At 35.0% G+C, this 60,198-nt stretch overlaps 3 protein-coding genes across 3 annotated transcripts in view; all 3 read left to right on the top strand.

Moving 5' to 3' along the window:
• Positions 1-22,794: 22,794 nt before the first annotated feature.
• Positions 22,795-24,216, top strand: LOC128989257 (cytochrome P450 6k1-like). Its single transcript, XM_054411133.1, has one exon. The coding sequence runs from the start codon at positions 22,795-22,797 to the stop codon at positions 24,214-24,216; it is 1,422 nt and encodes a 473-aa protein (XP_054267108.1).
• Positions 24,217-29,309: 5,093 nt separating this feature from the next.
• Positions 29,310-47,045, top strand: LOC128989256 (nuclear receptor subfamily 2 group E member 1-like). The gene is made up of 8 exons (XM_054411132.1): positions 29,310-29,460; positions 39,664-39,745; positions 40,396-40,414; positions 41,610-41,745; positions 42,625-42,854; positions 43,498-43,635; positions 44,182-44,392; positions 46,759-47,045. Exons 1-8 carry the CDS (start codon positions 29,310-29,312, stop codon positions 47,043-47,045), a joined length of 1,254 nt encoding a protein of 417 aa, XP_054267107.1.
• Positions 47,046-59,469: 12,424 nt separating this feature from the next.
• Positions 59,470-60,198, top strand: part of LOC128989255 (uncharacterized protein K02A2.6-like) — a 1,305-nt gene continuing 576 nt past the window's right edge. Inside the window, exon 1 of the mRNA XM_054411130.1 lies at positions 59,470-60,198. This exon is cut by the window's right edge and continues 576 nt beyond it. Within this exon, the coding sequence (XP_054267105.1) occupies positions 59,470-60,198 (729 nt within the window).

Below are 60,198 nucleotides of genomic sequence, written 5' to 3'. Positions count from 1 at the left end.
GGCTACAGAAATTGTTTTGATTTAAAACTACATAGTAAAATAATACGTACACATACTAACATGAACCTAAATAAAACTATATAGTTTACAAAAAACCGTAAAATAGCAGTAGATGTCTTCTAAAGAGGAGTTTTGGTGGCATTTCGCAAAAATGTTTCTTAGTAAACACATTAAGTCTGGATAAGAACGTCCATGCTAGGTTTCTGTAGATCTTACAGATTTTATACCAAACTGTTAACATAGTAAAGGGTTTATACTGGATATTAAATAAATAAAACTTTAGTTCCTGGGGACCGAGCAATGGCTTGGTACCTATAGTTTATTTCCATTATACCCCTATTTCGAGTAATCTACAATGTAATTTCTGCTCAATAGTAACAACTGATGTTTTTCCCCTTTGTACTGTACTTTGTAATTTGCTAGTAGACTGTGTATGACTTGTTATAAACACATGTTGCAAGTATTTTGTTTACTTTTTCCTTGTTATTTTGTTCAACCAACATGGTTACTTGGCAACCTACAGGCCAATGTTAAAAAATGTTAAAAATTACTTTCAATTGAATTTTTTTACGCAATTAGATTTTTTGTCAGTTTTTGCAGTAAACACGTTTTAAGGCCAGATAAAAATTATTTACAAAATTCGGAGGAAATTGTCGAAGCCGTTTTCGAGATCTTTGTGCAAGCATACATACATACATACATACATAGAAGCATACATACATACATACATAGAAGCATACAAGCATACATACAAGCAAACATTGCTCATATAAGAGTATAAGATATTGCATTAAATAGTGTTTTTATGTAGAATCTTTTTTTCGTGAAAATAATCATAAAGGACTCGTAAATACAAATTCCTCCCCACTTTTTTAAATAGTCTCCCATAAAAACGAGAACAGAATCTGGTCATCCTCCGCCTTATTTCCATTATCTCATTCGATAAGGCGAACACACAAGGATGAGATTTAGTAGGCATGCAAGTCTAAATATAGCAGCACAATAATTTGCAGTCGCACATCACAGAAGATTTGTCGCGACCAGGTGGTAGGTGGTAGGTAGTATGTGTGTGTGTGTGCCCGCCATATGTTCCCGCTAATCTGAGTTTCTCAGTTTCCGACCACTCGACCGCCAAGGACAGTTGGTCGTTTATTTTCAGCAATTGGTCGTTGACCGCGGGCGCCTACACCCCGACTGCCCCTGGTGACACTTGGAGTAACTGATGTTGATTTAGAGTAACTGGTATCACTTTGGAGTAATTTGTGTCAGCTTAGAGTAACCGGTGTCACTTGGGAGTAACTGATGTCAACTTAAAGTAACTGGTACCACTTTAGAAACTGGTGTCACTTTGTAGTAACTAGTGGCACTTTGGAGTATATTATGTCACTTTAGAGTAAGTGGTGCCAAATTAGAGACTAACTGTTGTCACTTTGGAGTAACCAAAATCACTTAGGATAAGTGGAACCAATTTAGAGTAACTAGCAGTACTTTAGAGCAACCAGTGTCACTTTGGAGAATATTATCTAACTTTAGAGTAACTGGAACCAAATGAGAGAAACTGTTGTCACTTTGGAGTAACTGATATTACTTTGAGGTAGGTGGTACCAATTTAGAGTAACTAATACTACTTCAGAGTAACCGGTGTCACTTTGGAATAACTGATATCACTTTGAGGTACGTGGTACCAATTTGGAGTAACTGCTACTACTTCAGAGTAACCGGTGTCACTTTGGAGTAACTGATGTCAATTAGAGTAAGTTGTACTACTTTAGAGTAACTGGTACTACTTTAGAGGAACCGGTGTCCCTTTGGAGTAACTTATGTCAATTTAGAGTAAGTGGTGCCAAATTAGAGTTACTGTTGTCACTTAAGAGTAACTGATGTCACTTTGAGGTAGGTGGTACCACTTCAGAGTAACTGGACCCAATTTAGAGTAACTAGTGTAATTTTGGAGTAACTGGTGTCACTTTGAGGTAGGTGGTACCACTTTAGAGTAACTGGTACTACTTTAGAGTAACCGGTATCGCTTTAAGTTAGTGGTACCAATGTATAGTAACTGGTATTATTTTAGAGTAAGCGGTGTTACTTTGGAGTAACCGATGTCTCTTTAAATTTAGTGTTACTGTTAGTGTTAATTTAGAGTAACTGATACTACTTTAGAGTAACCGATGACACTTTAAGTTAGTGGTACCAATGTAGAGTAATTGGTACTATTTTAGAGTAACCGGTGTTACTTTGGAGTAACCGATGTCACTTTAAAGTTAGTGGTACCAATGTACAGTAACTGTTACTACTTTAGAAACCGGTGTCATTTTGTAGTAGCTAGTGGCACTTTGGAGTATATGGAGTATATTATGTCACTTTAGAATAAGTGGTACCAACTTGGAGTAACTGTTGTCACTTTGGAGTAACCGATGTCACTTCGAAGTATATTATGTCACTAAAGAGTAAGTGTATAATAGTAAGTGCCTAGTTATAAGCCAATTTTTTATAATAATTAATAGTTTTAGTAACTTCCATTACTTTCGCTGATGCTGTTACTTTAATACACTAGCACTCTAGCAACTGGTGCTAGTTAGTGCCACTAATATAATTATAGACCATCCTCACGTTTGATGTGGTGGAAGTATTTTTCCAGGTGAGGTATTTTGCGTATTTTGTTTGCACCGCAGCTCTTGGATTTTATAATGTTGTTTTAACATCTTCTAAGAATGAAGATTCTTGGTTTCTCCGTTCCGCAGGCTACAAGACCAGTTCCTACTAAATAATATTAGGGTTCAGTAAATATGTAGTAAGTGGATGATATTTTATTAGTTATATTTCATAATTCGTCATTTAATTTAATAATTGAATCTTTTAAAGTCATCAGTTGAGTCATAATATCAACTGTACAGCTTAGAACCCCCAAGGGCTCTGCCAATGTATAACGCACAATGTTCGTTAATTGAATACCTAATCGACTAATGTAACTACTACAAAGTCCTAGAGTGAATTTAGTGTATGGTTCTATTATTCAAGACTTATGTACCAACTGAATGGTAGCTGGATAGCTGTGAAGCTCGCCTAGCAATCAGTTCGATCCTGAGCCATCACAAGCTCGTTGGGCTTGATCATTGGCAATTAAAACATTTATTCTAGCCAAATAAAAAGGCTGATCTTAGTCAACAAAACTTTACAGATCACCTCAGTCCATTCATCATATTCGGCTTAAAATACTTATAACTGTCTTAGTACAGTGATAAAGGTTGCAGTAATCAGCATATTAAAATAATGATAGCACTTGCTAAAATAAGTTGAATAAAGTCATACGTTTTATTTGAACGTTACTCGCAAATACAATAGTTTTTACACAGTCTGTAGGTAACGCCGATGTTTTCTACTATCAGCGGCGATCTTTAGTTCTGTGCACGTGCTTAGAATCTATCCTTTATTGTCTGAGTTTTAATTCCTGCCATTCTCGTTCTATTTGTCATTACAAAATAAACCGGTTTTGTCTATCACTTACGATTGTTCTTGTTGCGGTGCGGCAGCTTTGGACAATCGTTGCTTTAGATTGTTTATTGTTTCGTCACAGTCAAAGTATTGTTGTAGGGGCTGTTTGTCGTCTGTGTCGTTTTCCATTTCTTATTTTTTTACTTGTTTAATATGTTTATTTTCGTCATACTGCTGCAAAAAACCCGTGTTTTGCACGTGTTGCAGGTTTAAAGTAGCATAGGAGTAAATATAAGTGTTTTTAGCCCCTAGAGAATAAAAATCAGCTGTTGTCAACTCAGTTGTAAATTTATATTGTAAAAAATTGCATGTATCGAAGGTATGTATCGATGGTTTATTCGATTGTGGTTAATTGTTGCCTTAATGTAAATAGTTCAACATATCGATAGTACCCAATCGTCGAAACCGTTGATCACTTTACTAAACAGCTGATTGTTTTTATTAGCAAATTAAATTGAAAACAAGCTATGTAGTTTTGAGAGGTTATCTATGAAAACTATTTTAGTTTTGTAACATACTTTGTTCAAATAATGGTGCAATATGACGAAAAATCCAGTTCATCACACGGACAAAAAGTGGCTTTTCTACCCTCGCTCATTTTTCGACCCCGGCTTCGCCTTGATCGTAAAACTTGAGCTCCGGTCGAAAAGAGTCACTTTAGGCCCTTGTGAAGAAATATACTATTTCGTGATTTTGTTTAGGCGTTAGGCCTACTATATTTTCATGGGTGTCTAAGAATATTACTTTTTTCATGTGTTTTTTAAATCATACTTTAATGATTTAACTTATATTGTATGTTTATTCCTTTTCTTAGATTCCATTTCATTGTATAGATTAAAGAGGCTGATGAGTAACAAGTGGTTTTCACCCCACTATGATATTTTTAGCTATTTTACATAGCATGTTTTAATTGGTGGCTGAAAGTTACGTTTTGCTAGCCATGCCAGCTGTCGTCGTAATTTGGGGACCGAGCAGGTTTTTGCATCCCTAGGGCCGCAAAATCAGCTGCCCGCTTACTTTTTTAAAACATAAATGCATATTAAATACACAATCTTCACATAACCTTAAAGTTGTGTTTACTATCAGTGTGCATTATTACTGTGGTGAATAGTGGTAATAGGGTATAGTGTGCTGGAAAATAGCGTTCGTGCCACGGACCGAAATGGTTTTACAAAACCTTATTTTCAGACCAATTTTTGTTTATTTTGCCATGCTGAATAACGTGACAAAGTTTGTTCATGGTTGCAAGACACCCTGTATAGCAAGAGACGAAGTTCAAGCTAAAAGTGTGTATGCGTACCAACGTAATAGTCCTCGTGGTATCTGCGTAAGGTCACAAGATCTAAGTTGCCCTCAGGGTACCCCCTCCCCCCTATGCAGTACCCCCCCCCCTACTAGACAGTGCCCCCCCCCCCCACCCCCGCAATTGAGAAGGGCAAGGTTTTCAACTGTTTGCCAACACCACCCATACAACGTTCAACTTCCTAAATACCTCATTAGTAACGTTATCCCTGAATATTTACAACATTTGTCGACCCACAACTATTTAAAACCCAAATACAAAGTTTATTGTTAATTTATACAGTGTTGGTATCAGACTTGTTGTCCACGGCGTTGTAAAAATACCAATGGCGCGGTTACAAGTTTTTTGCCATAGTTTGACCAAGCCGCGAGTTTATGTGTTTACATGTTCATTGTCCATTTGTTAAGTAATGAAGAACTTTTTACTTTCATTAAAAGGACAACGGGAATGTAAATGTGTTCCGTGAAAGATACGATCTTGAGGCAGACGTTATGTCTATATTTTCTTCGTTTTGTTAATAAAACGCCGTACTTTGTTCATATTACTTAGTTACTGCGTAGATTTCCCTTTTCAATTGCTGTATTGCCATGTTTTTGCTTCCATGTTGTTGATTTTTTTTTCCATTGGATATTAATAAAATGTTTTTTTCACCAAAATGATTATTTTATTTACGTTAAATTTATACTAGAATGCTCTCATAAGCTGGTTAGTATACGGCAGTGGTGGCAGTATTAATGGGTTATTTATTTGATATCTTCAATGTTTCTAACTAAGTTACTTAGTTAGTAAGTTAACTAAGTTACTTGATTTTTTAGCACACACTTCTCAATTCTCAATTAGTTTAAACTCGAGAACATTTTTATTGCGGTTAAACTTAGATATTTTATCACTGCTAAGTAAAGTGATGAGATAAAATTTTACTCCATAATTGAAGGTCATTAACCAAGTAAAAACGTAGGAAAACGGCACATCACAATGAAGCATAGAGTGTGTGGATATGCTAAAATTTTTTTTATGATCGGATTCCTCAGGAGCTCTGCCCACCAGGCCAATTTCCCAAGCTACGACTTATAAGCTTTAAAAGTTTATCCTAAACTCTAAAACGAGCAAAGTCTGTTGTCTGTCTATCATTCAATTATCCGCCTTTAAAAGTAATGACAAATGCTATATGAGTGAGGAATTCTACTTTGGCTCATCTTTCTTCATACATACAGTAATTTAACAAAAGGTCAAAGAGGGAAATATTTTCCCTTTCTCTATTTTTGTTTCATGTTTATCTAGGTTTACCTGTGCTAGTGGTCAGTTAACGACCCTACACATCTCGTTATATGTAAACCTCTCGCCTACTAGCCTCATCTGCCCACTGCTCACAAATTGCCCCGCTTCTCCCACTTATTTACCTATTCCATAATGGTGGCTTCCTTGTCTGGTGGATAACAGCTCTGCTTTACTTTATTTTTACCGGTTATCGCTCTATTACAACAGCATTACAGGCTGTAAAATATGGCCAGACTTGTATGGCTGTAAAATAGATCTTCTTTTTATCATCGTTGTTTTATACTGCAGTATCCAATTGAATGACCAGCGATGGCAAAATTGGTAAATTGTTATTCAATATCTTTAATAGAGATTTATAATGCATACCCTTTCTTTAAAGTATAAAATTATTCACAGACCTGGTTTTTGCATAACATCCTCTATCTATATATTTAATATTACAAATATCTTGAGCTAGGAAAAATGTAGCTTGGCTGTTGAGGATTCATTTTAAAGCTTGGGCGAAGGACGGTGGGAAAAGTGTCAAATATTACCATATTACCCACAGGCCTTAAAAGGTCAAGCCATTTTCTAATGGAATTACTGCTACAGTGGCGGTTCGCCTATGGTGTCTCAAATTGATTTCAGACAAACCGTTGGACCTACAATGATGAAATAAAATTATGTCCCACTAAATAAGCACCAAGGAATAACGTAAATATATTTTAAATCTTTTTTGAATACAGAGTGTTCAAAACCAGAAGGTTACTAGTTCAAATCTCAAATACAAACAGAAATATCAAATAAAAACATATATCATAGTATACATCATTATACACCCATATTAGGAAGAAACATTTTGGAAAAAAATAGAACTAAATTATCTTTAGCCGTTTCAAAATGGTGGCATTTATTTAAGTTTGATTTTACGGAATATCCTGTATTTTTCTTGAAATTGCAGATATCTTTACTCTGATTCAAATATCACATTCCTAGCTAATATTTATTCTGGTATCCGATATTATAATATTATCTAAAAACAAAAAAATCAAAGAAATTTGTTTTTAAAATATATTTAAGATATAGCCAAAACCCAAAAAATTCAAATAGCATCATATGTCAAAAAGCACATCATTTTATAGCTCTTGCTATTCCAAGCAACTTTCAAATCTAAACCATACCCATATCTCTTTTAGTTTATGAGTTATCAACAAATAACATGTTGTCCCCTTGTAAAACACATGTTAATTAATTGTTAACACAGTCCACAGAAATAGGAGAGGACTCTACTTCTCAACAATCGGACAGGTGATTTAAAAAATCAGATGATTATGTAAGATATCACTTGATTTTTTTAATCAGCTGTTCGATTGTAGCGAAATCAATTTGAGACATCTTACGTAAACCAACCTGTATAAGCTTTTTTATTGATCTGTGTTCTGTTTTTAGTTTATAATGGTAATGCAGTGTTGAAATGTATCGTTATAGGGGAAGACCGTTACTAAATGTGTAAAAGTGTGTATTTAATTTTAATTTGTATACATAACTAAAAGGCAGCACTTGCTGCTTTGGTCCCCTAGTTTCTTTCTCAAGTTAATAGGTAATCGAATTAGAATAAATAAATATGTTGTTACAAATGTTATATGGGTTAAGTAAGTATCGTTGTCTTTTATTGTATCAATACTTTATCATTCCCTAGTTCTTAATTTTGATATATTTTCTTGAATTGGTCCCGTTTTCGTATTATTGTATTATATATATTTGATACTACGTATTATCGTTGGGTATGATTGTAATACATACATTATTTATTTCTTATTTACATGTGATTTTCTTATTAACTTCTAATAAAATTTTCTTCAAGGCTTGTATATCAATGGTGTTGATTTAGAATGTATTATGCCATACTAGATTGTTTAATCAAATTCCTGAATTGATTGATTAGTTGTCTCTAGTAAAACAACAACTAACAAATAAATTTATATCATTGATGTAACCTCCTAAACCTTCTAGATGGAAGCTTTTGTACTTGATGTTTTCTGAGTGTCAACGCTTTGTCAAGGTTACTGACCAAGTCAGAACACTACATCGCAATTAGACTATCAAGAACATGCGATTTCAATTAACCATCTGAGGAACACCGAGTTTTTTTACTAAAAGCCAGAACAAGGTTAAAGGTTCACATAAAACTCAATACAATTGGTTTTATACACACAACTGATGTGGATTTCTACCAGACTTTATTTTCATATCTAATATTCTTTACTTATAAATTATCACCTGTCTTTTTATGAAAGAAGACCTCTAAAATAGAGTTATTTGCCTGCCATTTATTGTTACAGCTTAATGTCGGCTCAAATCACTGAGTCAAGAGGTTTTTTATATCATATAGAGCTATTGGCGACTGGTGAGATTTGAACCAGGGGATCCAGTGTAGAAGTGTCGCTCACAAACCACTAGACAAGAGCCATTTTGTAGATTGCTGTTGACAAACTTTGAATCATACATTTGTGCTTCTCTTTTATGCAATATTATTAAATCCATATACAGGGTGATTGATAAAAGTGTGCCAGCCGTTTTATTCGAAAACTATAAGAGATATAAAAAAAAGTTAAATGGTAAGTGCCTTGGATTTTTTATTTAAAAAATTATAGTCAAGTCAAAAAAATTATTTTAGCCGCCATTTTTCCAATGTGGCCGCCAACTTAGATTTTTCTTATGGAACACCCTGTATTTTATGATGTATTCTGGTAGAAAAAGTAATTTTAAGACGATTTTATTCTTGTGATTTTTTCATAAACCTAACTGTTTCAAAGATAATAATGGTTTAAGTTGTGAAATTTTGAATGGTTTTCGAACAAAACAGCTGGCATGCTTGCTTAGGCCTTTATCGAAACTCTTTCTCATGCAGAAATTTCAAAACTTTAACCATAGTAGTAGATTGATCTTTAGATATGTAGTCAATGATATAACTAAAGTATTTATGGAAACGAGAGGTCGTCCAGTGGTCGAAACTCGACCAAAATAATGTAATGTACTCACTTCTCTATTTTCACCCCACACTGTAAATAAAACATGTGATTGGAGTTTCTTCCATTTGTTTTGATTTCCTGTTTATATTTCGTTGTTATTTCGTCACCAGCATGGCAACGCATAAGATCCATGTTAATTTTTTCAAATCTTTAAACTCATTTTTTGTGCTTATCTTTGAGCCTATTTAAATTTCTAAAGGGATTCTGCACACCTACAGGAAAATAGCTTTCTAACGGTATGCGTAGATTTTCCCTACGATGCACACGAGCTGAGAAAAAAGGTTTTAAAGAAACATGCTTGCCTATTAATATATAGATCCATACTTTGTGTCAGTTAAAACCATTGATTATGATCATCTGATATAGTTCTAGACGAATCTATTCATTATACTATATACATTTATCACAGCTGATTTCTATTTAATTTTTTTTATTATTTACTGGTTTTATACTAATGACGTTTTGGGAAGTAGCTATTACCGTAGGTGGCGCGGTAAAACCTAGGCCCGGGGCCTAGACTTTTCATTTTTATTTCCCTAGAAGCCAAAAACACTATTCGTTCCTATTTTTATTCATATAAAAAATATGTGTATATGCAATCATATAAAAAAATCTATAACTTTAGTAATTTTTGTCCAATTTTTATGAAATGTGGCTTGAAGGTGTAAGGCGGGTTAAACTTGAATGAATTCGCGAATCAGCAAGATCGGACCGTGGGAAAAGGGTCTTCCAACAACAACGTGCTCATGTAGGGTTTTATGGCGAAAAAATTAAGTTTTCTCATTTTAACCCTTAAAACACAATTTTCTTTTTCAATTTCTCTGTAGACCATCTTACAGAGCTTAAAAAGACAAATAATTTAGTATATTAAAGAGTTTCTGCACGGTCATTGATTACGTATAAAATTAAAAATGACTGTAAATTTTAAATTCCCATGTTATTTTTATGGAGAATATTGTAAAATGTTGTAATTTTACATGTTTACGTACCTATATATTTTGATAAAACTTGGCAAATTTAATTATTTTATTCAAACTATTAATATTTTACTAAAAAACACACTTTATTAGCCTCCCTGTAGCAGCAAAATTACATACTCGTTGATAATAATGTTATTTAAATAGATAGATTTTAAAAAGATGGAGAATTTAAATGCAAATCAAATGACACCTTGTTTATTAAAGTTGGATGACAAACAACTGAGTTATCAGTGTTTTTCTACATTCGGTGATGCAATTTAATAGGACTACCATTGACCTATTAAATTGAACATGATACAAAAATGTTCATCATCATATTGTTGCAGTTTGCAGTTGCAGGTAATATCATTGCAAGAGCCAAGAAGCCTGTCAGCAAAGAGCAGCAATTCAGCTACATGCAAGTAATGCGGGTTGCCGACCAGCCAACTACAACGGCGCTGTCCGTCTGAGTACAGACTAAAGTGTGTGACTCTATAGAGTAGAATACTGTCTGTGGCAATACTTATTTAATACTTTTCATTGAAATGGCGACCATACAAAGTAGAAACAAGTAGGTATTTTAAGCCAAGTATGAATGGAGATGAGTGTAGGATGAGTGGCGCGATCTTGTAGTCTTGTTAGTGACTAAGGCCGACATATTCCTTAGACACAACTGTTAATTAATAGCCCATACAGCTAATGGCAACTAAAGTACCTACAGCTAAGTACCTAAGGTAGATTCCGTATAGTCTATTGACTTGTACATAGACACACCTTACAGGATTCCTTTATAGCATAGATTAAAGAGCGCACACATTGTCTACACTATTCTGCGTTTCTTTATATTGATTCGTTCGGATAATTTTTTTAACGATTAAATAATGGTTATTGGTTTTGTTTTTGCTAAAATAATTATAATTGAATTTTTCGTATTCAAATATTTCTTAGCAGCAATGTAAAAAATTATTATAATATATTATTATTTCGTTAAAATTATATAAAACAGTACAAAATAGTAAACATAAAGCAACGTAATAGTATTTGATGGAATTAATATAATGCTAAATATGAGTGTAGATTTATCTTGTCGTCATGAATTTATGTATCATCACAATTATTGAGTCATTTGAATATTTCACCTTTAGTTCACTATATAGCATAACATACCTGGGAAAGGTAAGTAAAAACATCTTTGCAATGGACATTAATTCGGCTGGCTCGATGTATTTGAATATTCTTTAACTAAATAGCTGATATGAAGTATTAAAATAACTTGTACATATTAATATAAAGTGTTTAGAAAAGTAACTGTGAAAGATTATACAGTATTTTTATTTGAATATTGAATATACTGTACTGCCTTACCCCGTCTCCCATTTTAGTCATCACATAACAAAAGAAGTCTAAGTTGTATACCTGACTTTAGCATTAAGTTAGACATCATATTTGTAGCAATTGGGTTCACTAAAAAATTGAATGAGAAGCTCAACGTGTGTACCACAATTAATTATGGGTTCTCTTATAGTTTCCAAACCGTGATAATGTGGAGGTAGAATATGTATTATTTTACAATGAGATACTTTATAGGTTTGCCAAGACTGGGTTATGTCCGTGAACCATGTCGTAAGCTCATTTTCTTGGAACTCTTTTCTTTTACTTTCTCCCTCTATACATACTAGTAGTAGTAGTAGTAGTAGTAGTAGTAGTAGTAGTAGTAGTAGTAGTAGTAGTAGTAGTAGTAGTAGTAGTAGTAGTAGTAGTAGTAGTAGGTAGGTAGGTAGTAGGTAGTTTTTTTTTTTTTTTTTTTTAGGGAGAGGAGGGAAAATGCTTTTACGCACACAGGTAGCCAGCCTGTAGTGTGAGACTCCTTAAATTATCAGACTACTCACTAAAAAACCCCCTCTACTCTGTTGGACACAGACCTGGAATTGTTTGTCACATTACTTCAAGTCAGGCCAACATGTGACCTAAGCCCTCAGGGCTCGCACCGTTTCTGGCATTTTGATTCTTTATGACCTACACCGCATCCCGGTCAAGGTCGATCTTCTTGGCGCGGAGGATACCCTGGATATAATGTGACACAGTAGTACAGGTAGTAGGTAGTAGTAGTAGTATATGAAGAAAGTATTGTTTTCGTCAAAGTTTCCGAGTTTGAATTTCAAGGGGTACAAATCCCATTTTCATAAAAATTACGGTTCAAAAGTTATTGTATCTTATGTTATTTTCCCATTTAAAAATCCCAGAAAGTAACAAAACATCGGATTTAGGAAAAACCGGTTTCGATTAAAATTAATGTGTTACTAGTGTACCTGTTGCTCGAATTCGAGCAATTGCGAAGTATTATAGGCATTAATTTAAAACGAATAACAGTCATAATTCCCGATGACTTTAAAATAGTCGCCTCAAAGGTTATGCAAATACTCACGATGTACATAACAGTTCGATATAATCAACATTTCTTGTAAATACCATTTTTAAAAAGATGGTCTTATTTTTAAGTATTTTCTACAAATGTCTCCCACTCATAGCCGAATTCCTATGTTTTCATAGTTTGCAAATCGGTTCTTTCTTCGATTGCTCAAGAAATTTAGCACAGTGTTAGTTCAGTTTTCCTTTCAGTATATCAAATTGTCCAGGCTTTCTCGCTATTTTCCATTGAAATATTTACTCCAACCCAAATTCAAATAGTAAATATTTCAACTAATTCAGTATAGCACACGTTTCCTAACATTGCAACAAAAATATTAACAGCAATCCATAATATAAACAAATATGTTCTTCATAAGGATAACATGGGAATTTTAAAAGCCACTGGGGCAGACCTCAAAGGACGTTTACAAAAATGTAAGGTAAGTTTGTAAATCTACACACCTAGACTAACATTTTGGTATATTGTGGGGCTAAATCGTAAAACAAAAAAGCCTTATTGTTCACAAAGTTTCATGTAGTGTTTTTATAATATTGTACTATTGTAATATTGTGTAATAATGGTAATATTGTAATATTGTATTCAGTATTGCAGTAGATAGTAGTCATAATTCTAAACAAAAATATTGTAACCCCCCCTTACTGTAACAACTACGGTTCCAAAGTTATTGCAACTTGTGTGATTTTTTCCTACAAAATTATTTTACTGTATAAAGGCTGTTGACAAGCTTATGGGAGAAAGTATGTGTCAGATTGCTGATAACGTTTATTTTCAACTGTCTACAACGTAACATATGAATACAACGCCCGGTTCAGTAGTTCTCGGTGGTGTAACTAACTATAGCCACAGTTAATATTAATTAATTAACAATATACTCTCATTTTAAGTTTTACTTAAGTGGGACATTTTCATGCAATATTTCACTGCATAGATCAGCTACGGTGATGTTCAACATTACTTGTATTCTTTTACAATCGCAACAGCTGTTCCATTGTTCGTCCCCGCAACAGGAAGTTTTAAATGGTTAGAGTTTTATCACTTTAGGTGGACAATGTGCTATTCCGGACCCATTATTACCTCGTTGGCCATGCTATGGTGTGGATAATATGGTGATTTGTTACTCAACGATAGAGTGCGGTCATTATCGTGTGATTATTATCTCAATTCAAAGAATTTCTTATCATAATAACGACTACAAACCATCAGTTTAATGTATTCTTAAAGTATATCTATGGTCTTATTGAATAGGATATTTATGGGTGTTTAACAACAGCATTGCACAAATCACACATTTGATAGTTTCCACATGCTTGGGCGTAAAAATACAATCAGCAACCAAAATCTTTAGAGTGAAAATCTTTTTCATAGTGTACACGTCACAACTAGATAACAGCACCACGGATCGAAAATGTATTTTAATTTCAAAAGATTTTTTAAACTTTTTCCTTAATTTTGATTAGAGAAAACCAAGCCAGTGTTAAAGTAAATACACTTAAAACTGTCTCGCCTTACAAATAATATGTTAAACAAACCTGTTGAAACAGGTTTAAAATTTTTTAAGAGTTGTTGTACTTGATGTAAAAATATCGTTCACGATAATATTACAAATCTGTAAAACACTATACAATACTATAAATATATGTAAATGTAAATACTGAGACTTCCCAGTAGCATCTATTGTCAAATTTGGCGAGTCGAGTTACATAGAAACCAGGTATATCTACTTTAAATCTAACAAGTAAAATAGTAATATAAAATAGTAAAAGTAGTAATAGTAATATGTATCCATACCCAAATTTGGTATATATATTATTAAAAGAATTAGTTGGGGGTTAGTGTGTAGCAAATCGACCCCTAAATATTTTCTTTTGGCATATTGGGTATCAATTTAATGCTCTAGATGTGCCTTTAGCGGGTTTGGATGAATTCCCGTAAAAGCCCTTCGTCCTAGAGGCTTTTAAAATTTCATATTTTGTGCTGAATTCTAAGAAAAATGGGATTATCTGTAGTTGGTGATGTTTCATTGAATTCAAATAAAATGTTGTAATGTTATTCGTATAAAATGTAAAGAAGAAAAGGACTTACGTTAGATGTTTGTGTTTTTATAGTCTGTTTTATCTATGTTTTAGGAAATTCAATTAACATTTTGTTACGTTAGTCGTTTAAAATGTAAAGAAGAAATTGACTTGCGTTGGATTTTGTGTTTTCATAGTATGTTTCATTTGTAAATTTTTTAAGATGTCGCGCACGCAATGCAAATAATATGGATATGATGATACATAATCGTTTTCATCCATATCAACTATGTTACTGTATCGAATATATCACGGATGAAATGAAATGAAATGAAAAAATGAAATGAAAAACGTTTATTTATCCCAAGAGTATAAACTAAAACAGAGAGTAGCTATACAACTAACAGTACAATATTTCTAAAATAAAATAAAATTTGCATTACTTATGGGATAGGCCTACATGGGCAGGTGCCTGTGCGTAGGCCTGGCTGTTATCAGTCTAAGCAAATTGAGGGCACACACTAAAATTGGGAAGGTTTTTAAGCCTTGTTAATTTAGCTTGATCGTTTAGCGGATAAGAGAATGTCGGCGACGACAACCAAAGCCAGTGCAATCTAAGACAGGAGACATTGTGAGGGCGAGGGGGTCGAAGGGTCAAGGATTGTTTAGTCAGGGTCAAGTAAGGTTAGGTCTGATCAAAGTTTCGGCCTCTTCATTGGTAATCGTGTGCAGTAAAACAAGCATCTGTTTTTTGAATTTCTGTATTGAGGGTAAACTAAAAATGTGTTGAATATTATATTTTTGAATTAGATTTCGATATAGAATCTGAGCAACATAAAAACAAATGGTAGTTAGAACTGACTTATGTAGCTGAGGGGCAGATATTCCAACATTGTGTGAATATCTTGTGTAGTGTTGATGTGTGACTGCTGTAAGGATCGTGTTTGAGTTTTTGAATGGGTGACTAAGAAGAAACTGAATGAAAATATGTCTGACTGGTAATACTCCCGTCTCACGGAATAGAGCATCAGTGGAGTACCTTTTATTTTTTCTAAAAGCTACTTTCAAAATTGATCTTTGGACCACATTCAAGGGTTCCAAGGTGGTGTGATAGCATGCTCCCCAGCAGATAATACCAAATGAAATCAAGGATTGTACATAAGCGAAATAAGGATGTTGAAGTTGAAGTCACAAAGTGACGAAGTTTGCTAGTACGGTTTAAAAGCTAAACAGTACTCTTTATGTAAATTAAACTTTGCTTACCTATTTAGTATGCCTACCTTTATACTAAAATTCTTTAATGGCCAAAATATTTTATATATTTGTACTACAACGTAATCACTTCCTAAGATTCCAGTAATTAAAGTGAACTCCAACATCTGCTAATACCATAGTATGCTACCTTATAAATTGGTATCTATCTATATATTAATAGGCAAGCATGTTTCTTTAAAACCTTTTTTCTCAGGTCGTGTGCATCGCAGAGAAAATCTACGCATACTGTTGGAAAGATATTTTCCTGTAGATGTGCAGAATGCCTCTAAAAATTAAAATAGGCTAACAAATAAGCACAAAAAATTAATTTGAAAACTTCAAAAAATTAACATGGAGCATATGGGTTGCCATGATGGTGACGAAATAACAACAAAATGTAAACAGAAAATCCAAACAAATGGAAGAAATTCAAATCACATGTGTTATTTACAGTGTGGGGAGAAAATAGAGAAGTCTGTACATTAATTATTTTTGGTCGAGTTTCGACCACAGGACGACCACTAGTTATATCTATAACATACAGGGTGTTTGTGAACTCTCTCGAAAAAATGCACAGGATTATTCCTTGGGTTAATACATGAATATTTTACATCATAAACATGGGTCGCCGGAGCCTCGTTTTCCGTCTGTCTGTCTGTATGTGTTTTTTTTATAAATAACCTTATAACTCGAGTTTGAATCGAGGTACAAACTTTAAATTTGAAATACTTGTGTATTTTAACGTGGTACACAAACATGCAAAATTTCATTTCGTTGACTATAGCCGTTTCAAAATGGCGGCCATCTAAAATCTTTGACCTCAAATTACATGAAAACCACTAGAGTTACAAATAAACACAAGAATAACAAAATGTAGCAAATTTTATGCCAAATCAAATGAGACATAGATTTTAAAGATCGGACAACAAACAACTTAGTTATTATTTTTTTTAATAATTAATAATTTCTTTACTGGCTTTTAATTGTTATTGTTTATTCCTTAAAATCATCACGAGAGACACATTACATTACATTAGAGTACATTACGTAACCTTAAACAGATCTCAATAGTTAAGGTAAAAATAGGACACTTAATACATTTACCATCTAGTAAAAAAACTAAATGTTGTTGTTAGGGCAAACCAGCTGTCTTACATTGTTGTAACAATTTAGAAAGGATCAGATGATTTTAAAGAATAAACAATAACAATTAAAAGCCAGTAAAGAAATTATTAATTATTTAAAAAATTAATAACTCAAAAAATCATCAGATCATCATCTCAAAATCATCTGTCCAACCAGCAGTCTTACATTGTTGTAACAATTTAGAAGAGATCAGATGAGTTTAAAGAATAAACAATAACAATTAAAAGCCAGTAAAGAAATTATTAATTACTAGCTGTACCCGCGGGCTTCACCCCGTTTAACTTCATAAGTATTCGCATGGCTCATTCACGTCCTGGTTGAAGTTCGTTCGCTGCGCTCACTTGCCTTCAGGTTAGCTCGTTCGCTACGCTAACTCGCCTCCAGGTTGAAGTTCGTTCGCTACGCTCACTCACCTTTTGGTTGGAAATTAGCTGTTGTCATAAATTAAAAAAAATAAATAATAGTGCTGCACCCTGTTGGTAATCCTTGTAACTTTTATGCTATTGAACATCATAAAACAGAATAAAACTTGTTTAATTGAAACAGCTGTTAAGATTCATTAATTCCTTTTATATATGAAAAATCATAAGATTAACATGGGGAACTACAGAGCCACTGGGGCGGAGCCCGAAAGGGTTTTTGAGATAAGAATATGCTTTAATGTTAATCGGGAATGTGAGCTATAATCATGCCAAATTTCAGCCCAATCCGTCCAGTAGTTTATGCGTGATTGAGCAACAAACACACACACAAACACACACACAAACATACACACAAACTCACAAACTTTCAGATTTATAATATTAGTAAGATTTAAAAAATTAATAACTCAGCTGTTTGTTGTCCGATCTTTAAGATCTATGTCTCATTTGATTTGGCATAACATTTCCTACATTTTGTTATTCTTGTGTTTATTTGTAACTCTAGTGGTTTTCATGTAATTTGAGGTCAAAGATTTTAGATGGCCGCCATTTTGAAACGGCTATAGTCAACGAAATGAAATTTTGCATGTTTGTGTACCACGTTAAAATACACAAGTGTGTCAAATTTAAAGTTTTTACCTCGATTCAAACTCGAGTTATAAGGTTATTTATAAAAAAACACATACAGACAGACAGACGGAAAACGAGGCTCCGGCGACCCATGTTTATGATGTAAAATATTCATGTATTAATCCAAGGAATAATCCTGTGAATTTTGTCGAGAGAGTTCACAAACACCCTGTATAAAGAAGGGAAAACCAAAAAATATAAATACTGTAACATAATTATTTCCATCAATATTTTTAGTCTACAGTAATTATCCAAGAATCCCTCACAATTTGTGTCCAATCTAGAAATTCTCCCAAAACTATGCGGCAATCATTATTTCGAAATTCACAATAGTTTGTACAAAATCAAGATATCTTCTTCCACCGAGGCAATTTGCTCAACAGTTGGAGGGCTTTATTGAACCTGGGGATCAGTAAGCTGATGCTACGGTTCATGAAAGGCATTCAAAAAGTGAAGGCGGCTGCAAAAAGTGAAGTCGTAAGGCGAACTCATGTTGTTGTAGGGGGAGGGGGGGGAGATGCACGTGTGTTCCCAGGGATTGAAAGACCCGGATGTGCAAGGTAAAGGCCCCAGTCTCTGGTTACCGAGATCTGTGATTAGCCTAAGGCCAAGAAGACACTGCCCCCGACCGCACCGCCACCGACTTGTCTTTATACTCTGCCGTTAGGGTAACGTGAGGTTGAAAAGTCCTTGTGGTGAGTTTAGACTGAAATTCTTGTTCAATACCACTGAAAATTGGGGAAAGTTTTCATAAAGGTTGGGACTTGGATTTCCACCAGAGATTGACATAAGGCCAAGAAGACACTGCCCCCAACCACTACCACCACCGACTTTTCTTCACATTCAGAGGGTCTGATAAGCTTCAAAAGCTTTTTTTTTTGTGTTGTATAAAATCTGACACTTACATTACAAACGCACTGAATATTTTGAAAAGCCTCGGTTTCCAGATTCTAGTTTTTAAATCAAAACTCACAACTGGCAAGTAGCTGCCGTCATAAGTTGTATTGGTCGTTAGTTGCAGGCCTTCAAGTTTTTTGTCTTTGGTTGTCCATGTTCATTATAGTGACGTTATATATATAAAATATATTTCCTTTATTTCTCATCTAGTAGTAACTGTATGAAAAATATAATAACACGCGTGCAAACTGCCACAAGCACTGCCAAAGTGCCACCTCGCCCAATAGTTACACAAATAACTATTGTTTACTATGTTTATAAAACCCCTTTTTTCTCAGCTCCTGTGCATCGCAGGGAACATCTACGCATACTGTTAGAAGGATGTGCCAGTAGATGTGTAGAATCCCTTTATTAATTAAAACAGGCTATAAAATAAGGAAAAAAAATTACAAATAAAAAAAATAACATGGGCCTTATGGTTTGCCATGTTGGTGACGAAATAACAACAAAATATATACAGAAAATCAAAACAAATTGATTAAATTACAATCACATGTTTTATTTACAGCGTGGGGTGAAAATAAATAAGTTTGCACAATACATACTTTTGATCGAGTTTTTGACGACGGGGCGAGCTCTAGTCTATGTATTCAAGTCTATGCCATCGATGTATAATAGAGTTATTATACATCGATGGTCTATGCAAGCATGTTTCTTTACAATCTTTTTTTCAGCTCGTGTACATCGCAGAGAAAATCCACGCATATTTTCAGACAGATATTTTCCTGTAGATGTGCAGAATCCCTTTGTAAATTAAAATAGGTTCAAATAAAGCACAAAAAATGAATTTAAAAATAAAAAATGTACATAGACCTTATGGGTTGTCATGCTGGTGACAAAATAGTAACTAAATATAAACAGAAAATCAAAACAAGTGGAAGAAATTTCAATCACATGTTTAATTACAGCGTTGGGTGAAAATTGAGAAGTCTGTCAATTCGTAGTCAATTTTTCGACCACTGGACGTCTATATTATTAAAAGAATTTGTTGGATTTTTGTGTGCAGCAGATCGACCCCTAAATATTTATTTTTATAGGCGTATCGGGTATCAATTTAAATTCTTATCTTCTAGATGAGCCTTTTGCGGGTTTGGATTATATCCCATGAAAGCCCTTATTTGTTCTATAGGATTTTAAAATGTCATAGTTTGTGCTGAATTCCGTTGTCAATCATCTGAACCTTTTTAAGTTTACATTACTTTGTTGACACATTTGTTAACGTACATGTTAAAGTACATTTGTTAACACCAAAACATATGGCCATGATACAATTTTGGTGTTATTTGTAGTTGGTGATGTTTCAGTGAATTCTAATAAAATGTTGTAATGATATTTGTATAAAATGTAAAGAAGAAAATGATTTACATTAGATATTGTGTTGTATGAGGGTTTTATGTTTTCATAATATGTTTTGTTGATGTTTTAGGGAATTCAAGTTAATATTGTAATACTATTTGTGTTAAATATATATAAGAAAATGACTTACGTTACATTTTGTGTTTTAATAGTATGTTCCATTTGTATCCATAGTATTTGTAATTTTTCTAAGATGCTTCTAAGAGATCGCGCATGCAATGAAAATGATAGGGGTCGCAATCCAATTAATATGATTATGAGATATAATCGCTTTCACCCTTATCAACTATATACCAAATATATCACGGATTTTTAAGTCACGAAGGGACGCAGGTTACTAGTAACGCAGGTGCTAGTAATATCAAAATGGCTTTTATATATATAATTAAATAAACATACAGGGATAAGGCTTGCTGAGATTGTCTAAGCCTTATGGAACGTTCACAATCCCTTATTATAAGGGATGGATATCTAACACTTTCTAGGATATTCCGTCACCCCTAGTACGTTACGTGTCGCAAGAGCCTGAGAACGAGAGCCCACGACCACGCCTTCACTTCCTCTGCCATTCATGCCCTCTTGTGTCTTGTCTGGTATAAAGAGCAGGTTTTTGTCCGTTGTCCCAAGACGTTGGTTTGTCGGTTTATCCCGACTCTTGAGAAGGCGGAGCTGCTTCAGACCTGTCAAGACGCCGGTGTAATGTTAATTTAGGGTCTTGGGCTGTCTTATTCGTAGCGTCTTCGTCGTTTTAAATTAAAAGCTTTTGTCAGCGCACTTATTTACGAAAGGAATCTATGGATCTATAGATGGTTAAAAGATGGTATGTAGCTTTGCAGTTAGCATATCAAATTCAGTGCTTGAGGTACATTAATTGCGTCAAGCTCTTAAAGGGTCCCAAAAAATGTTCCTTGGTTGCACCAAGTCCAAGCTGAATTAAAGCTTGGTTAATGTTAACTTGGTTATATTTGAAGAAAGTAAATTACTTTGGTTGGTAGGTGTGCCGGCAGAAGGTATGTCAATGTTTACGTCATCCTAATCTAACCTATCCTTACCTGACCGAACATACTCAATTATACAGTCAAAGAGGGCAGCGACTTGGTGTAGTTAAGGAACGTATTGGGTGGTTCCCTGGAGTAGTTGGCGCAATTCAGGAATACCCAATTACTCAGGTCAGTTTGTGCAATTAATGCCCGCCCGCTGGAGGGAAGGAGGTAGATTCGTGACATGTCCACAAACATTTGAGTGGTGTGTATCCCTTCCCCCTGAAGCTTAAATTACTTTTACGCAAAATACTACTAAGCGGAGGATGTAGACAATAAAATGATCTTTGGTGTGCTAAATCGACTGACTTGTACACGGGTACTAGTTTGAACATACTTACATTCATAAATGTGTATAATAATGTTTGGTTACTGAAAATGGTAGATGGGTAGTTTTAAAGTTCAATTATCAATTATTTAAGATGGGGACGCCACTATCAGCGTATTTTAACCCAAAAATGAGTGAATGATGAGTGTAGGATGAGTATCACGATCTTGTAGTCTTGTTAGTGACTAAGGCCGACCTGTTCCTTAGACACAGCTGTTAATTAATAGTCCATACAGCTAATGGCAACTAAGGGACCTACAGTTGGATCCTTTCCTTGTAATTAACGAATTGGTCTAATTATCGGGATAGTACTACAGATCGTCGTAGTACTTACTATTGCAGACGTTAATCCACACCAGGAAGTATCTCATCCATAATGCATGCCTAAAAATATCCACAATTCGTGACCTCCTATATAGTAGTTGGGACAGGACGACGCAATTGTCCCAGTATTGTAATTAAATTAGAATTGCAGACGACCCGTCATGCGTAGTGTTGAGTTTCGAACCTCGATGGCTCTTCCCAAAGATTACCTATTAAGTATTTATAGTAGGTAGCCTTTTGGTATGCATTATTAAGAGCCCTTCTTATGTACATTATAACACTCTTCAATTAAATAAATTGGATTATTAGGATGCGATTAACTAAGGCAACGCTGGTTATTGGATAAAAACCGTCCATATTTGGTAAGCCTATCACGTGGCACCACGAAAGACAACGGTGTCTGTGTAACGGAAATATATTTTGGAAAATGAATTTGGACAAAAAATGTGTTTCTACAACTCAAATGCAAACATGAACAACTACTGCGTGAGAAGTTTTGTATGAGAATGTCGCGTTTATCTACACGTTAAAACAGATAACGGAGTGCGTTTATCAATTAATGATATCTATGACTATGTCTTCTCAAGAGGACGTTTTAGATTGTAATATGGAACAGAGAATCGCTTTTACCAGTCATGTGAAAAGTATACAGTGTTTAATGTGGTTTGAAACTGTTAAATTGTGTCAGTTTTAAAATGACTTGGGAATTAAATGTAATTTATTTGTTAGCTCTTTTCATTCTATCGTATTTATTATACTGGTATCTTACTAAAGAGTATAACTACTGGAAGGATAGAAATGTTCCATTTATAAAGCCAAGTGTTCCTTTTGGAAGTGCTAAAGAACAAATGATGAAAAGAAGTTCCTGGATTTCATTCATCAACCAGTTTTACGCCAATTTCAAACATCAAGGATTCGGCGGAGTGTATTTTGGAAGACGACCATCATTTTGGGTATGCGATCCGAAGCTAGTCGAGCACATTTTGGTTGAAGATTTTGCACATTTCCACGATCGATGGAGGCAATCGCCAAAGTCAGAAACAGCAGAGGGAAACACCTTGATGTTTAGCCAGGGAGAGAAGTGGCGCTCTCTTAGACTGAAACTCTCTCCAGCATTCACCTCTGGCAAAGTCAAGGGAATGTTCCAACAGATACTATCCAGCACTGACAATTTTATACAGAGAGTTTTAAGCTCTGACCATCAAGACGGTGTTGATGTTGAGTCTTTAACTACAGACTTTGCCACCGAGGCGATGGTCAGTTGCCTGTGCGGAGTGCAGATGTCAAATTCTAAAGAAGCGGTAGAGTTCAACAAAGCACTGAATATAATTTACAAACCAACGCTACGTAGAAACATTGTCTTTACTCTGTATAGCATTTTCCCTACAAAGTTATTTAAATTCATTGGGATAAGAGGAGCACCACATGAGGCAATAGACATTCTAAAGGGGGTTGTAAAGAGTATCTTGAACTATCGAAAGAGAAGTGGCGAAAGAAGAAATGACATCCTTCAAACAATGTTTGACTTGAAAGAGCAGGAGGAGAGTGAATATGGAAAAGAAGAGATCGAAATTATGTTTTCTAGCAAAATCAAAAGGTTGTTGAAACAATTAATGGTTGAAGACCCAGAGCCTACTAAACAATTCACCGAAGAAGCTATAGCTGCACAAATTCTGGGATTCATGTCAGCAGGAATTAAGCCGATTTCAGTAACTGTTACTTTCGCGCTTTTTGAAATCGCTAATAACCCGTCAATCCAAAACAAGCTGCACAAAGAAATTGACTCAGTCATGCTCAAGCATAAGGATTGGAACCTTGAAGCTCTCAGGGAAATGACCTTCCTCGACGGAGTGGTCCAAGAAACCCTTCGCGTGTATAGCGTGAACGTGCTTTTGATGAGGGCAGTCAATGAAAAATACAATTTACCAGGGACTGATGTGGTTCTCGAGAAGGACATGCAGGTTTTTATCACTTCCGACGCACTTCATAAGGACCCGGACTTGTATCCTAGTCCCCTGGAGTTCCGGCCGGAGCGTTGGCAAGGTAACAACTACAGAACTTCTTCGACCTACCTCCCGTTTGGACACGGTCCCAGGATATGCATCAGCATCCGCCTGGCCGTGCTGACGGTGAAGTTGTGTCTGGCGAGGGTGGTGGCTCAGCATGACCTCAGCATCTCACCGAAGATGACCCTTCCTCTGCAGTTTGACAAAAATCTACACTTCAAGGCTAGAGATGGCGTCTGGTTGAGGTTTAGTAAAAGAAAATCATAAGTGATGGTTCGATATTTTATCATGTGTAAGTACGATAAATTGAAAAATAACAACAGTAATTACTCACGAATACTTAATTTTAACCTAATGAACCAAATGCACCAAATGTGTTTATTAAGATCTAGTTATGTCTATACTTACTTGATTATCATATTTTTGTGTTGACGTTTGTTATTTATTTTCTTACTGATGGGTATATTTTCTTGTATTGCCCTTGTAAATTCCTTTATACTGTACAAGCAGAGTACCAGTCGCGTAGAGTACGAGGTTGGCGTATAAGTATAAAATGCGTATTGCAGTTATACTCGTGCTTTGGGTTTGCAATGAGAGAGGACACGGTAAATGTTGTTCTTTTAATTTACGGGATGCTATAGTATAGCACATCTACCATAGCCATAATGTTCTACCACTGCACCAAAACAATGAAAGAGTGTAAATTATCATTTTTCACAGATTTTTGTAGCTAGTTGGTTCAAACATTTCAAATTAGGTGTTGTCATAAATGCAAAAGAAATGTAATAGTGCTGCATCCTGTTAGTAACCCTTATAACTTTTTAATGCTAATTAAATATCAATCATAGAACAGGCTAAATACGAAATCCAAATTTCGTACATTAACAGCTGTGTCTAAGGAAAATGTCAGCCTTAGTCACTAAAAAGACTACAAGATCTCGTCACTCATCCCACACTCATCCTTCACTCATATTCGGGCATAAATACGCACATAGTGGCGTCCCCATCTTAAATAATTGATAAATGATAATTGATTGCCAATTGATAATTGACGCAATCATGAAACCATCGATCGAAATTATGTATGGGAATTTTGACCGGGCTCATAATGGTATTTTACAGCCCCGAATTTTGACACCAAATACAGCTGAGGTTTAATCATTTCCTCAAGCATGCACGTTTCAGCTACCTACAAAACATCTCAAATGAGAAATCCAAATGCACAGTCACTCATCATCTCATCATCCCTCCCAGTCATCTCCAATCTCGATCTCATCGTGTCCAGGAAGCGCCCTAAGATGGCGGGGTGGTGGGGGAGGGTGGCGCAGGTATGGTTGCGCCTGCGCAGGTACCCTTTATTGTGATTGCGCCGCTGCACACAAAAACACAAGTGCCTACCTCCGGTGCTGGTTTCACAGGTGTACTCAACACTCACAGTACCGTGTAGTCTTCTGTTATGTAATGATGAGTGACGTAGGGCTCAATGCACGCCCGACGGTTAGGGGCTATTGTTCCTCAACATTTAAATTTCAAATTAATTTTGGATCCCTTGTAGCTGTGTTTGATTCGTTTTTATGTTACTTGTTTTTCCCCTGTACACATAATATCATGGATTGTTAGACGATTTCAATGTATCAATGATGGTTTTGTTATATTTTATTTAACTAATAAGTGCAAAATAAAATGGTTGACTAGTTTAAATATTCCGGTTTATTACCAACCTGCTTCAAAAGAAGTTTTTGTTTGAATAATATTGAATAAGGATAGCATTCAGACAACTATGCAAATGAACTATGCAAGTCCGAGCTTGTGGTATTACTAACAAAGGTTTTTTTTAGTGTAGAATGAGCTGTTACCTATTTAATGCCACTGCAATATATGACTATTTACTATTTGATACATAAGTCTATACGAACTGTAGATACAATCTATAGTCAAAGATATGACCAATCATTATTATGGTGAAATTAATACAAACACAGTTGTTAATTTTTTTTTGTAGGACACAATAAGCTACCAACTAAACATTTAAAAATTAAAACCTTTGAAATTATTTTTAAATATAGCCTAATATTTTATTTCATTAATAAAGAACAAAATTAATTTACATAAAAACCATCCTAAGCATTATAATTATGATTTGAGATATCACATATATTTTAGTATTTTAATTTAACCCAATTACGAGTAAGTTATGAATGTAAAATGGAGGGTAATATTATTCGGGTAACAAAAATACTTTGATCTTCTGGGTCAACGCCTGAATAACCCAAGTTAACCTTTTTAGAGCAGTTTATTGAAATCAATTTTAGTTTATAAGCCATCCTGATAAGCATTCTCTCCCTGAACTTCGCAAAATAAGTCTAATAAATTTCAGATTAATTTAATTCAGCATCTTTTTCCTCTTGCGTGACAAAATTGTATAATTGAGATTGGGCCTAATATTGTATCATTATGTGAAAAAATCCGGTAATAATATATTGAGATTTAATCAACTACGAATCTAATGATTATTACTAAGTGACTTTTAATTGAAACATTGTAATGTTACTTTAACATCATGAAATAAAAATAATTTTACTTGTGTTTAATCCCCATGTTTCAACCCGTAGTATCCCTTACACCCCGACCTACCCCAGCAGGCGCTGTAAGGGTGAGTTTAGGGTGCAAGTCATGACTCATTGGTCAGACCGGATGTCGTTAGACCCGCAATATCAGTCATCAGTCATTGATAAACAACTTCTTGGAGAAGATTTGCATTTCGGGAAACTTTTGATTCGACAGGAAGCTCTTTGTGTGACAAAACTACCATGTTCATGATGGTGACATGCACCAACTTGTTACTTTGCTCATTTCCGTTTTAACAAGAAATATATTTACTGAAGTAGTTTATTGACTGTGACAAAAAAATTTTATGTAATACTGTATACCACAATCTGACTACGACGTTAATTTACAGAACATATTTAAAAACTGTATAGTTATTCATGCAACATAATAAACAATCTTTTTTAAAGCCCAATACTATTTTAGTTAACAAGATATTTATTTAATTTAGTCGTTACCCGTATAACCGTTTCCACATAAAAAACAGAGTTGATATTTTGATTTTACAATAGCTAGAAATAGTCTATTTGCACTGTCTAAAGTCAATAATGAAACCTCATTTTAATAATAGCATTAAGTATATTTTATTTCAAAATTTCTATCTATATATTAATAGGCAAGCATGTTTCTAACATTTCTTCTTAGCTCGTGTGCATCGCAGGGAAAATCTACGCATACTGTTAGAAAGATATTTTCCTGTACATGTGCAGAATACCTTTATAAATTAAAATAGGCTCAAAAATAAGCACAAAAATTAATTTAAAATGTTAAAAAAATTAACATGGGCCATATGGGTTACCACGCTGGAGACGAAATATAAACAGAAATCAAAAGAAATTGAAGAAATTCCAACCACATGTTTTATTTACAGCGTGGGGTGAAAATAAACTTAAAGTGTTTAAAATAAGTGTACGAAAGAGCCATGTGGAGTTTTTTTTTTAAGAATTTTTATTTTTAATTTCAAAATAGAGGAATCAGTACATTATTTTTGGTCGAGTTTGCGACCACTGGACGACCTCTAGTTTAGTTAAAACAGCTGATTGAAAACGCTTGTTATAATTCCCATCTATATGGGACCAATATTGTTTGTTATGCCATTAAGAACATTTTATCTACATAAGCGCATATTTCCAGCATGAACCATACTTCAAGAACAGTAACTATTTGAAGTCAATAGTAAAACAGCGTTGTCTATAAAACCTATTTGTATCTATGCATAAACATCGGTTTGACAGTTAGCTATTACTGTAAGTTAAAATACCTGATTTAAATTACTAGTCTTAGTTCCAATTTAGATTAATTATAGAAAATCATTAAAAAACGGTACCTATTTAATCAGTAGTATTTTCCTATTGACCTGTAATACTTAATGTATATTCTTTGATCAATTGTTAATGTTTTTCCCATTTAGATCTTATATTAGTTTGCTAATAAGCGTATGCTATGATCTTTGTTTAAATATACGTTGTTATCTTGTAACCACCATAGCAACCCATAAGGCTAATGTTAAAAATGCCACGTTATTTTTAAATTGTACAGTCATTATAAAATTGAACTTTGTTAAATAACATTCATTGTTGTTAACAGCTGTTCGTCGAAATAGCCCTAGTAAGTTTAGCTTCAATATGATCAGCTGTTATTGTGTGATTCAATTACAACATTTGCATAAGGCCCAATCTCAAAGAGCTCCAATCAGTATAAAGTGTAATAAAGGAAACTATTATAAATACCCAATATTGGATTTTATTTTTACTTGTAAAATACATATTTTAATGTCAATCAATATTAGGTTCCTGAATAGAATAGAATAGAATAGGCTGAAGGCTAACTATATAATTTAATAATTCACCTCATGTGTCCTTTGCTCAAAATCTTTTAGCATACATTCACTTTTTAGAGTCGCGTTTTTACCAAAGCTAACAAACAAATTAATAAATTATTTGTTGTTAAAACATACTTTTTATTTATGTAAATACATTATGTATACAAAATTTCTGTTGAATACCCTGAAAAAATATAGAAAACAATTTTGCAATTTTTTGATTTTTGCAAACGTTTGTTTTAACCTCGCGGCTTTAGCTGGCTGTTTAAAAAAGATCATCCCAAAATGGGTCGATCTTATTAATTCCTGTATATTCTCTGATACGAAAATTATCGTAACCCCCTGGTAATAATTTAATTACCTCCAAATCTGTTTCCCCTGTTTAAATTGTATAGCCAATGTAGTACTTTACTACTATATTAGCTAGTACTGTTGTTATATCCTCCTCCGCCGATTTTAAACTATTTACCAAAATCAGTCTTCCACTTTCACTTTTGTTTCTAAATTAGTAAATTTTAGTAACTAACTAAATTAATTTTCTCAAAAATGTAACCTCTATTCACATTTCTTTGCTGTTCACGTTACTGTATTTTTTCCAAAGGCTTAAGTTTCATTCCATACTGTCTCCTTTGTCAATTTATTTTCCAATCAAGTGCATTACTAAGTTTCCCTGCTGAATTAATTGCAGAACAATTTCCAGTCATATTTGTTGATCAATTAAGCCCACTACTCCATTGATTCTAAAGTAATTCACTTCGGTTTTGTTCACATTTCTTTCACAATCACACACCAAGATCTGGTCAAGTTGCGTAACAGTGATTAACTCATGAGTAAGTGAGTGACTATCGCAAGTATTTATTGTCCCAATAAAGCCATTGATAAGAGCGTGCTGTGGAGGGGTGGGGAGGGTGGTGGTGGGCGGGGCTAGGGGATGCCGCCGACCAATCGGAGAGCTCGCTGCGGGGTAGCGGCTCGACTCTGCCCAAGTCACGACTTAAGTCTCATAGTCAGTAGTCAACTGTGTGTTTGTGTCATGCAACAATCCATGGATCACATGCAGCCTAAGCTGCAAGGCACGTCTAGTAAGTACACCCTTATTTTATCATTTTCATAATTTGATTTTGTTTGTAAAAGTTTTTTGTTTCATTCTTGCATTTATTTCGTCAATGTGTTTTGTTTTATTTTAGTATATAGGAAAAACATTTTTGTCACTAATATTTATGAAAAACTTGTCTGATGAAATACTTTGATGAGTAGTTTAATTTATTGCACCTTTATAAAGTGAATCAATTTATTTTCAATTTTTCTCCGATGTTTTTTGTAAGAAAATAAACTTTAATTATTTGTCTATTTTGTACTGTGTTTGCTAGATCGATTCATTATAACAGATAATATTTGGCATTCTTTTAAAGTTTTACTAGCGTTTAGGGGCCTATACTTCTAATTAAAACGTATCTTGGTATGATGGTAGATGGTTTGAATGTATTTTGACAGAAAGATTAAGTTGTCATTAGTAAAACAGCTCTATACATTAAAAGATTAAGTAAACAATCTATAGCATTTCTAAATTATGATATTAATTTTAAATGGTGATAAAAAGTACTTAAAACTTGTTAAAATAAAAGTAATGAATTAAATCAATCAAAACCCGGGAAAGTGCGTCTCAACTCAAAAGGGTCTTTCACAAAACTGTAAACCTCTTGGTAGTAGAATTCGCTTTTTTGCATAGATTACATACAAAATCCCGCAACTTACTTTATTTAACAGGTTCATTAGCAATTAGTTTTTGTTAAACTTAAGTCATGTTTCCTCCAAGTAAGGACTAATAACTATTTTAAGTCTAAAATATAAACCTAAAAGTTAATAATATAATTATGATAGTATTCTACAGGTTTGTCATTTGTACAGACTTGAAATTGAGTTTGAACACATTATTTATATTTAAAACAGTGCTTATTTAATCATTCCATGTTTTCCTCCTTCATGTTATAGCTTTATGTTGTGTTAAATGGTTTAAAATAGTTTTACTGGTAGGCCTACATATAATTTTCTAGTTTAACTAACATGCATACTATTGTATCTATTTATATTCGGTTTTCAAACACGTTATTAAATGTAATACAAGTTACATTTTATTCCTTTTCACATTCACGGAAAATAAAAAATAATTTCTATGTCATTGATTCCAAAACTATATTTATTGTTGTTATACAACATCTTGTATTTCATTTTGATAATTTATTACTGGATTGAATTTAACATCATGAAATGTTAATATAAATGTGTAATAATCTGTATTTGTATAGGGTTCTTGCTCGCCCTTTTCTACATAATTTGTAGTCTCAAATTGGTTGTACTTTCACCAATTAATTATACAAATTTGATTTTTACGTTGACTAATACGATAATTGTTCATGGTTGAATTCAAGCGTTTCAGTTTCAACTCCACATTCAACACTAGAGTTTTTAACACGAAGAGTTGTAGTCAACAAAATGTCCGAATTTTACTCAAACTCAAACATCTTTATTTTTGACAGTCGTTACAAACTGCAAAATGGTGTCAACAAAATTTCTCTTACAAATAAAAACAAAATTTCTTATGGATAAAATCTAAAAACTAAAAATCATTGATTTCTTAAAAAGTCTTCTACACTGTAACAACAGCGTGACAAAAGAAGACTCATAACCCCTTTGCCGAATTTGTCCACACTATTTTCCATCTTCAAGGGAGTGGGCAGTGCATTGAACAGTTGAATGCCATTGTAAAATAAATGATTTTTTTAAACGCAGTTTTGTGCTTTGGAATGTCCAAATCGGACCGGCTTCTCAAACCATAGGAGATAGGTTGAGACTGATATTGAAAAAGGTTGATACAGTAACAACATTAATATAAACAAATAATGAACACAACTTTACTGAGATTTCGTTGTGTACATTTTTATCATCTGGTAATCGTAATAAATTGAATAATAATGTCAACAAAGTCTTGGTTTCATCATATTTTCTCCCAATATAAACCAACCCTCTAATTGTAGCTATTAACAAATTTTATTAATTGTCGTTGTTGGGAATATAAGCATTATGGTCTTTCAAATTGTATTTAACCATTTAACACGATAAGTAAACAAACGAAAGAGTTTTAGTAAGCGAAATTCCTAGTGTTTGTATTTTAACTCCAGCCAAATTAACGTTTACATTCCTATAAATTACTTATTTTCTTATTGGCTGTGCTTTCTGGTAAATCGTTTGGTGAAATGTTAAGTGAAACGTACAATATTTCGCTTTTATAGATCTTTTATTTTGATTTTATATTGCGTGTTGTATAATTTAAACTAACTCGATAATAACGACACAGTTTTACATTGTTACAGTGTCTTTGTATGAAATAAATCCTTTAAGAAAATATCTTGGATGCGATTGAAAAATTAGACTGGTGAAACTGTATACAGTATCAAATTCAAATTCGTTTATTCAGCTAAAAATTTACAAAAATTTGTTGCATTAGCTAAGTCAGAAAAAAAGTACAACTGAAGGCTACACTTACAAATAATATTTACAAATAAGCTTTTTATACTTATAAATAAGTATTTATTCTGATTTATTTTTTTATCTGACTACTTATTTTTTTACAATTAGACTTAGCATGTCATTGTTTGTGTATGTAAAGCTACATTGCATATTATTATTTCATATTTGTTATAATATTTAATTATTGCTCACACTATAACGATTTCACTTTAAGTCACAATTAATTTTTATCAATGTCAACTCAACTCTCTTGTAAAATGGCGTTTGCCATGCATGTAATAAATAAATTAAAAAAATAATAATAAAAAATGTTATATATTTAAATAACATTATGTTTAACAATTACCTATGTACAGGGAGGGTAATAAAGTGTTATTTTTTATATTAATAGCTTAGTGTACAATAAATAAATTTCACCAAGTTTCATCAAAATATATCCAGATAAGCAAACAACAATATTTTACTATATTCTTCATAAGAATTATATGTGAATTACAAATTTAAAATTTTTTGAATTTTCTCCGTAACCATACAAAAATACTTTGATATACTAAATTATTTGTGTAAGCTCTTTAAAAAAGGTCTAGAAAGGAATTGGGAAATTTTGTGTTTAGAGGGTAAAAACTGAGAAAACCCCACTTTTACCCCATTCCCATGGACCGGATGGGATTTTTGGCCTCTGGGGACATCAAAATTAAAACAAAATCGGCCCCGGGTCTAGGTGTTGCCATGAGACCTACGGTAATAGCTTCATCCCTATGGGGAAATTTGCTAACTTGTTCATTGTCAGTAAATACACATTACCAATCTGAAACAGTTGCACATACGAACACAGCATTCTACAATTGTTTATATTTACTATTTGTACCTATTTGATTTTTGGACGAGTTGAATGATTTTACACGAGCAATAGTATTAAATTCTTATAGTTAAGTAGTAATTATGAGGGAAGTTAAATTGTAAAAAATCTCTCATACAAATTTTAAGATCTCTCCTTCCTCCTAAGAAAATTCCAATTACCTACGTTTGTCACAAAGAAAGAATATAAATAGTTAAATAGTTCCCTTTTCAATATTTAAATTATTATAAAACAATATAATTAATCTGGCTCTCGTTTCGTGTTTCAAACACTTCAAAAACATTATAAATGAAAACACCATTAGTTAATTACACTTTTTACAAGAATGTATTATTAAGATATTAATAATTTCCCTGGCTGAAATTGGTTATTTAAATTATTTGTCCTTTATTTGTAGTTTTGTGATTTTATAGACTCATCTCTGCTGTTAATCTTTGTATTAGTAAGAAATATTAGAAATGTAAAAATTTAGTAGTAAATTGTAAACAATATTTTCTACAGTCACCTGACAAAGTGGGCTTCCTTGTACTAATTATAGTACAGAAAGTGGCTAATTGCTGCAGTTACTTTCGTCGCACTCTTTACTGCACAATTGTATTCCAACCAAACAACCCAAAACAGCGTGCTGTTATTAGCTTGAAAATAAGTTGGTAACACATATACTACGACTACGATCAGCTGTTGCAGTGTTTCCCATTTCGTGTAACGTTTATAGTAGGCCTACAATGAAAATTCCTCTTTGATTGATCCCGCCGTCAGATCTTCCCCTTTTCCTTTCTGTCCACCTTCAGCATCCCTTCCACGTCGCTAACGAAAGTGTCGTCGGCGCCAGATACCTTCCAGAAGCCATCGGCTTGCTAATCCCATACACAAAAAACGTCTAAACAACAGATGAAACCCATCCAGCGGCTACTGTGAGGACCTGCTACAGAAATACACTCTCCGCTCACAGTCCTTTGTCCAGGTGTCAATTAAACACCAATATGAGGAGCGGGAGTCAACGCCCGGTAAAAGAGCAAGTGTTTGGGGTGAAACGGGTAAAAAAATAATTAACTGGAGTCAACAACCGCGCTTTGTTTGAGTTTTTTGACCCAAGGGGTGAGAAAAATAATTGCTTTACGTTCTTATTCTTGGGTGAAATTAAACTCGTGACTTAATTAATCTCGATCGAATAGTATTTGTGCATTTTGGTACCAAGACGTTTGAAAAAAAATTACCAATGACCGTTTCTTAAAGTGGTTGTTTCAGTTAAGTTCTTCGAATTGAAAAGTTCCTATAATAACATTGTTTACTTTCATAACAGCATAGTTTTACTCATAACAACAAGGGTAACGGACCAATGAGGTTCAAGGATTGAGAGAAAAGAAGTCAAATTGTAATGATTCGAACTTCATCTAATCAGCTGTTCAGGCCAATTTAACTGTTGAGTGGTGCATTTGGTGTTTGGTACAATGTTTCGTTGCATCACTGTCAGTGTCAATGAGAGGTTATAAACGATAATATTACCTCTCTTAGAAATTATGAGTAGTGATTTTTAGTAATTAAAACACTGTCGTACGTAAAGTAGTGTGCGCAACTGTAAATGGAACACTTAAATAAGTATAAAAAAGATTAATCGATATCATAGTAATCAAATGTAACCAAACATAGTTTTATTGGTATTCAGAACTGCAACTTCAAAAGACAAGGAATATTTTATTTTAACTAGTATACGAGTATACGAGAGTATAGCGTTTGCCTTCAATACTGCAGTTTATCGGTTCAATCCTAATCTAAATTTATTCTTGACCCAAATACCATTTTGTCATTTGGACCTCGTTTATACAAGGTTAGGAGAATTTACTTTCAGAATATGTCAAAACCTAAGGGCGATAAACTTAACAACATCCTAAACTTCAAATTACTCATATCACGCAGGGATGTTCCTACCACAGTAGCACTGGTATCTCCTGGATCTAGACCTAGGTTGGGACGGTTTTACAATGTTTCAAAACTCCAACCCTCGACCACTCCAGGAAAACACAAAAGATCTTTTTGTTCTCGCATGTCTGACTCGATCTGGCGAAGAGCTTCAGATCAGAGTGAATGGTAGCTCAGGTACAAGGGTGGGTAAAGTCATGGGCTCATTAGGTCTGCTTCTGGGAACAGATTTTCGGAGATAATCTGCTCGATGAATAGTAAAAATAATTGACTGCTTACAAAGAACATTTTTTAACCTAACTTGTTCATGGTCATTGAGTACGAACGTATAATGTGGTGGTTTTAGCTTTTACCAGTGCTGTCCTAAATGTGACAGCACTAAATGAGTCTCAATTTAATTTATGTTTCTCTTTGAGTTTTAGCGAATTTCCCATATAGGGAATAAGCTATTATCGTAGGTCTCATGGTAAGACCTAGACCCGGGACCGATATCATTTTTCATTTTGAGGTCCTTAGAGACCAAAACACCATCCATTCAAATTCATATATAAATATATACAGTATATATGTGCGTGTGTGTCCGTTAGCACGAGATCTCAAGCAAAAATGATCGCGTAAACCAACTTACATTTATTCGAACGAGTTCAAGAACCAGCATGATCGGACTATGGGAACAGGTGTTTATGGGGTAAAAATTGGGTTTTCCCATTTTTTACTCAAAAAACACTTTTACTATTTCTTTCCAGACCATTTTGTATAGCTTAAAAAAAGAAATAATTTTGTATATTGAAGCGGAATACAATCCTAACGGTTACGGAGGTAATTAAAAAAACTTTAAATTTAAAATGTCCATGTTTTTTCTAAAGGAGAATAAATAAACTGTTGTAGTTTGCATGTTTATGGATATATTTTATTTGGCAATTTTGTTTACTCCATACTAAGCTATCACCATTTCAATAAAAAAACACACCTCAATACTTCCCCTGTAGCAGCAAACCTTGGTATTCATTAAAATTAATGTTATTGAATTAGTAAATAAATCTGATAATTTTCATGAAATATTTTACAGTAGTAGGAATCCAGCCAGGTAAATGAAAATTCGCTTAGTCTGCAGGTTTGCTTCGGCGGTGGTATTATTGCATATCGAGAGCGTCCATCCAGTTTACTGTATACGAGTATCCCTAGGGAAAGTAGACCACCGTACACTTAACTCATTTACAACACTCTGCTACTCTAAAACCATTAATAATTAAATAAACTCCAAACTAATCATACCCAACATCATTAATCTTCTGATGATCAGCTGTGGCGCACCCCAATAGCGTGCTTACTGCCACTGCCATTGTCATCATCGGTAGTTCACCGCTCACCTGGTGAGTAAGCACTTGTTTCCGGGTCCGGATTGAGGATGATCACTTCCGGCGTCATCTGGCGGGGTGGAGGGAAATCGCGACACCCGCATATCTACAGACAGGGTAACCGTGGGAATGCCGCACCCTCCACTGTACAACGTGCATCCCCTGGGCTGACCGATCACGCGAGCTATGGAGAAATTGATACTAAACTTATAGTCAGGGAGATTACAATGACGTAAAACCCACATAGGCTTATTTTGCACTACACAATCTTATAGTATTTGTTTGCCTACTATTTATCAAAACGTATACAACATCAATTGAGATTTTCTAAGTTTAAAATGTGCTATCCTGTGTATTTATACGATGTTTAGTTTTTTTTTTTTTAACTTACATATCATAGAGAGATTTTCCTTACTTTTCTGTGTTACTTAAATTATCACAATCGTAGGTAAGAAACGTCCTGACGTGTAAAAGTGATTTGTGTCACTAGTGTGCTAAGTGGAACTTTGCTGCACAAGAGAGAAATGTTTGCGCACGAGCCGCATGCGAGTGTAGAAAGTTTCTCGAGTGCAGCAAAGGCAATTTGCTCTCGTGTTAAAAATTATATTTTTCTCACAGTTTCTATAAAGCATATAAATAATTGTTCTTTAAACACGTTTTTAGGCTAGGTTAAATCGAATCGTTGAACGAAATGGGAAACACTGCACCAGCTGATCGTAGTCGTAGTATCTTGTGTGCCAACATATTTTCAAGAGTACACCGATTACTTGCTTGATAAAAGCACGCTGTTTGGTGTTGTTTGGGTGGAATATAATGGTGTGTGGCAAAATAATACTGCAGCAAAAATAAGTAAATGCAGCAATTAGCAACTTTCTGCAATATAGTCAGTGCAAGGAAGCCCACTTTGTCAGGTGACTGTAGGAAAAAGTGTTTAGTTTACTCTTAACTATTACGATTTCGAGATCTTTTTAATCAGCCGAGTTATCTATTGTTTAGGGAGTTTTATCTGAAAGTAAATATTATACAAATTTCATCATGATTATAGACGTTGCAATTTCCTCATGAAAGTTGACAAGCTACGACACAAGTTAAATTGTGTTATTACAATTTAGTCTTAGACGCTAAACTAACTGCGGTAAATTTTGATATTACAAGAGGTACCTATAAATCCTTGTTTTAACAAGAAAGCGTGTATTAATATGATTAAAATACAAAAGATCTTTTCTCAGAAGCACCTCGTTGGCCCTACAAATTAATTGTCTCATAATTATATTGCATAATCTGAAGTACTTATATAGTAAGTGTTTCACGTTCGGTTACTCTCTGTCGACTTAGTTTTTTTCTCCCCCATTGGAGCATTTTATAACATTGAATACTTTGTTGTTGCAAAACTAGAAAACATTTAATATATTTTTATGAATTTGTAATTTTATGGTCAAAAAATTGTCAAAATTTCAAAAAAATTATACACCGAGCTAACTGTCTGTAATGGCAAGAAACACAACTTAAAATTGTCTTCAACATGATTTTGTAGGAAAGTTTGTTGAATCTATTAATGTAGTAACTCGGCCATGGTGAAAAGCACCGGTTGCTCGGTAAATGTTTACTTTTCGCTCTAGATGTTTCTCAATGACTGTTGACTAGAGTCAGCCAGTCAGCGTAAAGTTGACTTTGACTCACTAAACTCGCTGTCGGCCATTAAGGAAATCAACAAACGATTAATTCTATTACATAGCGTGTGAAGTAAAGCTTTACAAAGAATAAGAAAAATTTCCTAGACTTTTTTAGCTAAGACCCTTTACGTTTCCAACTAATTTAGTAGCAATTCCTATTTAAATAAAAGTTGACTTCGTTTTACTTTCTCACCATCCCAAATCATATGCCAGTGTTGCAATAACGATAGTTGATGGTTAGTTTATCATGTTTAATACTTTAGTTGTTTTCAAAGAATATATGAAAGATGCATTTCCAATTTTTGTTGTAATTTGTCAGCATAAAAAGTTTCAAAACATGTTTTTGTCTAGTACATATAGATCTAGTTTTAACGTTTACACTTTACTAATTCTTTTTATTTAAATAAAGGCTGTAGGGGTATTTATTGTACATTTGCTATAGTAACTTGACCCGTGATTTTATAACCTAGGATTAACTTAACCTATTCTGAAATATGACAGGAACCATTATTTGACATCGCCACACTCAATCGTAACCCCGTTGAAGCATACATCTGTTTTGCGATAGCATGAAAAGTTCATTTAATGTTTCCATGAAGTCCAAGTCAGTGAAAATACTTACAAGTAATTTTTCCCTACAGTCACCCGACGAAATGGGCTTCCTTGCACTGATTTTTAGACAGAAAGCCACTAATTGATGCATTTACTTACTTTTGCGCACTGTTTTTCCGCACTGTAGTATTCCAACCAAACAACACAAAACAGCGTGTTTTTTATGCACGTAATCCTTGTACGCTTGAAAATAAGTTGGAAACACTTATTATATCAACAAATAAGGACTACGATCAGCTGGTGCAGTGTTTTCTTTCCAATTCCGTTCAACGCTTGGATTTATACTAACCTAAAACGTGGTGTATAGTGTTTTGGAAGACTCATTATTTATATGCTTTGTAGATTCTGTAGGAAAAATATAATGTGTAACACGAGCGCAAAGTGTTTTTGCTGCACTCGAGAAACTTTCCACACTCGCCAATAACTATTTCATTCTCAAACCTCTGAAACAAACAGTATTCCCGCATGATCACTAGTACTAATTGCTCTGATTGCGTCACGTGCGCTCCCACTCCTCGAGTGCTGAGGTCAGAAATAACAGCTGATAATTAAATCAAAATTGTCAGGTAGAGACAGGGAGTTACGAGTGTTTTGATTGATTCGCGCCCACAACCACAGCACAATGCAAGGACGAGGGTGTGTATGTACCGGAAGTCTTGAGCGTTTCCGGTACAGGTCTCACTCACCCCCTCATTACGGCAAGTGCTATTGTAAACGTAGCGACCACGATTTCCGTCTTGACGCCTCCCCAAGTGGTCGTTATTACGTGTGTTTATAGACAATTAGTGGCGTCAACTTTGGGACTGATATGTGCATTTATTTACATTTTAATTTATATACACGTTTTTAATATTTCTTGGCATCTTGTGCTGAAATGCAATGCTTTATATGATAAATTACTTTTATTTAATATATGGTACTGAATTTAAGTTTTTCTACACTACAACAGAAGATTGAATTTGATGTAAATTGATACAGGTTCTATAATAATTTCACTCAAGTCTACAAAGTCAAATATTTTACCACCAGAATATATTTGTCCAAGCATTGTCCAAAATGAATCCACAACTTCCAAAATTAGTTCATCGCAGAATACCATTTACAAAGAGGAAAAAACAATTAAATGTCCCATATGGCAAACAAATTGATGGGGTGACAACACTATGGGAACTAAGATTTCCCATATCGGTAACAATTAGCCACCCCAGCCACGGTCCAATGCTTGCCGGGCCAGATGACCTGATCAGCTGATAGGTGATTGTTGTGATGAACACATGTCGTTGTTACCGCGTTCCTGCACTGTGACCGGAAATGACGTCATGATATGTGTTACAGGCCGGATACTATATGACATCCCCTGCAAAGTGTGCCAGGACAACTCGAGCGGAAAACATTACGGAATCTTCGCCTGTGATGGGTGAGTTTGCTGAATATTTTAATTTGTTAATTTCCTTTTTTCAAATATTTTTCCAGGCAGACCTTACTCGATGAAGATATTTCCAAACTGCATTAATGTTTGTTTTACATTATATTTAGATACAACTATGTCAAGTTCAACTATGATAAGTTAGAATGTGATTAAATAATTTCAACATTTTTACAGGCTTGTTAAATTGAGGTGTCTTCAATGCACTTAAGTTTTTTTTTTATTTTAAAACTAAATTTCAATAAAATTTTGTTTTAACTGTTAAAAAATTTTCATTTCATGAAAAATAATGTTACATTATTTTTATTGTTTGCAATAATAATAACAAATTAGTTGTTAGAATTTTCCACCTGGTATTGTTTTGATGTTTTCGGCAATTCAATGGTGAATCCAATCAGATGAGTTCTTAAAAATATTTCCTTGACTGGATGATAGCATGCAGACGAATGATTGGTATTGGGGCAATAAAAATTTAAAAAGATTCTTCTTACATCATTTGAAGAGTGTTGTTATTCAGTGCTGTACGTTATTTTTCAAGCTATGTTAAACGTATATCCCTACTGTATGCTTTGGGAAGTTATATTAACCAAATACTGTAATTTACCAACTTGAAACTACATAACCATCTTATTCTGTTCCAGGTGTGCTGGCTTCTTCAAGGTAATTATAGTTTATTTCATACAGTATATTATTACTGTAGCACATAGTTTAAACTAAACATACAGTTTTGCAAAGACACGTTCAACTATGCACATTAAAATATTCTCTAGCCATTCTAAACATCAATGGGTAAGCCAGAAAATCAGTGACTCTGACTAGGGTGCTATGGGTGCCTTGGGGAGGGGGGGGGGCGATAAACATTATTTCAATGGAGGACAAGACAGCTGGACCCCCCCCACTGGCCGCCATGTTGGATCTTCCTCAGGGATGACTTCTCGCAGCTGTCCTGAAACCCTCCCTGATTGACTTACAATGCAGTCAGCCCATCAGGGGTTGTAGATCATGCCTGCAGCTATTTCAATTACATTGCCTGATTACAATCATTGTAAGAGATGAGATGAAACAGGGAACAGTTTGTGTGAAGACAATAACAATCGTTTATTGAATTAAACCTGTGTGGTTGTGAAATTATATCTATTTTTTTAAGTTATAAAGTCTACGTAATGATAAACACTCGGTTATCAAACATTTTGCATCGTTAAACGTCAAGAATAATTTACTATGTTGTGGTTTGTAGTGTGGCATTCTAAAGGGAAGATTACTAAAATACAGCTTTAGGTATATTATGACCATTTGGAAACTCCATCAACGGATGAGGTTGGCAGAACCGTAAAATAGATACGTTATTTTACATCAACGTGCGTGTAGTTACCCTGTGTGTTTATTCATTATATTTTACCGCTGCCTATTTATTTTATGGTAGAACACACAACTATGTATACAACTTGTTTATTGTAACATTTATGCGTCAACTGAATAAGCACATATATTAGTTAAAGAAACATCAGTTGTTTAGGTGAATTTGTAATTTTTCCATCTAGAATTACGGATAACCACTGAAGTGGATAATCAGTATACGTGAACACTTCAAAAGATATTTAAATCCATTGTCACCGTAGTGAACTGTCACAATATCGAATTGAAAATTGAAAAACCTGGTTATTTGTACTTTTTATACAAATTCTACCAGAACGACTGTTTACACTCCAACTTATGTCGAAACCACCAATAATCTGAATAATGAGTTTTTGTACATTATTTCCAAATACCAGAGTCTTCAAAATAATCATTAAACAATTTCTGTTTGTAAATTACATTTTTTATACTTAATAACATTTTTGCTTGACATTTTCAGAGGTCCATCCGTCGCAACAGACAGTACGTGTGCAAGGCAAAGTGCGAAGGAAGCTGCGTCGTTGACAAAACCCACAGGAACCAATGTAGAGCTTGTAGACTGAGGAAGTGTGTGCAGGCGGGCATGAACAAGGACGGTATGTGTAAGAGACACGTTTACTAAACTATTTTGGTAATTAAATGTAAGAATTAAATAAATGGACTTATTGGGAAAAGAGGGCATAGTTTTTTTCCCAGTCTCAACTGTAAGACTGAAATGATTAGGCCATGTGAAAAAAATTGATTAAGATAGGCTTCAGAAAAAATCTATGAACTTCCAAATTTTACGTAAGAAAAGGAGGAAGTCAAATCAGAAGTTGGCAACAGGATGTAGAAAAAGGCTTGAGAAATTCAAATTTGAGAACCATCAATGTATAACACAATACATCGATGGTAAGAATAAGGGGAGGGGGATATTGTAAACAAGGTAAAAGTTCACATTCAAAGAACCAAAGACATCAAAGACAGTAAACAAGTTTACCTTTTAAGATGAAATGTTGTATGCATCCCGCATATAATAATTGACTATTAAAATACCGAATCAAACTTTCGTAAAAAAAATTAGGCAATCTTTGCTACTATTTAAAGGTGCTTATAACTGTAAAATAATTACTTGAAAATTCTTTAAAATTAATTAGAATAGTTAGGTGGCCTCTTCAACTTTAAAGAGCAATAGAAGTTTTTGGACAGTACTTTATTTTAGGAGATTTTTTATGAATAATTTTTATGTCGAGCACTATCCAACAACTCTAAAATCATAGAATGAACAATAAGCTGGATGAGCTTTAATTAAACAAATTAATTAACACTCATGATTAAGTTGTACCCTAATTGTGCCTGTGTACGGATGGGCTTGATTGTGTTTATTAAGTTTATGATCCAAACCATACGATTTAAAACGATAGAATTACAAACAACAGAATATGTCAAATGTAAATTTTACTGAACCCAAACGTTTTCTGATTCTGATCCTGCAGCCGTCCAGCACGAAAGAGGTCCTCGCAACTCCACCCTGCGTCGACAGGTGGCTATGTTCTTCAAGGACGCTGAGGCAGGGGCTCTCGCCCTCCCAACGTCCGCACCCTCCGTACTGGACCTCGCCCTGCCCAAGGTGTCATCCTCCACAGCGTCTCCTCCCCGGCCCTCGCCCCCGGCACATCTCCTACCACCGCCGTCGCCCTACTTCTACACCACGCCCTTACCCAAGGTCAGTATCGTCAATTGAGATGGTTTTGCCCCTGGACGTATCGATGCAATCAGGCAAATAACTCGCTCTTTTTCTGTGGTGTCAAAATGTCAATGATTTGCAACTGGTTTGTCCTCGGGACCTTGATCGTGCTCGTAACAAAAAAGATTGAGACCTAGATAATGCTTCTTATTGCTTAATGCCAATTATTGACAACTCTTTAACTTGACATCAAAGTACTGTGAATTTTATTCCACCTATGTCTTCACAGAATAACAAATTATTTTAAAGTAGTTAGCTCCGAGCACCAAATGAGTTACAGACCACGCACAAAACATCAAACAACCCTTGAAACTAGTAACACGAATATCAGTATACATATTTTTTTAAATAGATAGCTACTTTCAGTGGCTTTTTTCGAACAATAATTGCCTTGTGATTACGGCGAGTAATAAACCTTCATTCACTTTACCTCTTCTTTATAATAGTATAGATTACTAATACAGTCCTGAGGTGTTACTGTATTATTATTATGCAAATTTTCTCTGCTGCATCATTAATGTCAGATTTATACGTTTGGGGACAGTTGAAATAAATTAGGAAGACGCGGGTTTGTTATTTGTCCTAATCTGTAGCTATATCTCACTATAACATCTGTCTACAGGAGCCCTGCTCGCTGCCTCCACCACTCATGTTCAACTCTCCCGAGTCCATCAGCGAGTACGCCGCCAGAATACTGTTTATGACAGTTACATGGATCAAGAGTGTGCCTGCCTTCACCTACCTCGCCCTCAAAGATCAGGTAAGATCTCGGTGTACAAAATAATGATGTCAGACATATGATAGCTTGAACTATGACAACCAATAGAGTGGGTAGCAAACAATTTTCAATACGAACTCGAATGAAAGGTAGAAATGCCGATCAACTACTTCGCTGCATCACGTTTATAATCACAATTTTCTTTAGCTAGAAATTCAACTAGAGGTAGCTCTGACTCGGTAAATCTGCTAGATAATCGAGGATGTAATTTTGTTATGTTGGTACCAACTAGGGGAATCCAGCTGTTTGGTTCATGTCTTGATGTAAGTAAAATCGCACAATCAAATAGCCAAAATGTAATTATGTAAAATATACGAGTACTTTATCCTCTTGTACAAAATGTTCGCCAACGTCTAACAATTCTCTTATTCAGTGCTACCTCCAATTGTATATGTATGAATAATAGTTCAGTGATCATTTTAATCTTGTTTGAAATTAAACATTTTAGATAGATATGTGTAAACATCATCTTTCTCAACCCCACTCTGTCACTTCTTCCTCTCACTCAATGTTTATTCCTCGCCACAGTTGCTACTCCTGGAGGAGAGCTGGAGAGAGTTGTTCGTCCTGGGAGCTGCCGAGTACTTCCCTCCTCTCAACCTCACCTGTCTCCTGAGGGACTCCCAGGACCTCGCCCACGAGGTGACGATCTTCCAGGAATCCATCGTCAAACTGAGGGGACTTCATCTGGACGCCACAGAATACAACTTGCTTAGAGCCATTGTCCTGTTTAAAACCGGTAGGTACTGAAATTAACTTTGAACAGTAGACTTCTTATTCCATTGTAAAATCGGAAGCCTGTTTTAAATGTTTCATGTTGGTACCATTTAGAGTGCGTTGATGTTGACGAATCGTTTTAAATTTATTTTAAGGCAGAATTTAAATATTTATCGTCTTACTGCAGCAAACACAGCCGGTTTTAATGCATGCGTTGCGGTTCTAAAGTAGAATTTTAGTCCCTAGAGAGTAAAAATCTGCTGTTATGAACAGTTGTTAATTTGACTGTGGCTAACAAATCGATCAAAACTATTTATCGATTGATTTATTAGGCAAGGTTTTTCTTATCGATGGTATAATGTACTGTAACACAATCGTAAAAGATCAAATGATTGAATAATTTACTAAACAGCAACTGCTAATTTGCATTAGCAGAATTGAATACAAGCTGGAAGTCGTTTTGAGAGGTTATCTTTACATAAAGATTATTTTATTTTCTAGCTTAGTTTGTTAATGAATGATGCAATATGACAAAAAATACAATTCACCACACGGGGAAAAAGTGTCTTTTTAACCCTCGCTCATTTTTCGACATCAGATTCGCGTCGATCCTAAAACTTGACCTCGGGTCAAAAAGAGACACTTTAGGTCTAAGTGATGAGATATACTATTATAGTTTAGTTGTACAGCTAGAGTACAAGCAGTTTTTTCTTATAATGTCGTTTAATCAGGTTAATATAATGATCAGTTATGTAGCTAGAATGAAATGTTAAACAAAATAATGCCCTCTACTTAAACTACAGAACTATTTAGCTTAAAACTTGCCTTTATCTGGTCCATAAGAATGCTAAATCCATATTGCAGTATGTTTAACCTACTGAATGGTACTGTTCTGTAATTTTTATTCTAATATGTTGGTCATAAAACCAATTTGAATTGATTTTAGAGCACAAAAGATTGTGTATATTAAGTAAAACGAAACCAATCCCACGAGCAGTAGTGTATTTCCCTATTGTTCCTTGTTGTCCATCACTTGGGACCTAGACACTCCAGTCACTAATTAAAATTTAATCGAGGCTACAAAAATAAAAATGCTAAATAACTTCACCATTTAAATATGTCTTATTCGACGATATGACTTTAAACACCAAGAAACAATTTTATTGAATATTTTAATTAGTGCATGCCATTATTCTCATAGTATTGACGTCCCTACACTATCGTCCATTGATCTTACTCGAGGAAATTAGCGGTTTAAAGTGATACCTCGCAAACTCTTCGTGCCATGAATTTACTCACATAATTTAAGATAATCAAAGACCAGATGGGATTGATTTGCAAGGACAAGTTGGCTTATTTATTACCCGTGTGTCGTGTGGGTGAATATACGAAACTCTGAGATTGAAATGTCTCCTTTGGTGGTCCCGATAATTGCCAAGGTCAGTGAAGCTGAGTCAAGCCAGCCGCATTGGATATGTCACTGAACCCACTGCGTGTATCTCTTTCCACATTTGATTCCTAATGACATTGACTTTGTGAGAAGCCGTCCCACTTCGGTCAACTACAGTACTTTCAGAGACTGGAACTAGTCCAAAATTAACTCTTGTATGATTAGGATACTTGAGGAATGTTGTTGAGTGCTATAGGTATTTAAATTTATCAAGTTGCGTATGATAAAGTTGACTATCGTGGGATACTATTTGTCAAACCTTCAAATCCGTTAAAACTAACCATTTCACCGTTAACGTTTGGAACATCGTAGATAGACCATCGATATATCAATGAGATAGACTTTCTATTGATTGAGATTTCATTATTAATCAAAATAGAAATATTTTAGGCGACTATATTTCGAAAGGACTCAATTTCGAATTTCAAAAATAAATCTGTCCAAATATCGGACGGGATTTTAAAATAATTTCTAAGTGAAAAGGTGTAATGTGCAAACATCATTTAAGACAATAAATACTCAAGAAACGTATATGAAGCATGAGAAAATATATTACGGCAAACAGGAGCTATAAAGAGATTTTCTTAAGGTTTTCTAAGATCAAAATGCCGAGCATTGAAATAAGTCCTATAACTCAATTCTAAAAACATCAATTTACCTACTGACTTATTACCAACATATTAAGTAGGTTAATGGATATACTGTGATGAAATTGTATGACGTTGCTATACATGTATGTATTTATAATGTTGATGGCAATAAATGGATTTGATTTTATTTGGTTTGAACACATTTGATGAGTGCTCGTTACTCATTAAAACTAACTGTCAGTCCAAATTACTCATCAAACCTTAGAAACTTTGTGTAATCAATTTCTCTTTCATTTCCCATACATTTTTCCACCTGATGACGTCATTATGTTGCAGTTGTCCACGGAGGTACTCTCTGTGACGTCACGTCCGTAGCCTCCTTCCGGGACCAGACCCAAGTGACGTTGGACCACTACGTCAGCAACCGCTACCCTTCCCAGCCCCACCGCTTCGGCAAGCTGCTGCTGCTGCTACCGTCTCTGCAGGCCGTTTCTTCGGATACCATCGAGGAATTGTTCTTCCGCCGCACCATCGGCGAGATCCCCATCGTCCGTCTACTCTGTGACATGTACAAGACGTCCTTCGAGCGGTCCTACCCCTACATACCCCTGCATCTGTCCCCACCGTCGCAGTGACTGCAGAGGAGGTTGTGAACTGTCAAACGAAAAGACTGGGAGTGAACTGAACGTGAATCCATATAAAAGCATTTTCCGTTAGTTCACTACCACCATAGAAAAAAAACAGACCGTCAGCTGTGCTGCGGTTACCATAGGTTCTGGCACACACCAGTGGGAGCGCCATGTAGTTACGGCCTACGCGCTACGTAACTACACGGCGCTCCCAGCGGTGTGCGCCAGAACCTATGGTAACCATGGTAACAACAGCACGGCTGACAGTCTATATTTAATTCATTTTCTCTTCGCTACCACTAGTGAGTGTTTAGGATAGGTTAGGTAGGGCCTATTTCTAACTCTATATTAAACTCTATACTAACCTAACCTAACCTAACCGAAGTTTACTTCACTACCACTTCTACTACTAATAATATATTGCTCTAAAAACTAGTGGTAATGAATTAACGGAAAAGGTCCAAAATCTTCCTTCCACGATTGTTATTGCAGTTTGAAAAAACCCCGGAAGTTTTAAGGATATTGTTTTTGCTTTGCATACGTGTACTACTAGTACCCAGTAACAAACAACATATTAAAATTTCAACATTCGTGCATGCTGTGCTATGGTGCTCATCTTGAAAAATGGCTGCCAATTTTCACTTTGTTGACCATATTTCACAAACCATTGGAAATACAGATTTTTTGGCACAAAAGTTAATGATCACAAAAAATACATGTTTTTGTTATAACAATATTTGCCCTATCTCTAACAGTTTTTGAGATAAATTAAAATTATTAACCTTAAAATCTCCATGTTCTTACGTAGAATAAGAAAACTGTTTAGTTTGCTTGTTTATGGATATCTTTTAATAACACTTGGTAAATTTATTTATTTTATACTAGGCTATTACTATTTTACTTTTAAGCTAGGTACTATCACTGCACATGTGCAAAGTTTCACAATTTAGGGAATTATTTCCAGGTACACGGGTATTTTCCCTCAAATTACTAGACTATTTGGACGAATTGTCCTGATCTTGTCAACCTATTGCTGCAGTTGATTTAAAATAAAATTTTGTTATATAATTAGGTTATATAAATGTCACTAATACATTTATTTTCATTACTTTTTTATATATATCATTTGCATATTGTTCAACTTGAACAGATTGTAAATTAAATAAGTTAAAAATATAATACATTAAATTAAAATCAAAACACATCTTCGTTTAGTTTTTCTGTATTTTCATCGCAATCAAAAACCAAAGAAACCAGTAAATGTGACTTAAGTACGTTGTTCTTACTATATTTGGTGTATATACTTTTTATTTTAATATATGTTATACTATGATTGAAAACATTAACATGTTACATTCCAAATATCATTGTTTCCTTAGTAATGTAATTTGAATAAATAATAGCTAAGAAGTATATGCATTGAAATTAAATTTGCAAATATTTTTGATACACTATATAAAGTTTACAGCTTTATACAACTTTATAAAAATACAAACAGTACAAGAAGATAGAAAAGGTTTCTATAAGTATATATATATATATATTTTATAGTGTAAGTATACTATTGCCCATTGAATAGCTTAATCAACATTGCATTTGTCGGTGCAATAACATCTATTAATAAATAACTAGTGCCTTTATAAACGATTACTAAACTATAATGTAAATAGTTTTTATGAATGTACTTAATGTAAATAGTTTGTAAATAGTAATATTTTTGTTTAGTTAGTTTTAAGAATAAATTTTATACAACGATGCACCGTCTGTGATTATTAGATCATATTTATTTTTTTAATACTGGCACAATTTGTGAGCAATATAACTTTCATGTTTCAGAAAATATATATAAATACATAAGAATTGTGTGTATCATTTCTACACAGTGAGTATCTATAAATTCTGTTAAAACAGGTAAGCTAAGGTATATTGTTTATTTTTTACATTTTCTTCATCCATATTTAAATTGTATTTCAATCAAATCATTCTTAATTAAATATTCAGTGAATAGAAGACTATTTATTTTTGAGTTCGGGTTCGTTTAATAGGGACCATCATTACTATCAAAATGCAATAGGTATGATTTACTTAAATTAGAAAACAAGTAGTTCACGAGGATAGTAAAATGAATATAATGTTATTCGCGTGAAAAGAGTTAGATTCAAAATCGTGTTAATAATTAACAGTACCTATATAATAAAACTAGTTTCAGTAAGGTGTGAAGTAAAACAATGCTTTAATTAAAAAGTCAATTCAATAGTCGAGTAGCTTGATTAGTCGACATAATATGACGGAAAACGAAAATAACAACCAAGTGAAAACAGCTAAAATTTTAAAAAGGCCCGAGAAACTTCATATTATACAAGTGTATTCCTTAGTTAAAGGAAACGCTCATACAATGTGTCCACCAAGCAGTAAGGAAACATTCTAAAATAAAAACAAAATCTTAAAAAAGTTTAATTTTTAAAGCTATTCATTGGACTGCATTGTTCTTCTCGAGTTCTGTCATCGACTCTGGGGCTTAGAGGAAGACCACGATGGCGAAGGTTTGCTAATTTGTCTTTTTCCTGAACCAATTGCTTACAATACTAAGACCTAATGCAGTAGGTTTAAAAAAATATTTTAGCTGATTTTGAACATGGAGACAGTAAAAAGAGAAAAAGAACAATGATTTTTTGGGAATGAGTGCTCTAAAGGGGTGACAAATTTCTGTAAGCCACGTACGGAAAGTATCTGAGCACGATTCTGTCAGAATATATATATATATATATATATATTAATAGGCAATCATGTTTCATTAAACCCTCTTTCTCAGCTCGTGTGCATCGCAGGGAAAATATACTGCTGGAAAGATATTTTCCTCTAGATGTGCATAATCCCTTTATAAAAATTAAAATAGGTTCAAAAATAAGCACAAAAAATGAGTTTGCAGTTATAACAAAATTAACATGGGCCTTATGGGTTGCCATGCTGGTGACGAAATAACAACAAATTATAAACAGAAAATCAAAATAAATGGAAGAATTGCCCAACACATGTTTAATATACTGCATGGGGTGAAAATAGAGAAGTCTGTATATTAGATATTTTGGTAAAGTTTTTGACCACTGTACGATCTCTAGTTTTAATTGTTCTGCTCCTAAAACAATATTTACAATATTGTGAGTCGTGTAAACATTAAGTTTTGTGTTGTGATCAATATGTCCTAATCTATAATAAGTGTACGCTTAAATTTGTCAATGAAGTGATACATTAGCTTTACATTGAGAACCAATCATACTACAATCAGAAAGCACTATAATCAGTTAATTATTACTTGTAGTATTTTTTGGCAAAACTACAAATTGTCATCCGTTTTATCAACTACTAGCTGGCCCGACAGACGTCGTCCTGTCCTATTGTGGTTTTATGTCACATGCTCGTTCATTTTCAAGATGAGCTCGTTCGCATGGCTCAATCACGTCCTGGTTGAAGTTCGTTCGCTACGCTCACTCACCTTTAGGTTGGAGCTCGTTCGCTGCGCTCACTTGCCTACAGCTTAACTCGTTCGCTACGCTAACTCACCTCCAGGTTGAAGTTCGTTCGCTACGCTCACTCACCTTTCGGTTGCAAATTAGCTGTTGTCATAAATAAAAAAAAGAATAGTGCTGCACCCTGTTGGTAAACCTATTAACTTTTTAATACTATTGAACATCACAGAATCAAATTGATTAGTTGAACCAGCTGTTAAGATTCTTAAATTCCATTTAAATATCAATACTCATAAGGTTAACATGGGAAACTCCAGAGCCACTGGGGCGGAGCCCTTTTGACAGATCTGCACCAAACTTCACACAAACCATCCTTGAATAATGCTTAATAATGCCTGAAAGTTTCATCACAATCTGTCGAGCGGTTTCGGAGTCCATAAAGGACAAACATACAAACAAACATACATTGGATTTTATATACAGGGTGAGTTTTAATTGTCCCCCCCCCAACTTTTTTCTACATTTTTTCAAACATCAATCCCAGACCACTTCCAAACATTGTTGGGTAGTAAGTACTTCATTTTGACAAGGTGGTCATTTCCGGCCGCCATCTTGGATCCGCCATATTGGATGCAAAATTTTTTTTTCAAATGTAAAGGTGGGGTTGTGACCTATTATTTCGAACTAGATTTTTACCCTGATTACAATGCCGCAAACTGTTTTTAAAAATCTTGATTCATTCTAAAGTTATGAGGGTTTTTAAAAACTTTATTTTTAGCCCATTTTAACATTGTGCATTTACAAACTAAGACCATAATCTCAAAATAGTGCCAGATAAAGATAAGTATACACTACCAGTAATTGTCGACCTATTTTCACTTGGTTATGACTGATGTATTTTTTTCGGCCGCCATCTTGGATCCGCCATTTTGAAATGTGATAAATTATTTTAAATATGAAGGGGGTATTGTGACCCATCATTTCGAAGTACTTTTTTAAGCTTAACTTAATTCCAAGATCCGTTTTTCATTTTCATTTTTTGATTTTTAAATATTGACATTTTTAACAAAAAAATTGCAATATTTCATAAATAAAACTTGATAACGAAAAATGGATTGCGGCATTGTGTTTAGCTGAAAAAAGTAGTTCGAAATGATGGGTCACAACACCCCCTTCATATTTAAAATAATTTATCACATTTCAAAATGGCGGATCCAAGATGGCGGCCGAAAAAAATACATCAGTCATAACCAAGTGAAAATAGGTCGACAATTACTGGTAGTGTATACTTATCTTTATCTGGCACTATTTTGAGATTATGGTCTTAGTTTGTAAATGCACAATGTTAAAATGGGCTAAAAATAAAGTTTAAAAAAAACCCTCATAACTTTAGAATGAATCAAGATTTTTAAAAACAGTTTGCGGCATTGTAATCAAGGTAAAAATCTAGTTTGAAATAATAGGTCACAACCCCACCTTTACATTTGAAAAAAAAATTTTGCATCCAATATGGCGGATCCAAGATGGCGGCCGGAAATGACCACCTTGTCAAAATGAAGTACTTACTACCCAACAATGTTTGGAAGTGGTCTGGGATTGATATTTGAAAAAATGTAGAAAAAAGTTGGGGGGGGGGACAATTAAAACTCACCCTGTATATAGATAATTGCATTTAATTGCAACAATTTATCGAACAGCTGACTATACAAAACTACCATAAAGTTCCAGTTTACTTCCAAGGACCACAAAGAACACCCTTGCATATAGCAGGCGGCACAATATAACAACACCGTAGCCATCGGACAGGCATACAATAGACCAGGGCAAACAGAAGCTTGCCGACGGACAAATTGGCCCAAACAGCCCTATGATGGACTCGGGACAGGCTATTTCTGGCCACTCCGGTCCCTTGAATGGGCGGCGGCCCTTGTAAACCCGCCTTATTACCCGCTCGAATGGCTCGCTCTTTTGGAAGCTGTAAAATTGAAGCTAACTTATTTAGTGACTAAACCCCGCAAACAAGCGTTGGAAGGTGCCGCGTTTTTCTTGGAGAACGGGTTTTATTCATGCGAGATTATGTTGGGATGAGTTTTACAATGTATTTGCGATACAGGGTTGCCGCTAAATTTTGAATACGTAAACATATCCAACTCACAGAAACGAAAGCAGCTGTGTAGATAAAACCCAGACGAATTTGGTTTTATTAGACTACAATGAATGAACAGTGAATGTTTTTCAGGATTTTTTTATCTTAATTTATTTTAAATGTTCTAAAAATAGTATTGGTACCTGCTATTTGGCCACAGATATTTTTAACAGTTATACAAATAGGTGGTAACAGATGTGTGTGTAATTGCTTGACCCCATTAATTGATACATAACTGTGCCTACAAAATTTGCCTAATTTTTTTTATTCGAATGTTTATTCAAAATTCTATATTTTGCAATCGTATAATCATGGCTGGTAACGTGACCAACGAAAACTTTATTTTTTCTTTGCTATTTCGTTATTGTATACTTTTTACACCCTACCACTCGTTCAAAATATCCTATAACTAATTTGAGAAGTTAAAGGTGAGCGAAGTGGTCAGGTGGGGTTTGTCTGCATGATTGTTTGGCTCATTTTCCCCGTTACAGATCAAACCTCATGCATTATTGAACCCGACGTTTACCTGCTGGCCCAGATCATTTTCACGAATGGTTTGGTTTGACCGAGGCCCACTCAGAGGCGGAAGTTTGGTTCTGTGGCGACGTGAGAGAGACAGAAAGCATTCTCTTTCAGCTGTCAAATCTCAACCACAACTGTGAGCTTTGATTGGCCAAATCCCCCCCAAACATCATCATTATGTAGTAGCTGTACAAGTTATCTGTTTATGAGTAGTGAGTACACTTCATCTATGATAGTACATACATAGTATGTACATTATGAGTTATCTGTTTTGTTAATCCTTTACTTTACTGTATCATGCAATAGAAATTCCATTCTCATCTTAGAATTAACTTATGCCAGTTTTTGGATGGATAAAAACTTGTTTCAACTAAGTCAAAGTTGTATTTCCAACTAAACTGATTTCCGTGCCAGACTTGATGGGATATTGGTTGTATTTTATGTGCTTTGTTAGAGAATATATCCTCAGTAAGAATACAATTTATGACATACACTTTCAAGTATGACATCTGTGAATTCTCAGCTGACGGGTAACAACATAATCTGGAAGACAAAGAATCAACGGTAATTTGACCATGCGCCTGAGCCTACTTAGTTATTTTACTACTGTTTACATTTACGTATCAAATCGCCGAGCTCTCCTGATTCAGCAGCTCTCAGTAATTCTCTAGAGAGGTTATAGCCTTATAGCCCAGTTCATTAACCAATCACACCCCTACACAGCCCTCGTATGTAGCTAGTTCAAGTACTCTTCGCCCAGCTTGCAGCCGGCGCCCGCACTTCGTAATTAAGCGTTTCACTGCTCAATTGTCCGCATTGTACCACCAAAGTCCCAAAGTCCTCTGCCAGAAGCGGTGGGAACTCCGATGTTGACATTGTTTCAGCCCAGCTGACCGCGTACGCATTGTTGGGATCAGATGTTTTGTTATTTGTTACCAACTTCACCTGCCTCCGCATTAGAACAATTGTATCACAAATGTAACTGGTGTAAGTGGTTTCTTTCATTGGTATTTAACCTCTTGAACTGGTTCGAGTTGTAGGCTACGCTTGTGGACCGGTGTTTAAACAATGGAATGGCTAGAGTGTGTGGTCTAGTGAGTCTAGTGTTTGGTTTGAATGGAGTAACAACGCTGCTATGTTAGTAGGTTTAGTTTTGTAATTTGATGTGGTTTTTCAACCAGCGGCCACTTATTGGTGTTGCAGTTTCGAAAAAGTGTCTCAGTGTTTACTATAACTACTATAAGGATTTTTTTTACACTAAACAAGGATGAGTTTAGACGATATTCCCTTATCCACAGAATAAAATGATTGGGTCTCTATCACATTCTGTTATAATGCTTACAGTTCTTAATTTAAGCATTTAGCATATTAAAAGAAAGGCTGGAGATATGACGTAATTTTGGAATGTTATGGGTTGAATTATAATTATTGCAGCATTTCATTTCGTGCTCAATTAATACGTGGAAAGTCTCAAGTTCGATCCTGAGAAAAGTCGGCACCTTTCGGTTCGAAACTGGCCTTAGCTGTATTTGATCTACACCTGAATGTAGAGTAACATGATCTGTGTAGCCTTTTTACTGACAAGGCGATTTTTCAACCACGACCTTTATTAAAAGTCCAATGACCAATGAATACACTGAATGTATCCGCGTTTCATCAGTGCGTTTATACTAGTCACACAAGCCTTGCATACTCAATAAAAAGCATCTTTCCATTTGTGTTTGGTTTTTCATCGACCACTCAAACATAAGTTGTACAACTGTTAATTACGTCATCTCAGCTAGGAATGTGGCAGAGTTGGTGGTGTATTGAGTTCATAAGGGACTGAAAAGACTCACAGAGTCAATCGTGGCCTGATCGTGGCTAGTGAAATCAAATAGCTTGGAGTAGCTTGGGTACTCGCCCTGCGATGCGGGTAGTGATGGGGGCTTCGCCTGCAGGTGAGGAGTCACTCCTGGGGGTCGACCCATCAACATTGTCCTGGACGACTACAAAACATCGCCAAGAACACTTCTCTCACTTGTTTTGGTCCCGTTAAACGCTTTATTGAGGGCTTGTTGGGCGATTTTTTTCAAATGTGTGCTTAAAATTCTTAAACAGTTTTGAGAAAAGGTTGTGGGAAAACACATTTTTTGTGGTGAATTTTCATAAAATACTTATAATATAAATTAGAGTCAAGTAGTTGAACCTAAACAACTTATGTGGAACTTACTGAACTTCTAAATACAATAAGCCTGTATGTTTTTCGTTTTTACAGGCTAATCTAACGGCCATAAATCAATTTAAGAATTGCTCAAATTCTATTGTCACGGCATACAATTTTATCGAACTAAGTTGGAAGTTTTAGAACAAGTGTGAATGTATTTTTGATTCTGAAAAGAGTTTATACTTACGTCGAATATACATTGAGATTTAGTTGCACGTTTAGGTAGGTTTAAATATTGAACTAAGGACCTCGTATTGTGAATGTATGATAACTTTGACAATCTCAATCTGAGCGGTCGTGCTTTTAATTGCGACAAAGAGTCTTAATTGCACCAATCCGTGGTCCCAAAATTAAGCTACGCCAACCCAGGTAAGGGTGAATTGCCGGAAGAAGGAATAACCTTGTTTACGTGTCATCCTAACATAACTTAACCAATTATACAGTCAAAGAGGGCCACCACTTGCGAACCCGTTAATGAACGTATCGGGTGCCTGGAATAGTTGTCGCAATTCAGGAATACCCGACTACCTGACTCAGGTCAGTTGGCGCAATTAATGCCCGCCCTGGTACGAGCTTCACGTTCAGATTGTTCAAGAATTCAAATACAACGCATTTTTTTTCTCTCTAGTGCGCATTAATGTCACTCATCTTGTGTGTAGCCTGAATATTGAGTCCACTCCTCATACCGGACATAAATACACTATAATGGTTGTCTTCTCTTATCCATACGGCAAATCAATAAGAGATTGTGTTTAGTCTGTACTCGCACCTCCGACCCTCGACGCCATGTTGTCCCTAATCCTCACTAACAGCTGATGTAATCCTCTGGAGAGGGTCTAGCCGCAGCCTCACTTCATTAACAGCCCAGTCGCGCACTAGCCGTTACTTACCCCAATGTACTGCATGCGCCACTCACAGGGGGTAATCCTTGTGGGAACGGTCATTAAACGTTCCCATTGCTTAAAATAGACATTATAATTTGAATATTTTTGACGTTTATACAGTCTAATCAACCGTCAATCGATTTAAGAATTGTTCAAATTCGTCACGGCGTACAGTTTTGTCGGAAAGTTGTACGTTTTCAGTGAAGTGTAAATGACGATAGTTAACGATCGTGTATTAATTATGCTTAAGAGTTCCTTAACTAAGCTAAGCCCTCAAAGGGTCTAATTTCCTTAGTTGCCCCCACGTCCAAGCGAGGTAGGGGTGAGTGGGCGCACATGAAAAGAGCCCAAAACTCAGGCAGACGCTTGAAAAGCACCCGGACCTCCAAGGTCCCTTCCAGGACGGTGCGAAAAGAGCCCGAGCTCTTCCTAGAACTTTTTCCCTAGAAATACATGAATTTATTTACAATATTAAAAGATACACTGTTAAAAGATACATTATTAAAATATTTATTATTAAAAGATATCTACATTACTAAAAGATATAGTCTGTTTACCTAACCTAACCTAACTTAACCTAACCTAACCCAAACAAACACAACACTATTTCAGAGCACGAGCAAGCGTCCTCCTCCTCAGGTACCTGTGGAGACCCGGGCTCTTTCCATGCTTAAGATTAGTGAACCTTTTTGAGGATTAAAATTTCGGGCTCTTTTCATGTGCTCCGGGGTGAGTTGCTGGCAGAAGGAATGTCCTTGTTTACATGTCATCCAAACCTATCCTAACCTAACCAAACCCAACCTAACCTAAGCTACTTAATTATACAGTCAAAGAGTGACGCCACTTAGGGTAGTTAATGAACGTATTGGGAGGCTTCCTGTAGTAGTTGGCGCAATTCAAGAATAACCGAATACCTGACTCACGTCAGTTGGCGCAATTAATGCCCGCCCTAGTGAACGCATCGCGTCAGTTTTATTACTCCCTGAACTATTTCCTCAAGGTTTAACCATATATTAAAGGAGTCTGTCTACTTGGGCGGACATTAATACCACCAAATGACCTGAGTCAGGTAATCGGGTATTCCTGAATTGCGCCAACTACTCCTGGGAGCCAACCGATACGTTCATTAACTGTACCAAGTGGCGGCCCTCTTTGACTGTATAATTGAGAAGGTTAGGTTTACTTTAGGTTAGATTAGGTTAGGTCAGTTTAGGATAAATTAGGATTACACGTAAACAAGGACACTCATTTAATCTATGGTTCAACGCGTAGACCTACTTAAACTTACTATCACAGAATGAAGAATAACCACTAGAATGGCTACTCTTTCATCTGAATTAAGAAAACATACTTTAATCGACCTAACCTGAGAAAATTTTTAATGGTTCCCCTCTCTTTATAAAGAACATTAGATCCGTGTATAAATCCCAAAGTGCCCATGAACTTTTGAGAAAACTACAAGTCACACTGTTATATATTCAAGAAGAGTTATTTATGTTATATTATATAGAGGCAAGTTGACCTCACCAAATAGTTTAAATGTTAACTTATCGGGCCTGGTGAAGGAACCAAACCAGGATGAGTCATTCGGGCAAAGTCCAAGAGGCTGACTAGCCGATCGAGAAGGCACAGTGACGGAACGCCGTTCGACGTTATGAACCCGGTGAGTAAAGTCAACTCGTACGCTTACAGTGTTAGTAGCCTAGTCTGCCAGTGTCCTGTACTTGTCCGGTTCTGTTCATTTCCAACGTCCGAGTCATAAAAGTGGCGACGAGGATAAAACTAAAGTTTATTTTACTGTGTGCGGTTAAAACAAGAGTTTTAACGAGTACGTTTGTAAATATTATTACTATTTTTTCTCGCGATTTTCGGAATATTTGTCGTTTTTAGCAGTGTCCTGCAAGTTTGAGTTGGTCAAGTTGAACCTGAAAAACTTTTTCGTACTTTGCAAAGAGAGTAAAAAGTTGGTTTTTGGGTAAATTGGTGGAAGATTTGTATATATTTTGTATATATTTTGTATTGGAGGAGTTTACGAAGAGTATTTTGTGGAAAAATTCCTGGAATTATGGACGGTGGATGCTGATTGCTCAACTGGCAAGTTGGTACCACGTGTTGCACATTGTGCAAGGGATTGTATTTACACTTGTGGCTTCATTTTACCGTAAGTTTGGACTTATTTACTGTAGGCCTATGGAAATAAGGTACAATGGGAACAAAACAAGTATTAGGAAAAATTCAAGAATTCAATGGTGAGTTAGAAACCTTCAAAAACTATGTTGAGAGGTTAGACCAATTTTTTAAAATTAATACGATTAAGAATGAGGACAAGGTCTCTTATTTTATCTCTCTCATGGGCCCTGAATTGTATTCAACCCTTAAAAACATTCTGATGCCAAAAAAACCTAGTGAGGTTACTTATGACGTAATAGTAGCACAGCTTACAGCCCATTTTGTACCTAAGAAGAATATCTCTTATGAGAGGTTTGTTTTTAATAAAAGGAGTCAAAGAGAGGGGGAGACTGTCTCAGACTTTGCTATTCAGTTAAAAAAATTGGCGGCTTCTTGCAAATTTGAAAAATTCTTGGATGATGCCCTTAAAGATAGATTTTTGTGTGGACTCAAATCAAATGATATCCAAAGTAGGTTGTTGTCTGAGGGAGACACTTTAACTTTTGAAAAGGCTTTGGAGTTGGCCTTGGTCCTAGAGGAGGCTAGTAGAAATGTTAAGAGTTTTCATCCTGGAGTGTACCAGAACGACAATCAAATATCTGAGGTTAATTACGTTAAGTATAGGCCTAAACAAAGGTTTGGCCCTAGACCTAGTAGTAGCGAAAGTTTGGGTAGGCCAAGTAATAGTGAGAATTTTGGTAGGCCAAGTTGGCCTAATTCAAGGCAAGGTTTACACCAGTTGTGTACTTGTTGTGGTAGAAACCATGAGAGTAAAAATTGTATGTACAGGACTTACAGTTGTAATATTTGCCATAGGAGGGGTCATTTGGCAAAAGTTTGTCAGCAGGCCGCCAGTAGGCCTAGTACTAGAATTAACTATTGTGATGATGGCGATGAAGTTGTAAATCCTCAACCAGGTGCGGAGCATGATAGTGGTGAAGAAGAGCTTGGGCTGTACACCATAGCCTATTCTGACTCTAAGAATAAATCTGGCGCAATTACAGCTGATGTAATGGTAAATGACGTATGTGTTAAAATGGCTATTGATTCGGGGGCAGTAGTATCAGTGATGCCTGAGGATGTTTTCTTCCGGCTTTACCAGGGGCGAGTGCCTAAGCTAAGGGAGAGTAAAATGAGATTGAAGACTTATACTGGTCAATGTATTGAAGTTTTGGGAGAGTTTCAGGCAAATGTTTCGGCTGGAGATGAGTCGCATGTTCTGCCGCTGGTGGTTGTACGGAATGAGCAACCAAATCAACCTTCGCTTTTGGGGCGAAACTGGTTGGCGAGACTTAAGTTAAACTGGAGGGAGATCATGAGGAACTGGCAACCAAAGAGTGGGACTGTCATGCAGCTTGAAGGTAGGAATGTTCCATATACATCTACTTCTAGTGTTGAGGATTTAAAATCAAGATTTCCTACTGTTTTTGAGCCTGGTATAGGAACAATTAGAGATATTAAAGTAAACCTAGTGTTGAAAGAAAATGCCAATCCGGTCTTTTGCAAGGCTCGTAACGTACCATATGCGCTGCAGGATGCGCTTGAGAAAGAAATCGATAACTTAATCAGGAATGAAGTGATGTATCCTGTGACCCAAACTAATTGGGCCACTCCTGTTGTTTTGGTTGAAAAGGGTAACAACTCTATTAGAATTTGTGGTGACTTTAAACAGACAATTAATCCTCAGTTACGCACAGATTATTATCCACTCCCTACTCCAGATGAGATTTTTGCTAAAATTGCTGGTTCAAAATTGTTCTCAAAA

This window comes from Macrosteles quadrilineatus, unplaced genomic scaffold (assembly GCF_028750875.1).
Source record: "Macrosteles quadrilineatus isolate MER2022 unplaced genomic scaffold, UCM_ALF_1.0 Scaffold_3__2_contigs__length_128488019, whole genome shotgun sequence".
NCBI classification, from domain to species: domain Eukaryota; kingdom Metazoa; phylum Arthropoda; class Insecta; order Hemiptera; family Cicadellidae; genus Macrosteles; species Macrosteles quadrilineatus.
The sequence above is the reverse complement of the archived record's forward strand: the minus strand, read 5'-3'. Positions and strand labels throughout refer to the sequence as shown.

Coding starts and splice junctions, on each gene's coding strand:
- LOC128989257 (XM_054411133.1), top strand. CDS start 22,795: ATGAAAAGAAGTTCCTGGATTTCATTCATCAACCAGTTTTACGCCAAT.
- LOC128989256 (XM_054411132.1), top strand. CDS start 29,310: ATGCCGCCGACCAATCGGAGAGCTCGCTGCGGGGTAGCGGCTCGACTC. Junction 29,461..39,663: donor TAAGCTGCAAGGCACGTCTA/GTAAGTACACCC, acceptor TATGTGTTACAG/GCCGGATACTATATGACATC. Junction 44,393..46,758: donor CATTGTCCTGTTTAAAACCG/GTAGGTACTGAA, acceptor TTGTCCACGGAG/GTACTCTCTGTGACGTCACG.